Here is a 72,089-nt window from a genome sequence, read left to right as displayed (position 1 = left end):
GGTGCCATACGATATGGATGAATAGAAATGGGCTGAGTGCCCTGTACCAATTCAATACCGAAATCAATATCCCTGTCGGGTGGCATACCCAGCAGGCCTGCAGGAAATATATCCGGAAAGTCTCGCACGAGCGGTACTGAATCAATAATAGGAGTATCTGCATCAACATCTCTCACAAAGGCCAAATATGACAAGCATCCCTTTCCAACCATACGTTGGGCCTTCAAATAAGAAATTACCCTGCTAGGAACAAGATCTAGAGAACCCTTCCATTCAGCCTTTGGCAACCCCGGCATTGTCAACGTCACGATTTTCGTGTGATAGTCCAGAATAGCATGACATGGAGATAACCAATCCATACCCAGGATTACATCGAAATCAACCATATCGAGTAATAAGAGATCGACTATAGTCTCCAGTTCCCCAATAGTTACTACACACGACCGATACACACGATCCATAGTAATAATATCGCCCACCGGTGTAGATACACTAACAGGTGAAACTAAGGACTCACAGGGCATATCCAGATAATGAGCAAAATACAATGATATATATGAATAAGTGGAACCAGGGTCAAATAATATAGAAGCCTCCTTGTGGCATACTGAAACAATACATGTGATCACTGCATCGGAGGCAACAGCATCTGGCCTAGCAGGAAAAGCATAGAATCGAGCCTGCTCGCCACTTGATCGGCTTCCCCCTCTTGGGCGGCCCCTAGCTGCCTGACCCCCACCCTGAGATGGCAGGGCAGGTGGTGTAACTGTTGGTGCTGGTGCCGTCGGTCGAGAACTCTATTGTGAAGCCCTACTCAACAGCCTAGGACACTCTCTCTTGAAATGACCAAATTCTCGGCACTCGAAACAACCCCTCCTCTGATGGAACTGCTGCTCCTGATAGCCTGAGGAATGACCTGCAGAAGCCTGTACGGACGAGGTATGATGAGAACTCTACGCTGGTAGTGCACTGAATGAAGACTGGCCTGAGTGAGCACTGTAAGAATCATGGCTAGCTGATGTACCACGATGAGCTGGACGACCCGTCTGAGCGTGTCTGTAAGGACGACCCCTACCTTGGTGAAACTGACCCCTTGAAGGAATACCGTTGTAATCACCCGGACCATGAGGCCTCTTAGCCTCTCTCTCTCTCCACATTCCTGGCTACGAACCATCTCTATCTGCCGAGCAATGTCCACTACCTCATCAAAAGTAGCACTAGATACTCTCTCCCTAGTCATAAGTAACCACAGCTGATATGTGAGGCCATCAATGAATCTGCTAATCCTCTCCCTATCAGTGGGAAACAACCAGATTGCGTGACGAGCCAATTTAGAAAATCTCATCTCATACCGCGTCACGGACATATCACCCTGGCGAAGCTGCTCAAACTGTTTGCGCAGCTCTTCTCTCCGGGACTGAGGTACGAACTTCTCCAAAAAGACCACGGAGAACTGATGCCAAGTAAAGGGTGTTGCGCCAACAGGCCTACGCCTCTCGTAAGTCTCCCACCATCTTAGTGCAGCCCCAGAAAACTGAAAAGTAGTGAATGAGACCCCACTGGTCTCCAGAATACCTGTTGTCCGAAGCATCCGTTGGCACCTATCCAGAAAATCCTGAGCATCCTCTGACTCAGTACCGCTAAATGGTGGAGGTTGAAGCCTCTCAAATATCTCAAGTCTTCTCTGCTCATCGTCTGCCATAATAGGAACTATTGGGGCCTGAGTAGCTACAACCGGCTGGGCTGGTAGCGCTCCCGGTATCTGAAGTCCATGTACTACCTGGTATGGAGTACGGGCAATAGGGGTATGAGTACCTCCCCCAGCCTGAGAAGTGGTAGGTGCGTCCTGAGCCGAAACCACCTGAGCAAGACCAGTGCAGGCTGCAAATATCTAGGCCAAAGTCTCTTGAATGCCTGCAATCTCAATGGGCACAGCTGGTGTCTGAGCTGATCCTGTCGGCTCAACTATATCTGGAATCTGCTCCTAAGCTGGAATAACTGGTGGTACTATAGGTGTTGTTCCAACTGTGGTACGAGCTACACCTCGACCTCTACCTCGGCCACGGCCTCTACCACGGTCTCGGCCTCTCGCATCCCTAACTGGTGGCTGACCATTCGATCCGGTAGTACGTGTCCTCACCATCTGTGAGAGAATAGAATAGCAGAAATTTAGTTTCCAGAATCAACAAATTCGCATGACAGAATATAAGAAAGTGAAATTTTCCTAAGGGTTCTGCAGCCTCTCGAAGATAAGTACAGACGTCTTCGTACCGATCCGCAAGACTCTACTAAACCTGCTCATGACTCGTGAGACCTACTTAACCTAGGCTCTGATACCAACTTGTCACGACCCAAAATTTTAACCAGTCGTGATGGCGCCTATCTCAATACTAGGCAAGCCGAAATCTCAATGAACCACAACTTATTTCAAGTCTGAAAATATAATATTTAAATAACATCCACAAATCTTACAATTACCGATACAACCACTCCCAAAACCTGGTGTCACTGAGTACATGAGCATCTAATTATGAATACAAGTCTGAAAAATATGGTTTGTAACAGTCTGAGACCAAATATAGTAAATAAGGAGATAGGGAAGGAGAGGCAAGGTCTACGAAACACGGCACCTACCTCAGAATCTCCGAAAACTCAACTGTGTGAAAGAATCAACACCCGCTATGTTCGGGAACACCTGAATCTGCACACAAAGTGCAGGGTGTAGTATGAGTACAACCAACTCAGCAAGTAACAATAATAAATAAGGAACTGAAGATAGTAAGAACTACACAGTTATGGTTCATTTCCAGTAATTCCAGCAACGAATAGACATGCTATCAAATCTGGCAGTTTAATGTCAAATCAATTTTTATACAGTTCCTGTTCATGTAATCCGTATATCAAAATCTTTCAAGATTTCACAACAATGTCAGATAGCAACTAAGTGCAACAACAAATGGAAATCAAGTACAACCTCTTAGGACAACAATCACTCACTGGACTCCCAGCCCTCATCACTCCATGGGCTTCCAGTCCTCATCACTCACTCTCAATGGGTACCCGCGCTTACTGGGGGTGTACAGACTCCGGAGGGGCTCCTACAGCCCAAGCATTATAATCTGCACGGACAACTCACGTGCCATAATATAAATATCTGGATCTGCACGGCCAACTCACGTGCTGTAGTATAATATAAGGATCCGTACGGCCAACTCACGTGCTATAGTATAATATAAGGATCTGCACGGCCAACTCACGTGCTATGATATCAATATCTCACAATCAGGCCCTCGGCCTCTCTCAGTCATAAATCTCTCCAGTCTCTCGAGCTCTCATTAATCATGAAATCAGCCCAAACAACAATTATATGATATATCAATAATAATAACAGAGACTGAGATAAAATGTGCAAGTAAAAACTGAGACTGAATACATATAGCATTTAGCAGGAAATTCAACAAGTACGCGACCTCTGTGGGTCCCAATAGTACTATCACATAGCCTAAGCATGATTTCTAACATGATTTACAGTCAAATTTTATCAACACATAGAGAGCATATAGTTAATAACAAATTATTCAACTTTACAGTTTTTCGGGACGGACCAAGTCACAATCCCCTCGGTGCACGCCCACACGTCCGTCACCTAGCATGTGCGTCACCTCCAAAATAATCACATGATACCAAAATCCGGGGTTTAATACACTCAGGACCAGATTTAAAACTGTTACTTACCTCGGAGCGTGAAATTCTTTACTCTGTTATGCCTTTGCCTCGCAAATCGGCCTCCGAATGCCTTGAATCTAGTCACAAATAATTCATTTTAGTCAATAAAATTTATTGGAATTAATTCATAAGAAAATGCTAATTTTCCATAAAAATCCGAATTTTAGCTCAAAAATGCCCGTAGGGCCCACGTCTCGGAACTCGACAAAAGTTATAAAATCCGAAAGCCCATTCAACCACGAGTCCACCCATACCAATTTTACCAAATTCTGACCTCAACTCGACCCTCAAATCTACAAATCCTATTTCCAAATTCTAAGTTTCAATCTCCGATTTACACCTCAAAAGCATGTAATCTAGTCGGATTATTCGATGATAATTCAATATTATGGAGTAGAAATGATCACAAGGGACTTACCTCAAGTTTTCCCTGAAAATATATCAAAAATCGCCTCTCCTCAAGCTCCAATTTATCAAAAATGGCGAATGGGACGAAGTCCCTGTTTTTATAATTCTGCCCAGACAACCTCGGTTCTGCCTCGATCTTGGCCTTTGATCGAGGTCCTCGATCTTAAGCCTCGATCTTGGGCCTCGATCCTGGGCCTCGATCCTAGTCCTCAATCCTGGGCCTCGATCGTGGCTTCGATCCTGATCCTCGATCATGGCCTTCGACCCTGGCCTTCGACCCTGCCTTCGACCGTGGCCCTCGACCCTGGGCTCAATCATGGCTTCGATCGTGGCCCTTGACCCTGGGCTCGATTCTGGCACGTTCTGGGCTCGATTCTGAGAGATTTCTGGGCTCGAATCTGGCAGAAGAAATTTCCAACATAAGGAAATTGCAGCAGCTGTTGTAGTTCAATTGTTGATCCGTTAACCATCCAAACTCACCTGAGGACCTCGGGACCTCAACCAAATATACCAACAAGTCCTAAAATATCATATGAACTTAGTCGAATCCTCAAATCACCTCAAACAACGCTAAAACCATGAATTACTCTCCCAATTCAAGCCTATTGAACTTTGAAACTTCTAATTTCTACAAATAACGCCGAAACCTATGAAATCATGTCCGATTGACCTCAAAGTTTGCACACAAGTCATAAATGACATAACATACCTATTAAAATTTTCAGAATTGGATTTCGACTCCGATATCAAAAAGTCAACCCCTCGGTCAAACTTCCCAAAAATTTAACTTTCGGCATTTCAAGTCTAATTCCTCTACGGACCTCCAAAAATTCTTCCGGACACGCTCCTAACTCCGAAATCACCATACGGAGCAATTGGAATTATCAGAATTCGAATCTGAGGTCGTTTACACATAGGTCCGTATCCGGTCCACTTTTCTAACTTAATTTCTTTTCAATTATGAGACTAAGTGTCTCATTTCACTCTGAATTCCTTCCGGACCCGAACCAACTAACCCGATAAGTCATAAATCAATAGCAAGGCATAAATTGAGCAGTAAATGGGGGAATGGGGTTATAATATTCAATACGACCAGCCGAGTCGTTACATTTTATTTCAAGAAACTAATTATTACTGAACTTCATATATTAATAACAAGTAGTTTACGCAATTAAAAGTGTATTACTTTTGGTACATGTTTAATATTTAGCACAAGATATATCGTGCATCGCACAAACATAGAGACTAGTATGATATTAAAAGCATGAAGACCCTTAGCGAAATGTTGTTCGCCTTTTTTACCCTTTAAAATGGAGTTTACATGTCACGGCCCAAAAATCCCACCACATGCGTCGTGATGGCACTTAGTCTCTAAGACTAGGTAAGCCGATTACAATTACATTTTAAGCCATTATTTTTTTTATTCAATACAAGTGTCAACACTAACAACGGAAATATTCAACAAACAACCTCCCAAGACTAGTAATACTGAGTCACGAACTCTAACTGAATACATGAAATGATCTCAAGGATCGAATACTCAATACTGTTTGATTAATAATTAATAGTACAATAAAATGAAAAGACTTCAAGGGACTGCGACGACCAAGCAGCTCTACCTTGAATCCTTGCGATCACACTTTAACTTTGTCCGAGTCTGATAGCTCCAATACCTGGATCTACACAAAAATGTGCAGATGTGTAGTATGAGTACACCACGGTCGGTACCCAGAAAGTATCAAGACTAACCTCAGTGGAGTAGTGACGAGGTACAGTCGAGACACTCACTAGTCTAATAACCTGTACAATATAGTATACAAAAATAATAGGAAACAAATAACAATAAGGGCAACACAAATCAACGAGTGATATGCACAGCAGGGCAACAAGAACACCATTAATATTGCACAATAAATAATAAATACAAGTACAACCAATTAAATCAAGTCCTTCAAATATAAATCTTTCGTCTGTGTGCTTCTCAATACTCTTCAGGATATAATACTTTTCAATAAATATATTTCGAATATACTCCCTTAAAATAAATATCTTTCACATATAATTCTTCCAAATGACTCTCTTTCAAATATAATTTCCTCAAATAAATATCTTTCAAATATAATTCTTTCAATAAATCTCTTTCATAAATAATTTCCTCAAATAAGTATCTTTCAAATATAATTCTTTCAATAAATCTCTTTCAAATATAATATTTTGAATATAATTCTTTCAATTAAAAGTCACCATGTGACACCCCACTTCATAATCATAAAAATACGGGTCTCAGCCCTTTTTTATATTTTTCGTAAACACGGGTCTCAGTCCACTTTCATATTTCCACGGCACTTCGTGCCCATAATTAAATCATCATATTTTTCCGGCACCTCGTGCCCACTTTTCATATCACAACTGCACGGACAGTTCGCATGCCAATAATAAAACCATCATATTTTTCCCGGCACCTCGTGCCTACGTTTCATATTCATTGCGTCGTGCAACCCGATCCCATATAGAATTACCTGCCCGGCAATAGCCACAGGTTCACAATTTCAACATAAATCAGGCAATTATCAAGTTTACCGAAACAACAAGACAAGTTGCACAAGATATAAAAATAAACACAAGGAATACCCCAACATCACATGAAAATTACCAATACAATAACTCCACATCATCACATATCATCCCTGACAATAGCCACGTTTATCTCTCATATAGCCACCCTTATCACTCCTATAATAGCCTCCCTTATCCATCAGCCCTGACAATATCAATAGCCACCCTTATCGCTCCTATAGCCATTCTTATCGCTCTGCCCAGACAATATCCCAACACACATAATAAAAGCGAAATGCCTCCCTTATGCCCACATAATATTAACAGTGGAATGCCACCCTTATATCCTCAAAATAATAACTCACACAACACAACAATTTACATGGAATATTATCACGGCAACATAACAAAAATCAATTCATATCACAATTTGCCCAATGACCACAACCAATTCCAAAGATATAACAAATCAATTAATTTCACAACAAATAGCCGAAGGCTTCACACAATGCATATAAAACCTCAAAAATAATCAACAGAGATAGAAAATAATCAGCATAGGGCAACGCCTTCATTAATCCAAATTTTGATAATTATATTAACACTTCTTCTTAAGCTCGTTTAATTAATTATTTGCAGAGAAAAAATCCATAATGAAATTAAATTCCAGAAATATCAAACCATCAAACTCACAGAATTTACATAAATATACATGTAACATTCACATCAAATCGTCATATAAAAACAAATTCAATAAATGCGAATTGAGGCATGAAAAACAGATGATTAAATAAATACTAACAATTATCCAATTTACTACACAATATGCCCAAGACTTTAACTCAATAAATTTTGCACATATAGCCCGAGTACGTACTCGTCACCTCGCATATACGGCTTTTCACATTTCACAAATGGCACATAAAACTCGATGTCTAAGGGGTAATTCCCCCACTTAAGGTTAGGTAAGACACTGATGTCGCCCAAACTCACATCACTAATTGGGATTGTGAGGCGGTCGATGCAATTATAATTACCCAACGTGAGTCGGGGTCGATTCCACAGAGAGCTTTATGTTGGATTAGGTATATACCTAGTCTAAGTATATGACATCCCCAAGATTGTACTTCCACATATTCGATTGTTTCTTTTCTACTCCTAAATGTTATGCTAATGCTGTAATTGTATAGCTAAGAGACAATGTTTTTGGTACTGTTGTTTTTCAGGTTATAAAAGATCTAGGGTTGTAACTTCCACCTAGTTGGTTACCTAACGGATTGAGAGCTTTAGGGCATGTTTGGTTGGTCGGGATACAATATAGCAATCACACGCGATTACTCACTTTATACCTCTCGGTAGTTTGAGTGATTTTGCCCAATTTGGCTTTTTCAAATCCAAATGGGTATTTCACAAAACAAGTGATAGATGCTCAAGTCGGGTTTTACTATCTCTAGATTTAACCCTTTAATTAGGGCTATCAATTTCTTGAGTTCACCCCAATTTCTTGTTAGCCAAGTTTTCCTAGACTTAGTCTATCTTTCTGAAGTAGAGACTAAGTCAAGGCATGAATCAATGTTTGCACCCATTAATTCTCAAATTCAAGCAAGAACTAGGCTAAATATCATATACCCAATCATAAATAAGTCCTAAATCAATCACCCATTAAGTACCCACACTAGGGTTGGGTCACAACCCTAGCTAAGGTTTTAGCTACTCATAGAAAATGAAGAAATTAAAGAAGAAACTAAGATAAAACTCATAATAGATGATTAAGGGAAGAAAATCTAATGTTAAAATGATAAACTATTACAAAGTTACCCAAAACAGTAAAGAAAAACGGCTATCTATTCTCAGGTGTTCTCTCCTTAACCTAAATTTGACAAAAAAGAGCTATTTATACCCAGCTAAAATTATCGGACAAAATTGCCCCTGCGGAGATTCTGCAGCCGCACAATTATGTGTGCGATCCGCACTTTGACATTAGCTTGACAAGATGGACTTCTGCGGATGCACAATTCTGGGTTGCGGCCGCACTTCTTCAAGTTCCGCGGTCCGTACATTTCTGAGTGCGGGCGCACTTTCGAATTGCTTTGACATGCAAGACTTCTGTGGACCGCACATTTCTGAGTGCGGCCGCACTTTTGATTCTGCGGCCGCACAATAATGGTGCGGTCTGTACTTTTTCATTACCCCAGAATCCATCTCTCTGAACCTCATCGTCTGCGGCCGCACAATAATTGTGCGATCCGAACTTTGCATAGAAATTTTGTTAGAGGCTTCCTCATGTTCTGCGGTTGCACTCAATATTGTGCGGTCCGCATTTTTCCCTTTTAGCTTTGTTTTGGTCCTTGTCCAATATTACTCCTTCTTGAGTTGATTTTCATCTCTTTGACTCATATTCCAACACTCCTGCAAGAAAGCATATTTTATCAGTTTTCGGGAATACCTTTAAGCAATTTTGAGCTAAAACAAAAGTAAAAGAGTGCAAATAAGTAGTCAAAATCCCTACTTATCAACTCCCCCAAACTTAAGCTTTTGCTTGTCCTTAAGCAATTAAGGTAATTATCACCTCCACAAGAAAAGAGCTATTTCAGCTGGCCTAAGGTGAATCAAACACACATCAATTGGGACCAACAATTCCCCACAACAATTATGAATTATCAACAATGCAATGATTTGACTTTTTAAGTACAATAGTTCTAATGTGACACTAGAGCATCAAGAGTTGACTTTATTCATCAAGGAAGCTCGCTCTTTCATGTAGGTCATTGTGGATCCCAAACTCCTCCTCCTCTACTCTCCGTTAGCATATCTTACTTTAGAATGTAACACTCAATTCAAGGATTGTGAAAAGTTCGCTCATCTCTCTCAAATGAATGTCACAAGTACGGCTCTAAGTACCATATGCTTACCCCTCATGTAAATCACCACTAATGTAAGCTCACTCGACTTGAAATAATGTAGGGCTTTTTCGGGATGTAATGAAGGCTTTTGGACTAAGGTAGGATTTGTTGGAATATCATCTTTCCTTAAGCACTCCATTTTCTCTTTTTGGATCATACTTTGTCGACTTTTTTGAGTCATTTTCTTTTTCCTCGGGGGAACTAGAGAGACTTAACGTCACTCTTTCTTGGTCATGATATTCATTTTCTCCTTATTTGTTTACTCCATGCCTTTCATCCTTGTCTTTCTTTGAATCCCTTCAACTCTTTACTTTATTCACTTTCTTTTTGGCATTTTTCATTTTGTTCTTTCTTTCTTTTCTTTGCCTTCCCTTTTCTTCATTTATTTCCTTTTCTTTGTACCTTTATATCACTTTTAAACTCCTCGTCTCTCCCCCAAACTTATGTTTTAGCCAATTGTTTTTTAAGAATACCAAGGAAAAATTGGATGCCAAGAGAGGGTCATTACAAATGGGTACAGGCCTGTAACGTGGTTATTAAATGAAAAAGGACTTAAACTCAAATGGGTTAACTAGGGGCATCACATAGGTAGGCTATGGAAGATTTCAAATTGGATCAAGGAGAGCCTACAATCATTTATCAAGCCAAGCCAAACTTAGAATTTCGCCTAGAAAAACATTCGGGGCAAGTTCTAGACTATTAACACGTGTACTTTGGACTTGCAACTAAATATCTCACCTCTCATGGTGCTGGATTGCTAAAGAGAACGAAGTGAAGGGCCCACAACAACCCTATTTAAGATTGAAAATCACAAATGGCTAGACTGAACCACTCGATGAATGCTTAAGTTAACACAAGAGTCAAAAAGTCACAACTAGAGATATTTATGTCAAAAACTTGTTTTTAACCATAAGGTCGCAGGTAAATGTATTGGTACCAAGTGAAGCATGCTTGAGACCCTTTTATTCATTACTACTATTTTTACCTAAACATAAAAAAAACGGACTCAATCCCTTAAGAAGCTTGTCACGCCATCCATCGTTGGGAAGAGCCACACGGTTGACACAAAACCCACCTTTGGAAAGAACCGTGACATTAAGAAAATCAAAGTCTTATTGCTCACTTAAATATAACAAGAAGTTATCGAATCAAAAAGAAACTATTAAAGTAAATAAGAAGATATACTACTAAGAAAAATAAACTACAGAAGCTATAAAATAAACTACTGAAAGTAAGACAAATGAATATACAAACCGAGGGGAAATGAATATATACATCAAGGGAAAGGGATGAGTATATACATAACGAAAGAGAGAATAAGGATAAAAGAAAAGGAGTATTAAATTTATTACATGCCAATGTCGATATCATAATAAACTATCCAAAATAGACCACCCCCTGAAAAATAATAAGCCTTGTCCTCAATGCTTAACAAAAATAAGGATAGAGAGTGAAGAGAACTCTCTATCTGGTCTCAGTGTGCATGGCATCATCAGCACCCTCTGGATCCTCCAACTGGATTTCATCGTCCTCCGGTCGGGGAATAATGGGGTGGCTGAACATTTGGAGCATCTCCTCAGCGCTGTGGGCAGCAGGGTCCGGCTCCTCAGACTGGCCAGCTTCTGTCTCTAATGCCTGAGGTACTGGTGGAATTGTTGGTGCTGCTGGTGTTATCTCCATCAGAAGGTCAAAGGGAATATCCCCAGCTGATGCAAGCTTGGCCACCTAGGTGTTCAATCTTTCCACTAATTTCTTTTATGCCTGAGATTTTCGCATCTTCTTCACCTGTTTTCCCAACTCCTCAATAGCTCTCCCGTGCGCCACCACTGTATCCATGATAGTCTTTTGATTTTCCAGGATCTTTATCAATGTTTCCTCCACTGACAGAGGTACCTGAGGTGCTGCTGGGGTAGAGGATTGTGCTGCAACAACACTGGATATGTCAGACAGCTTTGAAGTAGCTATCTGCATCCAGTTGTTGAGACTCGCCAATGTCTGGGAGACTCGCAACGCAGTGAGTGGATATGTGGAAGAGGCAGGCACTGGCATTGATGTAGATGGTCTAGAAGGTGGAGATGGTGACATGCCAGCTGTCTTGGTAGAAGGACTGGCTGCTGTGGAAGGTTCAGGAGCTGAATTTGTAACCACCACCGTTAGCTCATTAGACTGGCCACCGGTGGTAGTTGCCTTACCCTTGAACGTTGGGTTTCCCGGACCTTGCAAAGAGTACCATGAGAAGGGTTGTTTAGCCCGTACCTTTTGATCAAAACTCCTTTGCTCCACCTTTGCATTCGTGAGGTATGTTGTGAGTGTGTTGGGATATGGATAGGAACTTTCACCTCTTTGGACCACCAACGACATATTGGCCGACATGATGGCACCCACATTTATTGGGTACCCGGCCATGATGGATGCCACCAAAACTACTCGGAGGATGGGAAGATTGTTTTCATTCCAGCTCGGGTCTAAGCGGTTGAACACAAAAGTTTGCCACCCTTTTGCTTTAAATTGAGGGTGGCCCGAGCAATGGGAACTCCCGCTGTGATCCACGGTGGTGGTGGTCCTAGAGCTGTCAATATCTTTTCTAGCCAAGGGCGAATCGCATCACCCCTAGAGAGCTTTTTCAAGTACTGGACTGGTTCTAAATCCTCGAATCCCAAGTACTGGTTCAAAGTGCACTGATTGAATCTAACTTTCAAATTCTGCACTTTGGTAACTTTGGTACCCTTCTTGATGTCATAGAATTCTTGTACCAAGTGCTCTTTGGCATCCTTGACACTCTGGGTGAACCACATCCACCTCTGGCACTCCCGGAACTGTCTAAGTACATTTGGATTGTGAATATCCAAATCCTTAATTAAGAACTGTCGCTCAAGTGTGAGCGATCTCTGGGGCCACCACTCTCTAAACCTAAAGGCCTTCAAACTCACAAACCGATCCTCCCATGCTTCCTTCTTCTTCGACCTCTCTAGGCTGCCCACTCGAGTGTCACCTACTCTACCATCATCCGGGACATCATCATCATATCATCTATTGCCACTATTGCCGGAGGAGTAGGTGTAGAGGAGGGCTCTGAGCCCTGGCTACTGGCATCGAAACCCTCAAAAGAACTTGCTGAGGTGGAGGGTTCGTCCCGGAGTTGGTATCTCCCTATGAAGTGTGATAGTTGGGACTGGGCCTCAGGTTGTTCTTCCATTGAGTGACCTTCGGAGGCTTCCCTAGACGGGACATATGAGCATGATTCAGAAGGCTCTGTGGCCCTTCCTCTCCCCGGGGTTTGCTTTTTGTCAAAGTTTTCTTTTGCACCCCCAAAGGTTGAGTGCCTTTGCCCTAGCCTCGGGAGGGTTCACCTCTCCCTTTAGATGTATCTCCTCTACCTCGTGAATGAACCATTGTCTCCAATATGAGGTACATAAGTCAGTTAAAGCTCAAAATAGTGTACAGAGATGCATAACAGTTGCAGGAAAATAGACTGCAGAAGAGGCAGTGCGGACCGCACAATTTTGAGTGCGGCAGCAGACTGCCATATGCGGACCTCACAATTTTGAAGTGCAGTCGCACATCCTGAAGTGCGAACCGCACAATTTCGAGTGCGGCTGCACAATCCTAATTCCAGAACACTGGTTCTCTGAAGTTCCAAAGTGCGGTCGCACACATTTTTCTGCGGCTGCACAATTTTTCTGTGGACCGCAAAATTTTGAGTGCGGCCACACAATCCTAATTCTAGAACACTGGTTCTCTGAAGTTCCAAAGTGTTGTCGCACACATTTTTCTGTGGCAGCACAATTATTCCGCGGACCGCACAATTTTGAGTGCGGTCCGCACTTTTTATGCAACATTTTAGCCTTAAGTTTAAGATCTGCGGATCGCACAAATTTGTGTGCGGCCGCACAATTTGAAATTACGCAGCATTGACTCTGTGTTTTGCAAGTTTTGCATAATTTAGACATGGTATTTGCAATTAAACATGATTAATGATCTACCCATGCCCCAATGAACATATATGATATTACCCACATGATTTTAAGCACACTTGACTAACAATTGATATTTTAGGTCTAAAAATAACTCTACCACAAAAGAACAAAAACTAAAAGAAATTGAAAAATCTAAATAAGTAATGAACATACCAGTTATGAAGGATGCAGATAAGAATCTACACTAATGAAATGAAGGACGATTATGAACTAATTGAACGTGCATTGTGTTTGCTTAGGGTTCAAGAACTCAGAGTACGTAAAATTGTGAATAGTGCATTGAGGTTCTATTTATAGGTTGATCAAGTCACCCCAAACCTAAGGTGAGTGCGGCCGCACAATTTTGAGTGCGGACCGCACTCTTTACCTGGACCTTGATGCAACTCTGTGGTCCGCACAAAAGCGAGTGTGGCCACAGAATTTGTGCAGACCGCACAATTTTGTGTGCGGACGCAGATTGGCTATGATTTTTGACAGGCCAACTTCAGAGAATCCAGTTGTGCGAACGCACACAGAATTGTGCGGCCGCAGAGTGATTTCTGCTGCTGCCTTTAGAATTGTGCGGTCCGCACTTTTTTCAACACTTAGCCAATTATGACACAGTCCCTGCAATGCACATCCACTCCTGCATACACTTCAAAACTAGTTAGCACAAAACAAAGCCTATCTAATGAAAAAGAAAAAGAAAAAGACACATGGGTTGCCTCCTAAGAAGTGCCTGATTTAACGTCACGACACGACGCAGATTACCAATCATTTGAAATGAAGAACCACCACGATGTGGCCATCATCAACCTTGCCAAGATAGTGTTTTACCCGGTTCCCATTGAATCAAAATACCTCATCATTTTTATTCTTCAAGTCCAAATCACCAAAGGGGGTTACATTTACCACTTCAAATGGGCCACTCCATTTAGACTTCAACTTGCCCGGAAACATCCGTAACCGGGAATGAACAATAACACAGGATCACCTTATTTAAACTCCTTGTTTCGGATGTACTTGTCATGGAGGTACTTCATCTTGTCCTTGTATAAGGACGAACTTGAATATGCATGGTACCGGAATTCATCAAGCTCATTCAATTGTGCCACCCTTAAGTTGGCGGCGACATCCCATTCAAGATTAAGCTTCTTCAATGCCCACATAGCCTTGTGCTCAAGTTCCACCGGTAGGTGACAAGCTTTCTCGACCACTAACCGATACGGAGACATACCAATCGGTGTTTTGTAAGCCATCTTATAAGCCCAAAGAGCATCATCAAGTTTCTTTGACCAATCCATCCGATTGGCATTCATAGTCTTTGAAAAAATACTCTTGATCTCCCGGTTGGAGACTTCGACTTGCCCACTTGCTTAAGGATGATAGGGAGTCGACACTTTGTGAGTGACATTATACTTTATGAGTAAGGTATCAAAAGCTTTGTTACAAAAGTGTGATCCCCCATCACTAATAATGGCCCTTGGAATCCACAACTCAACACTTTTGTTGTCGTTCTAGCTCCGCCATGGTGACTACCATATGGTGAAGAGTGGCAAGCCTCAAGAATTTCCCTTTATTCCTCCTCCGGCACACATCGTCGAATCATACCATCGGTACAAATTCGGAAGAGATACGGCTCATCCCAATAATAGTCAAGGCAATCCCGTTTGAGCTTCTTTCTTTGGTTTGAAGAGAACTCATTTGGTACAATACCACTTACAAGATAATTGGTTAAGTCGGCGAACCATGTTATCCCGGTCATTGAAATGGCTAGAAGTTGCTCGTCGGGGAAGGAATCATTTATCTCAAGCCCGTCATGTGGCCTCCCCTTCTCCTCCAAATGAGACAAGTGGTCCGCCACTTGGCTTTCACTACCCTTGCAGTCTTGAATCTCTAGATAAAACTCTTACAATAGAAGCACCCACTGCATTAATCTTGCTTTAGAATCTTTCTTGCTCATCAAATATCGAAGCGCCGCATGGTCGGTGTGTACAATCACCTTTGTACCCATCAAATAAGGGCAGAACTTCTCCATAGCAAAGACAATAGCAATGAGCTCTTTTTCGGTCACTATGTAGTTGACTTGGGCATCATTCATGGTCTTACTAGCATAGTAAACTGGATGGAAGATTTTGTTGATACGTTGCCCCAAAACTGCTTCAACCGCCATATCACTTGAGTCACACATGAGCTCAAAAGGCAAGCACCAATCCGGTGCGGTGATAATAGGAGTAGTTGTCAACTTGAACTTGAGCAATCTGAATGCCTTCATACAATCCTCGTTGAAATGGAACTTGGCATCCTTCTCCAAAAGTTTACACAACGGGTTCACCACCTTAGAAAAGTCCTTGATGAATCGGCGATAGAATCCCGCATGACCCAAGAAGCTCCTCACTCCCTTCACGGATGTAGGGGAGGGAGTTTGGAGATCACTTCAATTTTGGCCTTGTCGACCTCAATACCATGCTTTGAAATTTTGTGGCCGAGGACTATGCCTTCTTCGACCATGAAGTGACATTTCTCCCAATTCAAAACCAAGTTTGTGTCCTCACATCTTGCCAAGACATTATCCAAGTTTTTCAAGCAATCATTGAAGGAATTCCCAACCACAGAGAAATCATCCATAAAGACCTCAAGAAAATCCTCCACCACATCGGTGAAGATGGCCATCATACACCGTTGAAAAGTCGTCGGTGCATTGCATAACCCAAATGGCATCCGCGAGAATGTGAAAGTACCATAGGGACAAGTGAAAGTAGTCTTCTCTTGGTCCTCAGGAGCAATAAGAATTTGATTCTAGCTGGAATATCCATCAAGGAAACAATAAAAAGCTCGTCCGGCCAACCTATCAAGCATTTGATCAAGAAATGGAAGCAGAAAATGATATTTCGGAGTGACTTTGTTGAGCTTCCTATAGTCCATGCAAACTCTCCACCTGGTGACCGTTCTTATGGGGATCAACTCGTTCTTGTCATTTGTTACCACAGTCATGCCCCCTTTTTTGGGATACATTGCACCATAGAGGTCCACGAGCTATCGAAAATAGGGTAAACAACCCCAGCATCCAACCATTATATGATCTCCTTCTTCACCACCTCTTGCATTGCTTAATTTAATCTTCTTTGATGTTCAATGGAGGGTTTGGCATCCTCCTCCAAAATAATCTTGTGCATGCAAAAGGCGGGGCTTATACCCCGAATATCTGCCAGTGTCCATCCTATAGCTTTCTTCCTCTTTTGAAGCACCACCAAAGTAGAATCTACCTGCACGTTAGTCAAGCAAGAGGAAAGAATAACAGATAACATAGAACATGGGCCAAGAAACTCATACCTGAGATGTGAATGCAATGGCTTTAACTCCAAAGTGGGAGGCTCCTCGATTGAGGGCTTTGTTGGAGGAGTCTTTCGATCTTCAAGGTCTAAGGAGAATTTTCGGGGTTCATAAGTATACGACCCCATTCCTTGTAATGCATTTACACATTCCACAAAGCCTTCCTTCTCATCATCATCATGATTAAGCAATACGGCTTACAAAGTGTCATCAACATTCATCATGGCATCATCAACAATCACCTCGGTCACTAAGTCCACAAATGAACAAACTTCATTGCTATTCGATTGCCTCATAGATTTGCACACATGGAAAACCATCTTTTCATCACCCACCCGGAAGGTGAGCTCACAGGCTTCCACATCAACAAGAGCCTTCCCCGTAGCAAGGAAAGGTCTACATAAGATAATAGTCACCTCATAGTCCACTTCGCAATCAAGAATCACAAAGTCCGCCGGGAGGATGAACTTATCAACACGAACCAACACATCATCAATAATACCCAATGGTCTCTTCATAGTATGGTTCGCTATTTGTAACCTTATAGATGTGGGTCTTGGTTGCCCAATTCCCAAAGTTTTGAACATCGAGTAGGGCATCAAGTTAATACTCGCCCCTAGATCACATAGAGCTTCGACAAAGTCAGCGCTTCCAATAGTGCAAGGGATTGTGAAAGCGCCGTGATCTTACAATTTCGGAGCCATTGGGTGCACAATAGCACTCACTTGATGTGTCATCTTGATAGTCTCACAATTCATTGATCTTTTCTTTGTCACCAAATCCTTCATGAACTTTGTATAACCGGGCATTTGTTCCAACACCTCAACCAATGGCACATTAATGGATAAGTTCTTCATCATGTCAATAAACTTCTTGAATTGGTTCTCACTATTTTGCTTGGCGAGCCTTTGAGGTTATGGAGGAGGAGGCCTTGGCATTGGTGCCTTGGCCTTTGGTACTACCGGTTTCGGTATGTCAATCTCGTGTTCCCTAAACGGGTTCACTTCTTCTTCGGTCTCCTCCACACTCTCATCAATATCAATTCTCACTTCTTCAATAGCTTGAACCACATTGCTTGGAATCTCATCTTCTTGAACCACTACATCATCATCCACAATTCTTCTTTGATTTGAGGTGGTTGCATCTCCACCACTTCCACTCTTTGTTGTTACGGCCATGGCATATCCCGTGTTGTTCCCACCCTTCGGGTTCACCACCGTATCACTAGGTAGTGCCCCCTTAGGACGAGTGTTTAAAGCTTGCGAGATTTGCCCCAATTGAACTTCCAAATTGCGGATTGAAGTGTTGTGAGAGGCTAATTGAGCATCGGAGTCGGCATTTTTCTCCATCATTTATTTGAACATATTTTCAATCTGTCCCATCTCATTGGTGGAAGAACTAGAACCTTGAGATGGATAAGGAGGCGGGTTGTTTGGTTGTTAATACATCGGGAGCCTTTGAAAGACCGGCCCCCGATTCCCTTGGTCGTTGCCTCCCCAATATCCTTGATTGTTGCCACCCCAATTGCCTTGGTTGCCTTGATTGTTCCAATTGCCTTGATTATTGTTATTGTTCCAATTACCTTGATTGTTGGTACCACCACTCCAATTGCCTTGGTGGTTTTTATTGTTCCAATTTCCTTGTTTTCCTTCAGATCGCCATTGTTGTTGATTCGGGCCTTGAGAGTTGTTCCTTTGCCCTTGGTAGTTATTCACATATTGCACTTCTTCCTCTTGCTCATTGTATGATTAGTCTTGTTCAAACCCACTATCATCTTGCACAAATTGTTCCACACGGTTTTGCACTTGTTGACCTTGAACCTTGTCACGACCCAAATACCTAACCAGTCGTGATGGAGCCTATCGTGAAATTAGGCAAGCCGACATTCTCAATATGATTTCAATATATAACAGAAGAGAGTTGAAGCAATTAAACTAACTGAAGATTTACATAATAACGGGGTAAAAACACAAAATACCAGTGCGGAATGATAGCCCAACATCGAGGTGTTACTAAGTCATGAGCATCTAACAACCAATCTAGAAACAGAGTCTACTACAGTCTGTGCCAAATGCCAATACAAGAGAGAAAGGATAATAAGAAAGGAGAAACAAGGACTGCGGACGCCGGCAGCTACCTCGTAAGTCTCCGATAATCAGCTCTCGCACGAACTCAGCGACCGTCAGAACCGTACACACCTGGATCTGCACATGAAGTGCAGGGTGTAGCATGAGTGCAACCAACTCAGCAAGTAACAGAATTAAATAAGGAACTGAGAAGCAATGACGAGCTATAAAAAAATACAGATCATTTCAAAAGTTTTCAGTGAAGGGTGAACATGCTTTCAAATCCAGTGTTATAAGTCAAATCAGTTCGAGGTCAAGTAAATCAGATATGAATCTTCCAGAAATTTCACAACAACAGATAACAACTAAGTGTAACAATAAATAAAAGCAAGTACAGCCTCTCAAGGCAGCAGTCACTCAACTCATCTCAACAGCTCATACCCTCAGCTCTCAGCCCTCAATACACACTCTCTTTAGGTACCTGCGCTCACTGGGGGTATGCAAACTCCGTAGGGGCTCCTTTCAGCCCAAGCGCTATATCGCTGCGGCGTGCAGCCCGACCCAATCATATAAGTAGCCATAAGGCTAGTTGCAGTGTACAACCCGATCCATATAACCTCACATAGCTCACAGCTCGGCACTAAGGCCCTATCTCAGTAACTAACCTCTCCAATCCCTTATGCTCACAGAATATCATAATAATCATCCCAAACGGAGAATACAACAAGTATCAACAAGAATTGAGAGGGAACAGAGATATAACACACAAGTAAGACTGTGACAGAGTACAAGACAACAATTAGCAGTCAATTCAACAAGTATACGACCATTACTGGTCCCAACAGTGATATCATATGGCCTAAGCATGGTTTCTAACATGAAAGGCAGTCAATTGCTCAAAGACAAGGAAAAACAAGTAATAACAATGGCTATTCGACTTTACAGTCTCACGAGACGGACCAAGTCACAATCCCTCACGGTGCATGCTCACACGCTCGTCACCTAGCATGTGCTTCACCTCCAAACACTAACATCATACCAATTCTCGGGGTTTCATACCCTCAAAACCAGATTTAAGACTGTTACTTACCTCAACCGCGCAGAAATCCTACTCCGCAATGCCCTTGCCCCTTGAATCAATCTCCAAACACCCCAAATCTAACCAAAAGCAGTACAATATAATTAATGTAGGCTAAAAGAATCAATTCCACAAGAGAAACACGAAATTATAAGTCAAAATCAGAAATAGGCTCAAACCGGCCCTGGGCCCACGTCTCGAAATCCGACAAAAGTCACAAAATATGAACACCCATCCACTCACGAGTCCAACCATACAAGAATTACTCGAATCCAACCTCACATCACCTTCCAAAACTCAAAATTTTAGCCTATGAAGTTTCTATCATTTCCCCCCCAAATTTACAACTCAAATCCCTAATTAGTTGATGAAAATAGTAATAGATTCATGAAATATAGTCCAATCCGAGTTAGAATCACTTACCCCAACAATCTTCTCGAAGAAACCTCGAAAAATCGCCTCACACCGAGCTCTCAAAGTCCCAAAATCGAAATGGGAATCAAACCCTCAAAGTTCCATTTCCTTCCCAGTTCTTCCGCACCTGCGGAAATTCCATCGCAAGTGCGGATCCCACTTAAGTTCCCAGACTCCGCATCTGTGGTCAGTGGTCACTCATTCGCACCTGCGGGCCCTGCCCGCTTCTGTAATCCTTCCCACTCAGGCCTTCTTCCGCATCTGCGCCTCCCCTTCCGCATCTGCGGTTTCGCAGATGCGCTCTTAACCTCGCACCTGCGCTTCCAGTCCAACCCAGCCTTGCCCGCATCTGCGTCCTCCTCTTCTCTTTTGCGGGGCTGCACCTGCGGGCTCCCACCGCAGGTGCGAAACACCAGAACACTAGAAAAAAAACCAGCAATGCCTAAGTCCAAATTTCCTTTCGATGGGCATCCGAAACACCCCCGGGACCTCAACTAAACATACCAACAAGTCATATAACCCTATGCGAACTTAGCCGAACCTTTGAATCACTCAAAACAACATCAAAACACCAATTACACCCAGATTCAAGCCTAAAGAACTTCTAAACTTTCAAATTCCACAAACAATGCGGAAACTTATCAAACCACGCCCGATTGGCCACAAATTTTGCACACAAGTCATATTTAACATTAAGGACCTATTCTAACTTCCGGAATCGGAATCCGACCACAATATCAAAAAGTCAACCCCCCGGTCAAACTTCTCAAAACTCGACTTTTGTCATTTCAAGCCTAAATTAGCTACAGACCTCAAATTCACAGTCTGGACATGCTCCTATGTCCAAAATCACCCAACAAAGCTAACGGAACCGACAGAACTCCATTCCGGAGTCGTCTTCACACAATTCCGACTATGGTCAAAAATCCTGAGACTTAACTTCCGTTTTAGGGACTAAGTGTCCCAAAGCACTCTAAAACCAAAAACAAGACCTCCCGGTAAGTCACATAAGTAGAAACAGATGCGTGAAAAATAGTAAATAGGGGATCATGGCTAATACACTCAAAACGACCGACCGGATCGTTACATCCTCCCCCTCTTAAAATAATCATTCGTCCTCGAACGAGCATAGAGACATAGCTGAAGTGGTGAAAAGATGAGGATAGCGGTTGCGCATATCATGCTCGGTTTCCCAAGTCGCCTCCTCGACCGGCTGACCCCTCCACTAAACCTTCACAGAAGCAATACTCTTCGACCTCAGCTTTCGAACCTGCCTATCTAAGATCGCCACCGACTCCTCAACATAAGATAAATCATTGTCCAACTGGACTGATCTGAAATCCAACACGTGAGACGGATCACCGTGATACTTCCGAAGCATAGAAACATGGAATACTAGATGAACTCCTGCTAGACTGGGAGGCAAGGCAAACTCGTAAGCAACCTCCCCAACACGTCGCAATACCTCAAATGGACCAATAAATCTCGGGCTCAGCTTGCCCTTCTTTTCGATCCGCATAACTCTTCTATCTAGACTGGGTTGTGCGTAGTCTATCATGAATTACCCTAACCTTCTCCAGAGCATCCTGAACCAAGTCTGTACCCAATAATCTAGCCTCGCCCAGCTCAAGCCAACCCACTGGAGATCTACATCGCCTACCTTACAGAGCCTCATACGGGGCCATCTGGATGCTCAACTGGTAACTGTTATTGTAAGCAAACTCTGCTAGAGGCAAGAACTGATCCCATGAACCCCCAAACTCCATCACACACGCACGGAGCATATCCTCTAATATCTGCATAGTGCGCTCAGACTGTCTGTCCGTTTGAGGGTGAAATGTTGTGCTCAACTCCACTCGAGTACCCAACTCATGATGTACAGCCCTCCAGAACCTTGATGTAAACTGCGTACCCCGGTCAGAAATGATAGATACCGGTACGCCATGAAGCCTGATGATCTCGCAGATATACACTCGAGCCAGCTGCTTGGAAGAATAGGTAGTCATCACAGGAATGAAATGAGCTGACTTGGTTAGCTAGTCCACAATCACCCAAACTGCATCAAACTTCCGCTGAGTCCGTGGAAGCCCAACAACGAAATCTATAGTGATCCGCTCTCATTTCTACTCCGGAATCTCTAACTCCAGAAATCCTACTCCACAATGCCCTTACCCCTCGAATCAATCTCCAAACGCCCCGAATCTAGCCACAAGAAGTATGATATATTTAATGTAGGCTAAAAGAATCAATCCCACAAGAGAAACACAAAATTATAAGTAAAAATCCGAAATAGGCTCAAACCGGCTCTCGGGCCCACGTCTCGAAATCCGACAAAAGTCACAAAATATGAACACTCATCCACTCACGAGTCCAACCATACAAGAATTACTCGAATCCAACCTCAAATCACTTCCAAAACTCAAAATTTTAGCCTATGAAGTTTCTACCATTTCCCCCCCCAAATTTACAACTCAAATCCCTAATTAGATGATGAAAATAGTAATAGATTCATGAAATATAGTCCAATCCGAGTTAGAATCACTTACCCCAACAATATTCTTGAAGAAACCTCGAAAAATCGCCTCACACCGAGCTCTCAAAGTCCCAAAATCGAAATGGGAATCAAACCCTCGAAGTTCCATTTTCTGCCCAGTTCTTCCGCACCTGCGGAAATTCAATCGCAGATGCAGATCCCACTTAAGTTCCCAGACTCTGCATCTGCGGTCACTCATTCATACTTGCGGGCCCTGCCCGCTTCTTCGATCCTTCCCACTCAGGCCTTTTTCCGCATCTGCGCCTCCCCTTCCGCATCTGCGATTTCGCAGATATGCTCCTAACCTCGCTCCTGCGCTTCCAGTCCAACCCAACCCTTCCCGCATCTGCGTCCTCCTCTTCGCTTCTGATGCGTCCTCCTCTTCGCATTCGAAACACCCCCGAGACCTCAACCAAACATACCAACAAGTCATATAACCCCATGCGAGCTTAGCCGAACCTTCAAATCACTCAGAACAACATCAAAACTCCAATTATACCCGGATTCAAACCTAAAGAACTTCTAAACTTTTAAATTCCACAAACGGCGCCGAAACCTACCAAACCACGTCCGATTGGCCTCAAATTTTGCACACAAGTCATATTCAACATTACTGACCTATTTCAACTTCCAGAATCGGAATCCGACCCCGATATCAAAAAGTCAAACCCCGATCAAACTTTCCCAAACTCAACTTTTGCCATTTCATGCCTAAATTAGGTACAAACGATGAAACTCTGAGAGATTTTTTGTGAACTCCGGATGAATACTGGGAATTTCTTGTGATAAAAATATTGGAAATGTACGTCAAGGCTGAAGACGTTCGCAATAATGAAGTTGCGCAAAGTAGGGATATCTCTCACTCATCAGGTGGTTATTTTGGAGCAGTTTTAGCCGAACAGGTTCCGGGTGAAAGAGTTTGTCCTCATCTAAACTTATCTCCACGGGCGAATGAGGAGCGAGAAAATAATTTCTCCCCTAGTTTACATAATCCACAAGTCGAGTGGTAAACTTCAATTTTCCTTTGTGTTACGATGTTTATTTTTGATGTATTGAATTTGTATTAACACTCATATATTCCATAAGGGGTACCGTCCAGATATGAATTTTACAAGTTATGAACCAACTCCTAGTTGGAATATGCCTAATTTTGGTGTGTTGGATCATGATGGTCCATCCGGGAGTCATCACCAACAGGATAATGTCCATCATGGCATATCAACACATTATGATTTGTAAGTGAAGTGATAAAGCTATATGTAAAGTTTGGATCAATTTGAGTAACTCATTATTTTGTTGGTTGTGTAGTGAAAACGAGCAACTTGAAGGTCTTGTCCTTACTTAATTGGCCGAAGACGACATATTTAATCGGGATCTGGCAGATGCGCAGAGTGAGGAAGAGAATAGTGATTATGACAATAATGCCGATGAGTCTGGAGATGACAAACATTTCCCCGATGAGGGTGATGAGGAGGAGGAAGAGAATGTTGAACCTGATTTGACGAGGGAGCATGTTCCACCTCCCGTTAGACCAGGAGTGTACGAGTCCCACATGTCGTTTCATTCAAAGGAGATTCCCTACCTTGATCATTTGCCAAGTATGCCGGATGTGGATGCCCTCACAGGGGATATTGATGAAATTTGGACAGCAATGTGGGATGAATCTAGAGCAACGGTGCTGTCAAATGGCATGCTTTTTTCCTGATAAAGTGCGCCTAAGCAAGGTGGTGCGAATGTACAACGTAAAAGAGTGTTGCGAGATCACGGTAGCAGAGTCATCTCCGGATGTATACAAGGTTATTTGCCGTAAATGGTTTATGGGTTGTAATTGGATGTTGCGTGCGAGGAAGAAGAAAACAAATATGTGGGTTGTGGGTAAATACATTGACACCCATAATTGTGAAATAGACACATTCAGTGGGAATCATTTTAACTTGAATGTTGACTTGATTTCTCTTGTCTTGATTCCACAAATTGAAGCGTCCATAAGGTACAAGATCAAAGAGTGTATAACATCTGTCCACCAGGAATATGGGTGTTCCATTACCAAAAGAAAGGTATTTCTCGGGCGCAAACGTGCGTTTGAAATTGTTTATGGTAGTTAGGATAAGTCCTTTGCATCTCTACCCAGGTACATGGCCGCATTGCAATACCTTAACCCCGGGACTGTTGTTGAATGGAAGCTTGAGCGGAGTCCGGGAATACCAGAACATATATTCAGATATGTGTTCTGGGCATTTAAACTAGCAATTGATGGTTTTGTGCATTGCCGACCGGTAATATCCATAGACGACACTCATGTCTATGGAAAGTATGATATTAAGTTGTTGATCGTCATTGTAGTAAATGCTAATGGAAGTATATTTCCCCTAGCTTTTGCTATTTGTGCCAATGAAAGCCAAGCGACATGGACACTATTTTGAACCACTTGAAGGAGCACGTTGTCAGACAACGTTCAGGTATTTGTCTAATATCTGATCGGCATGTCGGTATTTTAAGTTCTATACAGATTTTGCCCGCATGGCAGGAACCGTATGCCTACCATCGTTACTATGTGAGGCACCTGAAGGCCAATTTCCGGAAGGCACATCCCAATAAGGATTTGCATGATTTAATGTGGATGGCTGCAACTGATCACCAAGAGTGTAAATTCAGGAGGCACATGGAATCGATCAGGCAGGAAGACCAAGGAGCCTATTGTTAGTTGATGCGACATGAGCTTGACAAATGGACTTTGCATGAGGATGGTGACAGAAGATGGGGAATTCTTACTACAAATGTGTCAGAGTCTTTCAACGGGTTATTGAAGTCTGCACGTGGATTACCAGTCACTGCCATGGTGTAGATGTCATTCAAGCAGATGGCGGAGAGGTTTGTTGAAAGGGCTAGAGGTGCATCATCATTGTTAGAAATGGGTGTTGAATTTATGCCAGTACCAATGAAAAGATTTGAGAAATACAAGAGGTGAGCACATTGGCATTCATATTTACAGTATTGCAACGAGCGAAATATTTTTGAAGTTCGCACCGCTATCCATCAAAATCGGGGAAATAATACATACACCGTAAATGAAGCCAAAAGGTTATGCTCTTGTGGGAAATGGTCCATCTACCACATGACGTGCTCACATACCATAAGGTGCTTTCAACAAACAGGTTTCGCGGCAACCAGCTACGTTGATAAAGAATATAGTGTTGATGCATACTTAAACACCTATAGTGGACAGTTGCAGCTAGTGGGTGCTGAGCATTATTGGCCGCCGGAACCATTTAAAATGGTGTGTAACAAGGAGTATTTGTGTCAATGACAAGTGCAAAAAAGAACGCTTATATAGGACCAAAAGGATGTTGGTGATACCGTTTATGCGCGTAAATATGGCATATGCTCGCAAACAGGACACGACCATCGTAAATGTCCTTCAGCTGGTTTGGGTAGCAGTAGTAATTCAGCTCCCGGTGGAAGTTCATGCAATGTTCCCAATTATCAAGGATACCCATAGTGTTGTATTTCAATAATTTGTTGTAATAAGTATATGTACATGTTCATCTTGCAGAATGTATTAAATAAAATTATGTTTCCATTGGTGTTAAGTCTTATTGATATTTAGCATTAATACTTCAGTACAACAATTTAACATACACCCCAAGAAAAATAATAATTGCCATTCGCCATTATCGTCGCTGTCTGGCACTATTTCATTGTCATTGTCTTCATCTTCTCCGTCAACATCGTGTACGTACCCTTCGGGACCGAGGGCATCGTAATCTAGACCACAGTTGACACACATTTCTCGCATTTCATCGCTATCATTAAGAAGACCACTTACTTGATTTCTACAACAATATGGGACTCCTACGTCCAACGTATGTGGTAGAAACTTAGGTAGTCCCTCCCACTCGACAACTGTTGGGAAAACAGGATAATCATTGTCTCTATGCATTTTATCATTTTCTAATAAATCCCAGTACTGAGCCTCCATTCCTTCCAAGAATTTAAGATCATCCATTGCATGATGAACATCTAGTGCCTTTTCCATCTCTAGAATCTCCTTCATCAAATGTCGAATCACTTCTGGTTCATCTTTGTGTGTGTTTGTTTGGAAGGTTGCAGACAGTTCTTGCGGCACAACAAGTCCATACCAGCGACATAGTACTTCGTAATCACACCGTTTTGAGTAAAGGGGAACCCATTGTAGTTTTTCGCCCCAAATTCGCATACCTTCAGGCTTTGTAGAATGCACTTCGCCCTCAATAATGTGCCCTGCAACTTTGAGATCAGTGTGTATATTGATAGGCTTATTTTCCAAGGTACGCAAAACACCATACCACTTGTCATCAACCAAGTTAGTGTAGCAACCTAGCATATATTTTTCAAGGTAGGGATCGATAGTGTTAAGATGTGTTCCATGGGGATCTGTTGAACTACCTTCACCCTTTTGCCTCTTTTTGAACCACTTGTTAAATGTTGTGCTATGCGATCGCATGAGCAAGTCCGCGATCGCGTAGGTTTGGCAAGCTGTGCTATGCGAACACGTAGCTAAGATCGCGTTCGCAAAGAGGAAACGGGGCAGAAGCTGGTCCACGCGCTTAACCCTTCGCGATCACTTAGACGAGTCCGCGATCGTGTAGGTCTGAGAATGCTGTGTTTCGCGATCGCGTAGAGTTATCCGCGATCGCACAGTGTCAATTTTAGGCAGTGGAGATTTGATCTTCGCGATCGCGTTACTTCATCCGCGATCGCATAAGCTTAATTCTGGGCAACCTTATTTTGTTCTTCGCGATTGCGTGCCTTTGGCCACGATCGCATAAAAGAAAAAGCATGGGCAGAAAGTTTAAATTTTGAAAATGGGACTTCGTCCCATTTTTTATTTTTGACAAATTAGAGCTCGGTAAGAGGCGATTTTCGGGAGATTTTCAAGGAAAACATCGGGGTAAGTGTTTTTAACTCAATTTTGGTTAGATTACCCGAATCCATCACTGTTTTTATCATTTAATCAGTGAATTAAGTTGAAAAAGTTTGAAAACCCTATTGGATAAATTTGAGGATTTGAGGGTCGAATTGTAATAAGTATATGTACATGTTCATCTTGCAGAATGTATGAAATAAAATTATGTTTCCATTGGTGTTAAGTCTTATTGATATTTAGCATTAATACTTCAGTACAACAATTTAACATATACCCCAAGAAAAAAAACAATTGTAATTCGCCATTATCGTCGCTGTCTAGCACTATTTCATTGTCATTGTCATTGTCTTCATCTTCTCCGTCAACATCGTGTACGTAACCTTCGGGACCGAGGGCATCGTAATTTAGGCCCCAGTTGACACACATTTCTCGCATTTCATCGCTATCATCAAGAAAACCACTTGCTTGATTTCTACAACAATATGGGACTCCTACGTCCAACGTCTGTGGTAGAAACTTAGGTAGTCCCTCCCACTCGACAACTGTTGGAAAAACAGGATAATCATTGTCTCTATGCATTTTATCATTTTCTAATAAATCCCAGTACTGAGCCTCCGTTCCTCCCAAGAAGTTAAGATCATCCATTGCATGATGAACATCTAGTGCCTTTTCCATATCTAGAATCTCCTTCATCAAATGTCGAATCACTTCTGGTTCATCTTTGTGTGTGTTTGTTTGGAAGGTTGCAGAGAGTGCTTGCGGCACAACAAACCCATACCAGCGACATAGTACTTCGTAATCACACCGTTTTGAGTAAAGGGGAACCCATTGTAGTTTTTCGCCCCAAATTCGCATACCTTCAGGCTTTGTAGAATGCGCTTCGCCCTCAATAATGTACCCTGCAACTTTGAGATCAGTGTGTATATTGATAGGCTTATTTTTCAAGGTACGCAGAATACCATACCACTTGTCATCAACCAAGTCAGTGTAGCAATCTAGCATATTTTTTTCAAGGTAGGGATCGATAGTGTTAAGATGTGTTTCATGGGGATCAGTTGAACTACCTTCACCCTTTTGTCTCTTTTTGAACCACTTGTAATGTTTATTTAAAAGGTCTTTGAAATACAGATGACTTGGTTCGGTTTAAGAAACTGTTTTATACCCGAAAGAATCATTATCACGCGAAACATAGCGCGGTGAAATACCATGTTATGTGTATTGTCTTGTCGACCTGAAAAAGTTGAAGGGGAAGTGACGATTATTTATGTAAGTATAGCGCCTTAGGTAAAGGCGTTATACTATGGCGCCTTAAGTGAGGACGCTATACCTTTCCGCCCGTTTGAGTTCAAATATAACACCTTAAAAAAAGGCGTTATACTTAACTGGGCAAACGATCGTTAAGGTATAGCGCCTTATAAAAGAACGTTTTATATTTATATATTATGATCATCAGTTTTTTTTCCACACATTTTGGTTCCGGACTCATTACGAGTCTTTGTTTAAAAAATCTAAATGGCGCCGTAGCCAGCCGGCGAACGTTAGCCCTGACCCATTCTTTAAACTCTTTCGATAAATTGTATGCTATCTGCTTGGCCGAAAAAACAAAACAAATAAGAAAGTCACCATCTGCTAAAACAACGACCCTTATCCTATACTCTCTCTTCTTCCTCCAAACCCACCTCCCACCCCCTCTCATTACCCCCACATCATCTTTTTTGAAGAGTGTGCCAATCATAATCTTTATCTTTATATTTGAATTCTAATATTTTTCGAGATTATCAAAACATATATACAACTCAGCATACGGTAAAAATCCGGAAAAAGAAAAAGTATATATTACTATAGTACATTGAACTGGGTAATTTCTAAAGGAAGAGAAAAGAAAGAAAACTTTATTGAGAAAAGAACGAGTGTTTTTCCAATGGAATCATCGGCAGAGCGACGTCTGAAAGCTATTCAAAGCCATCTTGTTCCGGTCATCGATGACCGGTCACTCTCATTCATCCGGTCAAACCCAACCGCCGGCGAATTTGTTCAAGGTAATTCACTACTTCCTGATTACCCAATGATCTATTCTTTTACTTCTGTGTAGATATAAAAAATATATGTGATATGTGGAGTTGTGATGTGGTGGGAAAGAATCTAAAGTTTGAAGCTTTTTGAGTGTACGAAGTATTTTGATACCCAAATCAGAATAGTGGTGTTAGGGGTTTTGTTTATGCTTTGTGGTTTCCTGGGACCCTCTATTGGATTGTGATATGTATCTACTTACTGGTGGAAGGTGTTGTTATCTTTTAAGACCACTGACTTGGCTCAAGTCTTTATTTTTATTGCTTCTGAGGATCTTGAGGTTTAGCTATCAGTGGAACAGTGATCTCTCCTTTGGTTTCTGGGTCTTTTTTTTGTTACTAATAAGCATGTGTACCCTGTGTTGGGAACTCCTTTTTTTTTTGTGACAAAAGGAGGAGTCTCACACACACACACACACACACACACACACACACATATTTCCGCTTATGGGTGAGCTTCGTAATTTTATAAACCACTTATATGTTTATCCTTGTTGGGAGATTCGATGATGTTAGCTCGTGTCTATCATTTTTTATTTTGTACACTATTGAGGACTATAATTCCAAAAGTGACTTTCTATTACTCTCTACAGTGGGTTTTGATGTGATTTCATAATAATTGAATTCAATTTTATGAAATCAACATTGTATTCTTGTTTCCTTACCTTTTCTCCTTTTGATAGCTGATGGAATAATCAAGCTTTATTTTTGGGGTCTTGCTATTCATGTAATGTTGCATACAACTATTTCACAGTAGCACTCTTTCTAGTAAGATCAGAAAATCTTAGACTATGAAAGCTAAAGCACAGAAAATAGTATTTACGGGTGGTGGAAAGGAAAATTTAATCCATATTAATATATAATAACCTTCCTTAAGTCTCTCTGTAACTTCAGAATGCCTATCCTCTTTCTTTGCTTTCTGCGCTTGCACTTTGTTTTGGGAGTGGGTGGGAGAGGGGAAGAAATATGGGAGTCAGAGACGGGACTCTCTTTGCTTGGTTAAAGAATCTGTGTTTGACTGCGAAAGCTGTGATTTTTTGTGAATATGGTTGGAAGAATTTTTTCTTGGCAGGCAATTTGCTACTAGGTGTTTCTGTTGGCCTGTAAGAAATTGTGTGAAATCACGCTGGTGTCCCATGCTAGTCCTGTGCAGCAAACTGAAAAATGCTAGTTTTTGTGAACGGCACCGCAGGGAAACAGTAAATTTGTATAAGCTTTTATAACATTCGGAAACAAATCTGTTATGAATAATAATGCTGACAAGGATGCCACAAGGGATGAGCACATGGTGCCACGTAAGGGCTCTAGAAGGATCATTCCTCCAAAAAGACTTGAGGACTACGTATGGCAAGGAGGAAGCTCGCGTGATTAATAGGCAGAGTTAGTTAGCCAAAAAGGGTATAAAGCAGAGCGTTGTGGGCAGAGCAAAGGAGGAAAAAGTTGTTACGAGTATTGTCAATGTTCTCTTCCCCTTCTTCTAGTTCCTCACCCCTTCTGTTAGCCTATCCTATTTTAGTTTCCTGTTTTTCGTATTTCCATTGCTAGCTGCAATTTGAGAGTGGTTCCTACAATTTGGTTATTGTAATTGAGTTCAAGTTCTATTAATACTATTGAGATTTCGCTACTGCTGCATTGGTGCTTTCATCCAGAGGTCTTCCATGGATGACCAAAAACTCAAGTCTCTCGTGGATGAATCTGTTAAGATGGCAACAAGCTCTTTTACTAAGGATCTGGAAGACATTCGATCGTTGTTAATGGAGGTGGTGGGACGGCGAGCTGACCTCTCTAATGAGCATGGTACAACTGCTCCTACTCTTCGTCATAAGCCGGCGTCGGCGGAGATAGGTCGTTTCCTTGGTGAGAATCCCGAGGCTTGGATATTTCAGGCGGAAAGGTATTTTGATTTTTACAAAATAGCAGAAAATCAACGATTATCAATTGCATCGTTCTACCTCGATGGTGACGCGTTGGAGTGGTACCGGTGGCTGTTTCGCAACAAGCAACTCGTGGATTGGGAGCACTTTGCTGGGAAGGTGCGAACCCGCTACTATCGGAAAAAATTGGAGTCTGCAGGGGGTCGCCTTGCTAAGCTCCGGCAAACGACCACTGTCTCTGATTTTCAAGCGAGGTTTGAGACACTTGCTAACGAGACCGATGACATGGCTGATAGCAGAATGGTACGTCTCTTTATTTCTGGGCTTCGGGAGGATATTAAGAATTCAGTTTTGGTCCATAAGCCCAAAAGTTATGAAGAAACTCTAGACCTGGCCCATATCCACGAACGGCGGATCCAGGCTGAAAAGGGACCGATCCGACCCGCTTTTGCTAAAACCCCACCCCTGTTGCCAACATCTAATTTAGCTCCTCTGCACCAGAATCCATCTTCATCGACAAATCCTAACACCACCTCTCATCATACCTCGACTCGTCCGCCTCTCAAATGATTGACCCATGCAGAGATCCAAAGTCGCCGAGAGCGTGGTTTGTGTTTTTACTGCGAAGAAAATTTTACCCCAGGACACAAATGTAAATCCCCCCCACAACTTCTCTTGCTCACTGATGATTCCGATATTGAACCTCATATGTCGGAACCCTTCGTTTCTGACGAATTCCTTGCTGAGGAGATGCAGTGCCTAGAATTGCAGTAGCATTCCACGATTTCGTATCATGCATTGACCGGCGGAATTTCTCCATCCACTCTGTGATTTACTGGCCAGGTGAGTGGAGCTCCAGTACAAATTTTGGTTGACGGGGGAAGTACACATAATTTTGTCCAACCAAGAGCAGCTAAGCATCTTCAACTAGTTATTGAGTCGGTCCCAAAATTTGCAGTTATGGTAGGGAGTGGCCAGCAACTACCATGTGAAGCAGTATCTCGACAAGTCACTTTGCTAATTCAAGGAAGTACCCTGGTGGAGGATTTGTACATTTTGCCATTTCATGGGGCAGATATCGTTCTCGGGGTTGCGTGGTTGGCTACTCTAGGGCCCATACTCACTGATTATGTGACCCGAGTGTTTGAATTTACATTGAACGGGTCTCGGGTGTCGTGGCAAGGGGATTGTCCCACTGATGCTCAACCAATTCAATTGCATAACTTAAGACGATTGGCCGCTACTGATGCTATTGCCTCTTTCTTTTGTTTGGAAATGGTTACTTACTAAAGCCCTGCAGGTATCCTTATTTTCAGAAACAAATTATGGAGCAACTTGTGACTGATATGCTTAAGGAGGGAGTGATCAGACTTAGCACTAGTCCCTTCTCCTCGCCGGTGTTATTAGTGCGAAAGAAGGACGGCACGTAGAGATTTTGTGTTGACTACCGTGCACTCAATGCCATCACTATTAGGGATCGTTTCCCGATTCCTACCATTGATGAATTGTTTGATGAACTCGTTCCGAACTCATGATGGACATTACGAGTTCCTCGCAATGCCGTTTGGCTTGACCAACGCTCCTTCCTTCCACCTTTCAGGCCACAATGAATGAAGTTTTCAGGCCAGTTTTACGTTGCTTTGTGTTGGTTTTCTTCGATGATATACTAGTGTATAGTCCAACTTGGAGCGAGCACTTGAATCACTTGGTTGCAGTTTTGCAATTGTTGCGCCATCACAAATTAGTTGCTAGGTAGTCCAAATGTTTATTTGGGCAGCTTTCGGTTGCTTACCTGGGACATATAATTTCAGCACAAGGCCTTGCGGTGGATCCTAACAAGATTATCGCCATCCAACAATGGCCTCCACCCCGTTCAGTGAAGGAAGTTCGGAGTTTTCTTGAGTTAGCTGGCTACTACCGACGCTTCATACATCACTATGCTGCTATAGCTGGTCCTCTCTCTGATTTGTTGCGCAAGGATTCCTTTAAATGGTCAGAGGTTGAACAGTGTGCCTTTGATGCTTTGAAGGCGACGTTGGGATGCACCCCAGTCTTAGCATTGCCGAATTTTAGCCAAGAATTTCAAGTAGAAACTGATGCATCGGGATTGGGCATTGGCGCAATACTCTCACAACGGGGCCATCCCATTGCTTATTTCAGCCAGAAATTAAGCCCACGGATGCAGAGGGCTTCGACTTACCATAGGGAAATGTTTGCCATCACTCAAGTTGTGAGTCGATGGCGGCAATATTTGTTGGGGAGGCAATTCACGATATTCACTGACCAATAATCATTGAGAAATTTAACCACGCAGAATATTCAAACCCCAGAGCAACAAAAATGGCTCACCAAGTTAGTGGGCTATGACTTCCGCATTGTTTACAGGCCTGGTAAGCATAATCGGGCAGCAGACGCACTCTCGCGTACTCCAGAGGCAGTTCTTATGGCCATTTCAGCCCATTCTTTTGCTCTGGAACATGAGTTGAAGCACTCAAACCTTTCCCTCCCAGAACTCTTAAAAGTGCAGCAAGGGTTGAGTGAAGGGGATGGAGCTTATGATGATTATCAGTTCAAGGAAGGTCTTTTGTTTTATAAGGGAAGGTTGGTGATACCCTCAGATTCTCCTCTACACCAAAAACTGATGTACGAATTTCATGACACGGCCATAGGGGGCCATGCTGGAATCACACGGACTTACCATCGTTTGGCTTCCAATTTTTTTTGGAAACAGATGCGTAAGGATATTCAAACTTATATTGCTGCATGTCAAACGTGCCAACAAATGAAGGACTCTAATTTACACCCTGCTGGGTTATTACAACCCTTACCCATTCCGGACCAAGTGTTTGAAGATATTGCTATGGACTTTATCACCTGCCTACCTAGTTCCAAGGGAAAGACTGTGATTATGACAATGGTCGATCGTCTCACCAAATACGGTCACTTTATAGCTTTGCCTTCCACTTTTTCCTCATACACAGTAGCAGAAGCTTTTGTGGTTGGAATAATCAGACTTCATGGTCCTCCGCGAACCATTGTAACTGATAGAGACCCGAGATTCATTCATTCTTTTTGGCAGGAAATTAATCGCTTGCAAGGATCCACTTTGGCGATGAGCACTGCCTATCATCCCCAAAGTGACGGGCAATCAGAGGCTCTCAACAAATGTGTGGAGCAATATTTATGGTGCTTTGTGGCTGAAGTACCATCTAACTGGGTAGCTATGTTGCCTTGGGCGGAGTACTGGTATAACACCTCCTACCAATCTTCTGCGGGCATGACGCCTTTTCAGGCCTTATATGGAAGAGCACCTCCTACCATAGCTCGCTATATCTTGGGAAGTACTGCAAGCAACTTAGTCGAGTCCTATTTACTGCAGCGAGACGAAGTTCTACAGATTCTCAAAACCAATTTATTGAAGGCACAACATCGCATGAAGGTGCTGGCAGATCGATCTCGAACTGACATTGCATTCGAGGTGGGGGATTGGGTGTTTGTTAAGTTAAAGCCTTACAGGCAGCCTTCTGTCCGTCTCCAACATGATCACAAGCTAGGGAGGAGATACTTTGGACCTTATAGAGTGCTGAAACGTATTGGGGAGGTTGCCTATCGATTGGAGTTACCTGAAGCTGCCAAAATTCATTCTGTCTTTCACGTTTCGATGTTGAAGCGCTGCGTGGGTAATCCTGAACATCAAGTGACGCCGTTGCAACTAACTGATGCACCAGTTCTTGAAGTGCCGAATTCCTCCAACCTTGAGGACAAGGTTGTTTTTCAGGAAGGGGGTATTGTTATAAATAATAATGCTGACAAGGATGCCACAAGGGATGAGCACATGGTGCCACGTAAGGGCTCTAGAAGGATCATTCCTCCAAAAAGACTTGAGGACTACGTATGGCAAGGAGGAAGCTCACGTGATTAATAGGCAGAGTTAGTTAGCCAAAAAGGGTATAAAGCAGAGCGTCGTGGGCAGAGCAAAGGAGGAAAAAGTTGTTACGAGTATTGTCAATGTTCTCTTCCCCTTCTTCTAGTTCCTCACCCCTTCTGTTAGCCTATCCTATTTTAGTTTCCTGTTTTCTGTATTTCCATTGCTAGCTGCAATTTGAGAGTGGTTCCTACAATTTGGTTATTGTAATTGAGTTCAAGTTCTATTAATACTATTGAGATTTCGCTACTGCTGCAAAATCCTATTGAATTGCATAATAGATGATTCTTTGACTACCTCAATCTCCACAGAGTGATATTATCATCATGTCCTGCTGTTCGCCTTCTTTCGCGGGAACTTTAGATATTTCGATTGTAATCTTCCTCCATAGTAAATTGCCATTTTATATCAATCATTATAGGACGACTTGGCTGTATTCTCACTCAGGTGATATACTCTAGTGGAGATACTCGAGGTAAATATAGCTAGGTTTGACATTGCTTTATGAGGCATAATCTTCAAACATATTGGTATAATTTAGTAGCCCCCAGTTTGAGTAGGGTGAGCGGCTTTTGGCGTTCCATTACCGTATCTCCTTTAACAGGCATGCTTCTTTGCACTTATTTGGAGACATCGAGCAGAAATAGGTTTCTAAGACTCGAATACATTTCTCAGTGAGAGCTCAGAGTTATGGAGAAAAAACTATTTTTCAGTATTCATTAAGCTAAGAAAGCGAATCATGTATTTGCTTCCCTAATCAAGCTTTTTAAGATAATGTTACTCATGAAAAGCACCCCTGAGATGGAAAAGAAAACAAAGACATGGGTGGTATTTGTACTTTCTTCCATTTTAGAAGCATATTTGTCTATTAGTTTGGAAAAAAATTGAAGTAGTCTTGTGTACTTAGACCTTCATGTTCGGTATATGTCCAAAGTTATTCAGTTGTCTGGAACAACAAGCGTTCTCTCGTAGTTTTCTATTCGAATACTGATTATGTACTGGAATATAATTACATAAACAGTAATGTGAGTTCTAATGATCTCCAGTTGAACGTGTGTGGTCCTTATTCTGTGCAAGGAGTATCCTTAAAATGCAAATTTAAATATGTACGAACAAACTGTTTAAGATGTATAGATAGATACATAGACATATTCATGGTGCTGTGTAAACTTGTGAACTTCTGCTTCGAGATTGCATATTTTATCTTAATATCTTGTGCACTCCTTTGAACACGCCTATGCTTCTATGTACAAAAAAAATTTAAGTTACAAATTTGTCTGGTGTTCTGTATCTGACATGCTAAGCTATGCATAGACTGTAGCACGTCCTGCTGCCTTTTACATAGTGGTTTCTGCTTTTTGCTTTTGTTCATTCATTCATGTGTTTACTCTTTTTCATTGTTTACTTAATCACACGTTAACTATAATCAGGTCAGGGTTTCAGCGTAGTTCTTCCTGAAAAATTGCAGACAGGAAAATGGAATGTGTACAGGTGCATGTATTTTCTACTTCAGTCGCGAGATACGCATGATTGTTTCTTAATTACGTGTTCACAGGTGTGCCATACATATAATGCACACATTCACTCTCTCTCTCTCTCTCTCTCTCACACACACACACACACACACACATGTACATACACACACATACATATATATCGTATAATGTATTATATATGTATAATTATAACTTTAGGAATCATATGAGGAACTAAGTGATGATTATTGCAGATCTGCACGATCTCCTCTGAAGCTTGTTACTAGATTTCCTGATCATCCTGAAATTGCTACACTACATGATAACTTTGAGTAAGAATCTCATCTTCAGCTTTTTACTTTTAACTCTTTTAAATATAGAGAGGAGTTAGGCCTGCACCTTGTATTCTGCTAATAGATAATTTGGCTTGCTGTGACATTTACTTGCACAGTTTTGTTTTCTCTTTTCCTTTTGAATTCTTGGCCTGCTGTATAGTCCACTATTACTGCGACAATATTATCTCATTGACCTTATATACACTCTTATTTAAATTGTTCATAAAGGAGATATGTTGCTTATTTTTTAATATTGTCTGCATACTTTGGTCATACATCTCCTGTTTCATCTGATAATATTTTGTGTTCAGACATGCAGTTCAAACGTATCAGGATTACAAATACTTGGGTACACGTATTCGGGTAGATGGAACTATTGGAGAGTAAGCATTTCTACTGATTGACAATGCTTGGTTGGATGAGATGAGTGTGAGAAGTTTTCTGATTGCATATTTATTTCTTCCATTTCTTTGATGTAGCTACAAATGGATGACATATGGAGAGGCAGGGACTGCGCGGACTGCAATTGGTTCTGGACTTCACTATTATGGATTACAACCGGTATACCAAATGTGGATCAGTGCATATTCTTAAACTACGTACACTCTTTTACTAATATGTGAGAAAGTACGGGAGAAAATATATTATTGATATTAGGTACTCAATATAATACAAGAGGTCCTATTTATAGTTATAGTCTACAAAGTACATATTACTCCTATTCCAATGTGGGACTACACATAACTAACACTCCCCCTCAAGCTGGTGCATACACATCATATGTACCGAGCTTGTTACACATGTAACTAATACGAGAACTAGTAAGAGAGTTAGTGAAAATATCTGCTAGTTGATCATTCGACTTTACAAACTTTGTAACAATATCTCCTGAAAGTATTTTTTCTCCGACAAACTGACAGTCGATCTCAATGTGTTTAGTCCTCTCATGAAACACCGGATTTGACGCAATATGAAGAGCAACTTGGTTATCACACACCAGTTCCATCTTGTTGATTTTTCCGAACTTTTAACTCCTTGAGCAACTGCTTGACCCAAACTAACTCACACGTTGTCATAGCCATGACCCGATATTCGGCTTTGGCGCTAGATCGAGCAGCTACATTCTGTTTCTTGCTCTTCCACGAGACCAAATTATCTCCTACTAGAACACAATATCCAGACGTAGAACGTCTATCAAAAGGTGATCCTGCCCAATCAGCATTTGTGTACCCAACAATCTGCTCGTGGCCTCGATCCTCGAATAGTAATCCTTTGCCTGGAGTTGATTTTATATACCAAAGAATGTGAACAACTGCATCCCCGTGACTATCACATGGAGAATCCATAAACTAACTTACAACACTCACCGAAAAAGAAATGCCAGGTCTAGTCACTGTGAAGTAATTCAATTTGCCAACCAACCTCCTATATCTCGCAGGGTCTCTAAGAGGCTACCCCTGTCCAGGTAGAAGCTTAGCATTCAGATCCATATGAGTCAATAGGTCTGCAATTCATCATTTCAGTCTCCTCAAGAATGTCTAAGGCATACTTCCGCTGTGAAATAACAATACCTGAGCTAGACTGAGCGACCTCAATACCTAGAAAATACTTCAATCTGCCCAGATCCTTAGTCTGGAAGTGCTGAAAGGAAGTGCTGAAAGAGATGCTGCTTCAGATTAGTAATACCATCATGATCATTGCCAGTAATAACAATATCATCAACATAAACCACTAGATGAATACATAGATTATGAGCAGAATGCCGATAAAACACAGAGTGATCTGCCTCACTACGAGTCATGCCGAACTCCTGAATAATTGTGCTGAACTTACCAAACCAAGCTCGAAGGGACTGTTTCAAACCATATAGTGACCTGCGCAATCTGCACACACAACCATTAAACTCCCCCTGAGCAACAAAACCAGGTGGTTGCTCCATATAAACTTCTTCCTCAAGATCACCGTGGAAAAAAGCATTCTTAATGTCTAACTGATAAAGAGGCCAATGACGTACAACAGCCATGGACAAAAAGAGACGAACAGATGCTACTTTAGCCACGGGAGAGAAAGTATCGCTATAATCAAGCCCAAAAATCTGAGTATATCCTTTTGCAACAAGACGAGTCTTAAGCCGATCAACCTGGCCATCCGGGCCGACTTTGACTGCATAAACCCAAAGACAACCAACAGTAGACTTACCTACAGGAAGAGGAACAAGCTCCCAAGTGTCACTCGCATGTAAAGCAGACATCTCGTCAATCATAGCATGTCGCCATCCTGGATGAGATAGTGCCTCACCTGTAGACTTAGGGATAGAAACAGTGGACAAAGAAGATATAAAAGCATAATGAGGGGACGACAGACGATGATAACTTAAGCCGACATAGTTGGGATTAGGATTAAGTGTGGATCGTACACCTTTGTGGAGTGCAATTGGTTGACTAAGAGGAGACAAGTCCGCAGTAGGTGTAGAATCTGATGCAGGGCGTGAATCACCTGGGCCTGATGCTGGATGTGGACGACGATGATAAGTCGAGTGGTGGAGCTGCAGAAGGTTGAACTGAATTATGTGGAGGAACTGGAGCTATAGGTGGTGGAGTTACAACTGGAGCTGTAGGTGGTAGAGCTATAACTGGAGCTGTAGAGGAAGATGAATGGGAGATAGTGACTGAATCTCCAAAAGATGAAATTGGTAGTACCTCAGAAATATCTAAGTGATGACCTGAACCTGTGAAGTATGATTGGGTTTCAAAGAAGGTAACATCAGCGGACATAAGATACCGTTGGAGGTCAGGAGAGTAGCATCGATATCCCTTTTATGTTCTCGAGTAACCCAGAAATACGCACGTAAGAGCACGTAGAGCTAACTTATCTGTTCCTGGAGTAAGGTTATGGACAAAACAAATGCTTCCAAAGATACGAGGTGGAAGAGAGAACAAAGGTAAATGGGAAACATGACAGAGAATGGAACTTGGTTCTGGATAGTTGAAGATGACATACGATTAATAAGATAGCAAGATGTAAGAACTGCATCCCCCCAAAATGCAACGGAGCATGAGATTGTATGAGTAGGGTACGAGCAGTTTCAATAAGATGTCTATTCTTTCTTTCAGCTACCCCATTTTGTTGAGATGTGTACGGACAAGATGTTTGATGAATAATCCCATGAGATTTCATAAACTGTTGAAATGGGGAAGACAAATACTCTCGGGCATTATCACTACAGAATGTGCGAATAGAAACCCCAAATTGATTTTGAATTTCAGATCGATTTTTTATCAAAAATATCCAAGTGTACCTGGAATAATCATCAATGAAACTGACAAAGTAGCGAAATCCCAAGGTGGAACTGACCCGACTAGGACCCCAAACATCTGAATGGACTAAAATAAAAAGGTGACTCTACTCGATTATCAAGACGCCGAGGGAAATGGGAGCGAGTATGCTTACCGAGCTGACATGACTCACACTCTAGAGCTGACAAGTGAGATAAATTAGATACCATTTTCTGAAGTTTTGACAAACTGGGATGTCCCAACTGTTTATGTAATAAATCTGGTGAATAGTAACTGGACAAGTTGTTGAAGGAAGACAAGATGTGAGTCCATGTGATTTAGCAAGGATAAGGTAATAAAGTCCGTTTGATTCATGCCCGGTACCAATGATCCGCCCCGTACTGCGTTCCTGTATAAAAACATGGTCATCAAGAAATAAAACAGCGCATTTAAGTGATTTGGTTAAGCGACTAACAACTATGAGATTAAAAGGACTATTGGGAACATAAAGGACTGAATCTAAAGGTAAGGAAGGAAGTGGGCTTGCTTGACCTATTGCAGTTACCATGGTTTGAGACCCATTGGCCATTGTGACTCTTGGAAGAGATTGAGAATACGAAATAATAGTGAAAAGAGATTTGTTACCAGAAATATGATCTGATGCTCCTGAATCAATGACCCAGAAGATGTCTGCTATTACCTGTTTGAACAACAGAAGTTATCTCAGAAGATGTCTGCTTACATGCTTTGTACTGAAGGAACTCAATATAATCTGCCAAAGAAACCATCCGACTATTCAAAGTATCGGTTCCCATGTCGCTACAATTTGTAGTAGTAGGGTTAACTTGAAATAGTGGAAATAAGTAACTCCTGTGGGAACACCGAAGAAATAGCTGGGTAAACACTATTTACAGCAGAAAACAGAAAACTATTTTTACGCCAGAAACACTGTTCACACTGGAAAACACTGTAGCTCGCCGAAAATTAGAAAGTTGTCGGAATTTGTCGTAACCAGGATGGATAGACTCGGAATTCCCTTGCGAGCAAGCTGTCCTGAAGAAATGTTTACAAACAAAAAATGACCGGAAAGGTCATTGTTCACGCCGGAAAAATATAAAAGTGGTCGGAATTTGATTTGAATTAGATGGGTAGGCTCGAAATTGTGAGGAGAGCAGACTGTCTGTCCTGAAGAAGGTTCGCGAAAAAATGGCCGGGAAAAGTTGTTGTTGCCGGCACGTGGGGGCGCGTGGCAGCTTTTCTGCCGGATAAATTTTCAGGGATTGGTCGTCGGAGGGTGATCTACCTCGTGGTGGTGTTGGTTTTAGCACAACACCGACAGAAAGTGACTTTCACGTAGACAGGCCTTAGGTCACCGGAAAAATTGCACGATGACTAAGTTCTTTCTTCCCGGTTAACGCTGGAATGACGCACAACGATCTTTTCTCACTAATGCTCTGATACCATGTGAGAAAGTACGGGAGAAAATATATTATTGATATTAGGTACTCAATATAATACAAGAGGTCCTATTTATACTTATAGTCTACAAAGTACATATTACTCCCATTCTAATGTGGGACTACACACAACTAACATAACATAAGAAAGAAATTTCCACACAAAGTTTTCCCAAACTTCCTTGTTCTTTTTCAAACACTAACTAGAATTTATTGGGGTATGTTAGTGTGATAAACTCAGTGTCATGTTTGATTTCTGGACTTTTAACTTTTTCAGTGGGTCAGTTTACTTTTTTTGTCGGTGATTCTATATGACTCATATCTGTGTGCCTCAATGACTATATAATCATTGACCTTTTCCAATTTCAATGCACCAGGGTGCTCGCGTGGGACTTTATTTCATAAATAGGCCTGAGTGGCTGATTGTAGACCATGCCTGCTCAGCGTATTCATATACTTCAGTCCCACTATATGACACTCTAGGTATGTAGGTGTCCTTTCATTAAAGTTTTCTTTGGCTGGTAAGATATATTAAACTTGTTATATTGTTGTCTGTAGGTCCTGATGCTGTTAAATATATTGTCAATCATGCTGATGTACAGGCCATTTTTTGTGTGCCTGGTACCTTGAACACGGTGAGTGAAACTCCTCCCCCTAAGCCGAGTATACTCCTTTAACATAGTTCTGAGAAATGTCAGTTTGAGGCGTTAATGTTAACATTATTTTGATCAACTTGAGTTCTTAGACACTTCAGCAGCATGAATAGAACTGTGGAGGACTCTGTTACGTTACCCATAGTCTACTAATGTTAGTTTGAGAAAAGAACTCCATAATACATTCTCAGTGGCCTGTGCTAATTTTTAACTAAATGAAATGTTTAACAATCAAAGAAGCCCCCATTTATTATTGAGTGCTAAGCTTTAACAGTCGATGAGACTCCTCGAGTAGGGTTAATGACCTTTTAGGACAGTGATACTGATAGATGACTCAGTTTAACACTTCATTCTAGTCCTTAGTTCTAGTTCATTTATGTTATTTAGCTACCTTGACTTCTTCATCCTGTCTGGTGATATTGTTATGTTTCTCCATTCCTCTGAATGCTGTTTCAAAAAGAAAATGCTAGTTCCGTCCTTTTCAAAAGAGAGAGATAGAGAGAGAGAGAATAAAGAAAATCCGTGTTCCTTGTTGTTCAAGTTTCACATCCTTTTACCTGTGCTCTTCTCCCAATCTTAGCTAGGTTTCATCTATAAAGAGATCCTTATAAACTATTTGAGAAGGCTAGTTTAATGCTGGTACTTTATACTAAGTAAGCTTGCTTTTTTTGAGACTACAATCTTTTATACTAGATAAATCTAATTTAAAATTTTTATTTTCTGTAATCCTTCTGCGTTAATGGTGAAAGTTGTTGAAGTTCTCGCTAATGACATTTCTTTCACGGAATTTCAGTTGTTGACCTTTTTATCAGAGATTCCTTCTGTACGTTTGATTGTGGTAAGAGCTACTGCTTTTTTGGTTTGGTCATATAATATGTGATAGCAGCTTGTTATATCTTTCATTAATTTGCTTACACTGTCTTTGATGGTGTAGGTAGTGGGTGGGATAGATGAACATCTCCCATCTCTTCCATCTACAACGGGAATGAAGCTCTTATCATATACAAGGCTGCTGAGTCAGGTACTTTAAATGATACATAAATATATTACTTGGACTATTGCTGTTCTGAATTTGGTGCATCAACCTGAATTCAGAGGGATAAATTTGGTAGATGTACCTCCTTCCTAGTCCGTGTCTTATGTTGAGTAGCTAAGAGCATCATTAGTGGAGGGAGAGACTAATAAGATGCCATTGAGGTTGTAGATCTTCTACCTTTTCCTTTTTTATGGCTAGCAAATTGATTTGCTTCGACTCTACTTTGTGTCACCTAGGATTCCTTCTGTCTTTTATATGTGTGTTTATGAAGGAAGGGAGGGAGGGGGGGGGGGGGGCAGGGAAAGAGAACGGGGGAAGGTAGAGACAGGTCTATCATGTTTTGAATCTGTTAAAGTAAAACTTTGTGACCTGGGGATTACTTCTAAGTTGTAACAAAGTTGTAATCAGAGTTTATCTAACCTGTCTAATAAGTTGTATTTTCTCTCTAATGTCATGTTATATTATGGACATTCTTGCACATCATTAGCTCTCTTTCCTACAACTTAACTATACTGCTGTAGAAACTGTACAATGACTGATCTACATGTTTTCCAATAGGGCCGCAGCAGTATGCAACCCTTTTGCCCTCCCAAGCCTGAAGATATTGCTACCATATGCTATACAAGTGGTACTACGGGTACACCAAAGGTATCACTTATACTTCTTCAACTTCAGAATCTGCTAAATAGACCAGTATCTCTAGGGGTTATTTCTCTTGTTAACAAGATTTTATCTGGCCCTCAGTTTCTTATTTTCCTTTTTCTTTGCCCCTCTTGAAAGGGTGTCGTACTATCCCATGCGAACCTGATAGCAAGTGTTGCGGGCATGACCCTTTCCATCAAGTTTTATCCTTCTGACATGTGAGTTTGGCCTAAAATTTTGTGCTATGTTATGTGTATTTGATTTGTTCCTGATTTAGTGCTTATGTGAATATTCTTACAGATACATATCCTATCTGCCTCTCGCGCATATCTATGAACGTGCCAACCAAATTACATCGGTATATTATGGTGTTGCTGTTGGCTTCTACCAGGGGGTATGCCAGTTAATTGGATATTATGTACTTATTTAGTCTTAGCTTCTTGGTGTGACCTTGTTTCTTAGACCTCTGGTCCTGGATTCATGATCAGCTAGCAAATTGGGTTTATTAAAAGTGGCTTATTTCAATTCACATGTAGCACTTTTTCAAACGCTTTGTAGAGATAAAATGTGGTGCTTTTGGAATCTTTGTTTAGCCCTACACTAATTCAGTTTATGAATTATTAACATTAAAAGGGTTTTTAAAAAAAACACTAAAAGGGCTTATTACAGACAGCATCTGTTTTACAAAGCATTACTTACTATTACCATTTCTACTCTGCAGGACAATCTGAAATTGATGGATGATTTGGCGACACTTAGACCTACAATATTTAGCAGTGTTCCTCGTCTTTACAACAGGATATATGCTGGGTAATGTTTATGTGATATGCTAAATAGTATATATCTTTGTAGGCGGGTGTCTTAGATTTTGCCGATCTGCTCATTGTAGGATCACAAATGCTGTACAAACTTCTGGCGTACTGAAGCAGAGACTTTTCAATGCTGCCTACAACTCCAAGAAGCAAGCTGTCATGAATGGTAAGTTGTCTAAAACTTTTTGTCATGCTCCTGAGGTTGCTTTAGATGATTGCAACGGTCACTCATCTAGAAAAGATAATTGTACAATACCCATCTGGGATTTGCATAAAATACTTTTGCTTGCTTTTGTGGCTCATCTTCATGAACTTCTGTCTCTTTTATATTCAAATCTCATATTTTCAGGTAGAAAGCCATCACCAATGTGGGATAGATTGGTATTCAACAAAATAAAGGACAAACTGGGGGGGCGAGTTCGTCTTATGACCTCAGGTGCTTCACCATTGTCGCCTGACGTGATGGAGTTCTTGAGAGTGTAAGTTGACCATTATTGCTACTCTAAAGTACTGGAAGATTTTATTCATCATATTGTTGACTCTTGTTGGTGCTGAGGACTATCAGTAATTGGCTATGCTCTGAACAAATTCCTTCTTGCAGATGTTTTGGCTGTCTAGTAATGGAAGGGTATGGCATGACTGAAACTTCGTGTGTCATAAGCTCAATGGACGATAGTGATATCTTAACTGGTCATGTTGGTTCACCAAATCCTGCGTGTGGTAAGGTTTTAATTAGTGATGGCAGATAAACATCTTTGCTGTCAAGAGTTATGTCTCTTGATTTGCTCTTCCTTCCATATTATTCCCTTCTTGAGCTAAATTTTAGGACTGTTTTGAGGCATAGAAAAGGTTTTTGAGGTTAACGGTTTTCCCCTTCCTCTATTACTTTTACAGCCCTAGAGTTAATCTAAAGGTTGCTAAAGAAATTTTTTAAATGACTTCAACTTTTCTATGACTGCTATTTTCAGAGATAAAGCTCGTGGATGTTCCGGAAATGAGTTACACATCAGAAGATCAGCCTCATCCTCGTGGAGAGATTTGTGTTAGAGGTCCTATTATTTTTGAAGGCTATTACAAAGATGAAGTGCAGACGTACATAACTTTTGCACATTAATATTTCATTATTCTTTTTGTGATTGCAACAAGTTTCTCCGAGATAATTTGCCTGACATAAGTAGTTAACAGGAGGGAGGTAATTGATGAAGACGGGTGGCTGCATACTGGTGATATTGGATTATGGTTACCTGGAGGCCGCTTGAAGATTATTGACAGGTAGAATCTATTTGATATGATTAGGACGGACAAATTCATTTTGAGATACAAAACAACACTTCTCCACCAGGGCCCCATATTTGTGGGCGACTAGGTGGCCGGAAGGAGCTTTCGTCAACCCATCCATTCCATCAATTAAATCTTTATAATAGGTTACATGGTTTTCAACATTCGTATGCCTCTTGTGATATAAGAAACATCTATCATACTGAGCCTTGCTTGTCACCAATGGTAGTCTGATCTTTGAATGCTCATTATGAATAGGAAGAAGAATATCTTCAAGTTGGCACAAGGTGAATACATAGCTCCTGAGAAAATTGAGAATGCTTATGCCAAATGCAAATTTGTTGCACAGTGTTTTGTCTATGGTAAGCAGATAATGAACTTTTCTCTTACGGAATCATTAAATGGTGTCTCCTTTGCTCACTGCTGCAACATTGCAGGTGATAGCTTTAATTCCTCTTTAGTAGCAGTAGTTTGTGTAGAGCCAGATGTCTTTAAGGAATGGGCATCATCTGAGGGAATCAAGGTAGCTTTTAATCTTCAACATTTAGCCAATGCATTTACATTTTGTCAAATGCTTCACTTAAAGCAACTTGTGTGGAGGTCATCATTTAGATTTCATGTTGCATTGCATTAATCATCATATTTTGCATGTCTTATCATTAACTCTGCACAGAGCACATGAGCTGTGCTTATATTCACACAGGTAGAAAATTACAACTTGCTTCTAGAGCTTCCCATAAAATATACTGGTAATTAAATGTTTGGTCAACATTTTTATTCTGATGATGGCTTATTTTGATATATTCCTGAATGATTTTCTCTTGCTCAAGTGAATCCAGGAAATTGACACTTAGCTTGCTAAGCACAATAAATATCTAGTCACCTTATCACATAAAACCATCTAAAGCAAGTTTGTCAAGGAAATCACTGGACTGGAGAATATTGAGCTAAGCCACACCTATAAACTTGAAACTGGTGTTTTTATCCATTGTTGGAAAACTGCTCATGCCGTGCAGCCATAATAGCCAACTGCACAATGCAGGGCTAGGGAACAAAACTACTATGAGCGGCCGATATTTACCAAATTCAGCAGTTAAAACTGAATGGTTTAAGTGATATGACAAAGCCATGCACCTCATTAAGATCATATTGGCATACTTTCCCAAAATAAATAGAGCAGACCCCATTAAAGATGAGAGTGAGGTACAACTCGGCCATTTCTGTCCACTGCCCTTCTCACAGAGCTGTACGTGGACGTTACCTTAGAAATGAAATCACAAGCTCACTTATTGCATTAACTGTTACTTTAAATTAGACATTAGATATGTTCAATGAAAGAACTACAAGATTACTTAATACATTAAGTGCCACTTATAATGATTACGGATTTTAGATGGAACCAATTTGACTTGTCACTGAAAATGGCCAATCACTAAATATTTCATATTGCTGCAAAACCAAATGGTGTGCGATTAAAATTGAAAGTGCTTCTACTTAAGTTCCTAGTAGATACAAGACTTGCATACTTTGGCTTGACATTCTCGGAAAACTTTGAAATGACGGCTCAAGGAGAATTAGCCATACGGTCTGAACTGATCGAGACTGGAACTGGAGAAAGAGATAGGAATGTAACATGTCCCAGCAAACTGTAAACTCAAAATTCAAAAGGCAACATGGTAAAATGATCAGTTATTAACAGTTTTGGACAATCATATAGGTTTATTTTCATATATTTTTTTAAATAAGATGTTACTATACTTTAAAGACATAAAAATTCTTAAATATGAACTAGTAAGACATTTTCAGCATTTAGTTTTATATCATTCGTTTAAGGAGATAACTAAAATGCAACCTAATGTATTCACTAATTGAAGAAGCTGGCTGATTATTTCCCTTGGTTTTAATGTGCTGTCTCCAGTATGAAAGTTTGGGACAACTGTGTAATGATCCAAGAGCGAAGGCTGCAGTTCTTGCTGAGATGGATGCTGTTGGAAGGGAAGCTCAGGTAATGTGTTTGACTTTGGCTTTCTGTTAATTCCTTAGTTTTAGCTTCTTAAGATGAGAAGTGTAACTTTCAATTGGACTGAAAGTTGATGCTCTCCTTGTACTCTGACTCAGTTGAGAGGTTTCGAATTTGCAAAAGCTGTAACATTGGTTATCGAGCCTTTCACGATCGAAAATGGTCTGCTCACTCCCACTTTCAAGGTAATATCCCTTGCCTGTCTCAATGTTTTTAAAATCTGAATGATAAAAAGCTGTTCTTTTGGTCCATAATGGTGTATTCTTACAATCACAAATGTCTTTATTAATATACTTTTCCTGTTCTGTTCCAATTTTCCAGGTCAAGAGACCGCAGGCAAAGGCTTATTTCGCCAAAGCAATATCTGATATGTATAATGAGCTTTCTACATCAGATCCAGCATCCCAGAAATCACTATGACCAAAGGTAGACGAGAAAGCTTCAGCTGTTCCCTACACTTTCCCTTACTCCAAAATAAATACCAAACAAAATGATTATTGTAGAATAGAAAGCTCATAGAGGATTTTTTTAAAACTCAGTTATTAATAGATTTCTTGTTGTAATATGTACAATGTTCAAATAATTTATATGCGACTGTTCTATATTAGATAATTTTTCTGAGACATAAATAAGTTTAACCTTGGCCAAAAGTATGGGATGGAATTCTTTCCTCCGATTCGTCCTAGCCTTGGTGGCGGAAATAGCAAGAATGATCTCTTACCCTAAACGGTGAAGGGCCTCTGCGACCGGTAGGAGTCATGCTAATTTTCTTTGTATCATTCCAATCTTATCTGCTGTCCCGAAGGAAGGACTACATGATTGTATTTGACTCGAGAGGAGAGCACCCTCCCTCCAAAGAAATGGACATATTTTTTTTACTAAGTTGTTGCTAGTGCTAGATACGTTGTGGACATTTTCCCTCATAATTTCTCTCTGATATGGATTCATGTGTTAGTATGGTAGCATTTGACTCTGCCATTCTCACACAATAGTATACATAGTGGTTGTGGGTTGAGCTTCTGAATGTCTCACATCAAGTCGATGAGATATCGAATTCGAACAGGCAATCAAGCTTGGACTCAGAAAGACATTACAGATAATAAGCTTGGTTGAAGATGGGCTAATAACAAAAGTTGTTGGAAGTGGACTGTGCATTTTTGCACTAGGTTGTAATTGCAAAGTACCTTGTAAAAGGGGACTATTATGTGTTGAAAACAGAAGAGTGCAGATCGTGGGATGTCTTATATTTCTTCCAGCATTAGAACATGATTGCCTCATTAATCATTTCATCAGAGATGAGCCACTGAACCTGAAGGCTAAATATGTAATCTATAATCATAAATGGAAAGAAGAGCAAAATTTTAAATCTGCAAAGTAGATAGGCATTCAGAAGGTATGATGGATGAACAGCGTCTTGAAAATATATTGACACTATAACCTAAACTGAAAAAACATATTTCAAAATCAAACTCAGTGTGTACAAGTAGATAAAGGAAAAATCAATAAGGTGTAGTTTATATTTTAGCTAGAGACGACAAAAGAATATAAGATCAGACTGATGAGAGCAACACAGAAATGGGAGAAACATGAAAGAACACGAGATTGACAATGAGACCTTAGTCTTAACACAAACAGTACGTGTTAATTAATGGAGGTTTGAAAAGGTCGATAACATTGTTCAAAATAGGAATGTAGTAATTGATATGGCTGACCGGCCTCTGCCGGATATATCTTTCTCGTAGTTACCAACCCAATCCTTTAACTTTAGCATATGGCAATTACTAATTGTGGTACGTTCTTCCAAAACTGTTAAGATAGCACTTCAAAATTCTTTCCGTGAAATATAATGAACTTTGACTGCTTAAGTAGAAACAAAAAATAATGAAGATTTTGTTTGACTAGCTAACCTTTATAAAAAGGACTTGTTTAGCAGCATATATGATGTAGAACTTGTAAATTCTCTCTCGTCCATATATATAAAAGTGTAGAAAAGGTAAGAAGTGGAGATGGCCGACAAGGGAAGTAATAGGAGCCGTGGAAGCTACAGAACGGCGGGGGTGCCAGTGTCGTCGCTTCTGGCCTTGTTTGCACATTTGTTGTTCATAGCAATCACAACCCTACTCTTGGTCTGGCTGCTTCACTTCAGAGATGGACTTTCTTTCACTTCAACCAACAACCTCAAACTTTTCAATGTAAAGTTTCTCCTATAAATTATTACTATATTCCTTCATTTTACCGCTATATTTGACTTGATACAGAACATAAGATTATAAAGGAAAAAAACTTTCGTGATCCTTTGAACTTGTTGGTTAAACAAGCCATAACATTTTTGTTCAATTATCATGAATCAGCTACTTAAATGTACCCTCCTTTGGTCGTTTTCTTGTTTTCTTTTTACTAATGATGTCAATGATCCTCATGCATGCAGCTTCATCCATTCTTTATGATCATTGGATTTGTCCTAATTTCCGGAGAAGGTACAAATTTCTGAAACAATGATGAAAAAAATAAAAGAGAAATGTCAAGAATGCCTCGATTTCTTAATGTGCTTTAATATTTGTTTCAGCTATAATGGCATTTACCACAATCCCAGCAACAAGGAGGACAAGGAAATACTTCCATATGTTTCTGCATTTCGTAGGTCTTGGTTCTAGCATTGTTGGTCTCTTTGCAATTTTCAAGTTTCAACATGATACTGGAAAATCTAACCTCCTTACCTTGCATTCCTGGATTGGCATTTCCACCGTTAGCTTATACGCCTTGCTGGTAAGAACAAATAAATAACTGGCTCAAATATAATACTACTATCACTGATATTCATTCATTTAGAAAAATCTAATTTTAATTTTGTGCAGTATATTGTTTCTTTCTTGGTATTCTTCTTCCCTGGGGCGCAAAACTGGAGAAGGGCAAGATTAGTTCCATGGCATGTTCTTTACGGAATTGCCGTCTTCTTCATGGGAATAGTAAGTGCAGAAACTGGCTTAATTCAGAAATTCATAGCCTTAGGACTTCAAAAGGGACAAGAAGCACTCATTGTCAATTTCACTGCCTTATTACTTCTTCTCTTTGGAATCTCCGTTGGCCTAGTTGTTCTTCTTCCTGTTTCATATTATTAGTCAAATATTCTTCCTCCTTTTGTGTTGTAATAAGCTAGTTATCAATGAGAAGAGTCTTGTTGGATTAGTTGCATTTACAACTTCCTAGTTGGATCCTTTTTGTGCTTTATATTAAGAGGAAACCTAAATGTGACTCTAGTGCATTATTTTCTATCCGTATCCAAATTCAATTTAGTTCTCCCAATTTTATGTGCCATATTTGACTGAATATGAAATTTAAGGTGTTAATCTGATTTATGTTGTATTATAAAAGCAATAGTGTAAAAACCGCACATTTGTACGCTACGCTGTAATTCTGCTCCTGAAAGTAAAAAGGACACTAAATTATGGGTTGAAAACAGAAGAGTGCAGATTGGTATTACCCTATACTTCTTATCTAAAAGGACTGTTTGATGTGACCTAATATTTACATTTAAAGCACGTCGGTTTGGCAATTCTGGGTTATTCGATGATTTACCATGTCACCGTCTAAGGGGGAAAAGAACTTACCATGTCACAGCAATCTGGTTTGTTATATAGTAATCTTTTTTAGCTAAAGTTGAGAGTGAAGCTGGATTTCACTGCTTTCTAGCGTAACAAATAGTAACTTCTAAGATTACTGTTCCGAATATCATAAACTTGCCAGCAGTGACGAAGTCAGAAAATTCAATAAGGGTGTTTAAATTTTTAATACCCTTTGCCAGTGGGTTATGCAAGGGTGTTCAAAGTCTATTTTTAATCGATAACAAGTAATATTTTACCTTATACGTAGTATAATTTTTCGGCGAAATGGTGGTCAGTTGACCACCCTTGGGCCAACATAGCTTCGCCCCTGCTTGCCAGTCATTATATCTGAGATGAGCCACAGGGCCAAACCTTTAAATCGAATAATCATATTGTACATTTACAGAGGTCCTTCACCATCCTTAATAATGCTAATCAGTTCACAATGCAAGGGTTAGAAACTCGGGGATAATGGGCCAGAACCTCTACCCTTCTCCACTTAAATACCGGACTTTTGTCTGTTCGAATCCGTGATGTACGCTTAACCCACACATCACGTCATGCGCTTTTACCACTAAGATCAAAGCCCTGGGGCCTTATTTTGTACTACAAAGTTCATTTACCTGTCTATAGAGTATATGAGTAGCTGTAACTCTTAATTATCAAATTATTTATCTCCTATGTACAACAAATGGTCAAGGATGGAACTGCGTAGTATTGACAGTATCTACACATGAATTACAGCTTCGTAAGAGGCCGTGTGTTGTTCCAAAGCCATTGACGTGCAGAACCATCCAGCAGTGGTGAAACCTGAAGATGATTTCCAGTCAAATAGCAGTCTTAAACATGAAAAAACCAACCACAAAAATTTGTGTGGGGGGGGGGGTTGGGAGAAAACAACTATTCCACTTGGCTCCTGGACAAAGGAAACAGAACATATATACGCATTATCATTCGCTCGACCAAATCAACTACAGTGCGAAAAAGAGCAGTTTCTTAACTTTGAAAAGGAGCAGTTTCTCAACCTAGGTCAAAAGACAGCACAATAACAGCATATAAGGAATCATATGCCAGCAGCACAGTTAACCTACTACAATGCAACATATTCTCTTCGTGTCGATTGTAATCCCCAGTTGGTAGTCAAGTAAGGTTCTTGTTCATTCTACACAGAACATATTAAACATCATGCAAACAGAAAGAAGAAGAAAAGAAATAGTTGGGGATGCTTACCTTCTCCCAAACTTGTAAATGGTAACTATTGAGCCACTCTACGTCCGCAACAGAGAGCAAAGATATGTCCACTAACTTAGTCTGGATGATAAGAAGCAAAAAGTAGTCATATCACTAGAAATTATGGCAGTAGCGTGATGGAGCACAGTGCATACACTCCAGAATGAGTTGATTTAAGACATGATTGACATCGGTGCAGGTCAGGAAAACACTAGTGAAAACTATGGAATTCATTTATCAGATATCTGAAGATGGATATGAAGTCTAAATGTGACCCAAGCTTATATACGCTCATACATGATATGACATCACGCCTTATAATATATGAGTTTTTAGGAATGTCAAAATGTCAAATGTGATGGGAAAGACAAGAGTGGGTTACTTTAGTGGTGAGCACTCTCCACTTCCAACGAAGAGGTTGTGAGTTCGAGTCACCCCAAGAGCAAGGTGGGGAGTTCTTGGAGGGAGGGAGTCGAGGGTCTATCGGAAACAGCCCCTCTACCCCAAGGTAGGGGTAAGGTCTGCGTACACACTACCCTCGCCAGACCCCACTAGTGGGATTATACTGGGTTGTTGTTGTTGTAAATGTGATGGGAAAATATATTCCATAATCTCCTGCACTCTGACGAAGAGTAATAATGTCTCACTGGTTCATCTTGTTGCATCCGTATCTCAATGATAAATTCCGTGCTCTTTGTATTAGTTAGTTACCTAAAGCCCGTTCCTATTTTACACGGTGGAGAAGTAGACTACAGCAGAAATAAACAGATTGACCTTGCAACCTGTGCGTGTAATAGAAACTCTACAGCCTAGAATTGCCAAGGCCAGTCTCTTTCTGTATAAGAACAGGGTAAAATTCATTAGTAAACGAAAGACAGATCATTATGAGCTACCATACCTGTATGGGAACAAAAGTAAGCTTTTCAAATCCCAGATATCCTATTCCTCCAAAACGATTCGGTGTATCTACTTCTTTGACGTAAAGAAGATTCTGAATAACAAGAAAGAGTAAAAATCAGATAACATAATAAAAAACAGAGGAAACTTTATGGCATAACCTGCATTAGGGTAAAGAAATTAGGTATGAAAAGGATAAACATGATTACATTGTGAGCCAAAGAGAATAGTACACTAATGCCTCAAGAACAGCATAACACTCTGACTGAATTCTTTTACAATCAAATCAAGTGAGAATTCATGCAGAGAAGAAGCTCCACATGCCGCTTAAATACTTCAGGTTTTTACAGGAAAAATCACATTTTTTCGGTGTCATATTCCGCTTTTACCAAGATGGAGATTTTAACATCAGAATTTAACGAACTTTCTTCTTCAGCTTTTAGTAAGGAACTTGACCTGAAATTTTAGCAACCTATGAGCTCTAAAGTTCCTCAGATACTTTTTCAGGTTCCAACCGGAAAAAAAAGAAGTTTACTCGCTCGTATGCTTCAACTTATATACCTATGGATGTTTTAACATCAAAATTTAGCAGCTGATCTACTAGAAGGTGAATAGAGAACTTCCCTAAGAGAAAAGAAAGAGAAGCTTCACTAGGAACCCATTTATCGATTCAATAATTTAAAAAAAATTAAAACATACTAGAAATACTCATGATTTAAAAACAAAAAGAAAATAGCTTTCTATTCTTTCTAGAATATGGAGAAATGTGGAAAGTACCTCAATTCGAATGCCAAATTGATGGTCTTCATAGTAACCGGGTTCATTGCTGACAATCATTCCTCTCAATAAGGGAGTCATATTTCCAAAGCGGAAACTAATGCTATGTGGGCCTTCATGAACATTTAGTGCAGCTCCTACACCATGCCCAGTTCCTAGAGGAAATAACGAGCACGTGTAAAGGAAATACTTTTAAGTTACTAAAACCTCCTAATACTATAAGAACACAGAACTTTGAGCATACATACCATGCCGGTAATCAAGGCCAACCTTCCATAGGGAAGACCGTGCAAATGCATCCAACACGAAACCAGGGGTATTCTCAGGGAAAACTGCTTGGTCAAGTGCTATGTGACCCTGAAAATGTTTTAATCAACTACAACCTATCTAACAATTATAGAAGCTCTTATCTAGCAATGCAACAAAATGGGGTACCACAGAATACCAAGAATACAACCTCAAGACGTGCTTCAAAGAGTAACATTTGAAATGGAGACTTAAAAGGAATGTCATTGATGAGTTGATTTTATATGGACAAAATCAATTACCTAATTTACCTAAGTTTTTGAGGTACTTTATAGATTCCTTCCACTGTTTTACTATATTAGTTGATCGGTTACTCATAATTGAACCTTAAGCTCAGGGGGATTCAGAAACTACTGTATCTTTTTTAGAAACGGCACCCAACTTGATTCCACAATTGCTTATGAACCCTTTATTTTGTCAAATCTGCCAATGAGGGGAAAAAAGAGCTTCTGTGAGATATGCTATAAACAAGATGGATTTTAACTCTATTTTCAAGAATATGCTGGAAATTATCCATAAAGAGTTGAACTTGAAAATTGGTTATATCATAGCTCATGAAGTCTAGTTTCCATCAAATTACACGGTTCATCATTTGGACACTCCTTCTGGAAGACATGGTCAAAATACTCAAACATGCGCAAAGCTGAAGGAAGTCCGTGTCGGCGTCCATCAAAGGAGATTTTCAGCAAAAATTTACAACTATGGCACCTATGCACCAGCTGAAAAGTTTCTGGTTTAAAAAATGTCCTTTCACAATATCTGTACACCGAACAAAGTTAGGGCATAAGAGGGAGACGCTGCACCCCCAGAGAGAAAGCATTAAGCTGTTAGGTTCTTTTTTCTTGCTCCCATTGCAACTTTTTGGATGTAACTGCAGCACTTTCTTAATGCTGCTTTTGACATCAATACTACTTACCAATCAAAAAGAAAAAAAGGAAAGAAAAAAAAAGAAGAGAAAGCACTAGGCGGCTCTAATTGAGGTTCTCCTTTCCCTTTATTTTCTTAATATTTTATAATTAGATGCTTGAAATGTAAGTCTTCTGATCAGCTCAGGTTTCCTATTAGTAAGGATTTAAATTGAAGTATAATCCAATTCCAGAAAACTCTACCATATTCCCGTCGTAAGTATAACAAATGTACCATTGCTGGCAGAAAGGTATAGTTTACCTGTAGTACTCGGGTGAAACATTCTCTTTCTCTTGCAGATGGTTCACCGAAATGCACTGTCCTAGTAATGTCAGTCGTTCCATCAATATATTGGCCTCCACTGTCTAAGAGGAAGAGTTCCTTCTCATCCACAATGCTACAACTATCTGGCTCTGGCTTGTAATGAATTATAGCACCATTGGCACCCGAACCTACATATAAATTAGTAGTTATGAAAATGACTGGAAAGAATACCAGCGTGTGAAAATTCTACACCTAACTAGTCAGTCATTGATCATTTTATGCTGATTCAAACATTTCTTCCCATCGATATCTCAAAATAAGTGATCTAAAATTTTACAGCACGTGCTTTCATCAAGGAAAATTGAAAATCACTCCATCACAGAAAACTTCCATACATCTGAAAAAAGTTAAATAGGAAGAATTCTACATTCTTTACAAACTATCAAGTAGCATCTATGGTGATATTTACCTGATGACCATAGGGCACTGAATATGCAGACATGGCTATGAACATAATGGGAGCCATACAGATTTTCCATTAGTAGGATGAGATAAAGATTTCTTGAATGTAAATGGACAACAAGACACAAATAGGCCATTTGAACAAGCAGAATCCAGCGAAAAGAGAAAGAAAAACTACCATAGGAATTGTGTTGGTGAAATCAGATCCAAGATGAGTATTGTATTAAAATTTTTGGAATCTTCTATTGTAGATAAATCCCGAACTTTATAAAAATGACAATGCAAAGTGACCCATGCAAATACCTGCTGTTTCATCCCAAAGTCATCAACTACTCCCTTTGTTCAACTTACAAAACAGTCCATAATTTCTTTTTAGCCAGCATGAAAACAATATCATTCTTGTGAGAAGGCACGGGAGAAAATATGTTATTGATATTGGATGATAAATACAATACGAGAGGTCCCTATTTATAGCTATACACTACAAGGAGATATTACTCCTCTTTCAATGTGGGACAAGACTACATTATACATATCTGTAAACTAACACTCCCCCTCAAGCCGGTGCATACATATCATATATACCGAGCTTGTTACACATGTAACTAATACGAGAACCAGTAAGAGACTTAGTGAAAATATCTGCTAGTTGATCATTCGACTTTACAAACTTTGTAACAATAACTCCTTAAAGTATTTTTTCTTTGACAAAGTGACAGTCGATCTCAATGTGTTTAGTCCTCTCATGGAACACCGGATTTGATGCAATATGAAGAGCAGCTTGGTTATCACACACTAGTTCCATCTTGCTGATTTCTCCGAACTTTCACTCCTTGAGCAACTGCTTGACCCAAACTAACTCACACGTCGCCATAGCCATGGCCCGATATTCGGCTTCGGCGCTAGATCGAGCAATTACATTCTGTTTCTTGCTCTACCACGAGACCAAATTACCTCCTACTAGAACACAATATCCAGACATAGAACGTCTATTAAAAGGTGATCCTGCCCAATCAGCATCTGTGTACCCAACAATCTGCTCGTGGCCTCGATCCTCGAATAGTAATCCTTTGCCTGGAGCTGACTTTATATACCAAAGAATGCGAATAACTGCATCCCAGTGACTATCACAGGGAGAATCCATAAACTGACTTACAACACTCACCGGAAAAGAAATGTCAGGTCTAGTCACTGTGAGGTAATTCAATTTGCCAACCAACCTCCTATATCTCGTAGGGTCTCTAAGAGGCTCCCCTGTCCAGGCAGAAGCTTAGCATTCGGATCCATAGGAGAGTCAATAGGTCTGCAACCCATCATTCCAGTCTCCTCAAGAATGTCTAAGGCATACTTCCGCTGTGAAATAACAATACCTGAGCTAGACTGAGCGACCTCAATACCTAGAAAATACTTCAATCTGCCCAGATCTTTAGTCTGGAAGTGCTGAAAGAGATGTTGCTTCAGATTAGTAATACCATCCTGATCATTACCAGTAATAATAATATCATCAACATAAACCACTAGATAAATACACAGATTAGGAGCAGAATGCCGATAAAACACAGAGTGATCAGTCTCACTACGAGTCATGCCGAACTCCTGAATAATTGTGCTGAACTTACCAAACAAAGCTCGAGGGGACTGTTTCAAACCATATAGTGACGCAATCTGCACACAACCATTAAACTCCCCCTGAGCAACAAAACTAGGTGGTTGCTCCATATAAACTTCTTCCTCAAGATCACCGTGGAGAAAAGCATTCTTAATGTCTAACTGATAAAGAGGCCAATGACGTACAACAGCCATGGACAAAAAGAGACGAACAGATGCTACTTTAGCCACGGGAGAGAAAGTATCACTATAATCAAGCCCAAAAATCTGAGTATATCCTTTTGCAACAAGACGAGTCTTAAGCCGATCAACCTGGCCATCCGGGACGACTTTGACTGCATAAACCCAACGACAACTAACAGTAGACTTACCTGCAGGAAGAGGAACAAGCTCCCAAGTGTCACTCGCATGTAAAGCAGACATCTCGTCAATCATAGCATGTCGCCATCCTGGATGAGATAGTGCATCACCTGTAGACTTAGGGATAGAAACAGTGGACAAAGAAGATATAAAAGCATAATGAGGTGACGACAGACGATGATAACTTAAACCGACATAGTGGGGATTAGGATTAAGTGTGGATCGTACACCTTTGCGGAGTGCAATTGGTTGACTAAGAGGAGACAAGTCCGCAGTAGGTGAAGAATCTGATGCGAGGCGTGAATCACCTGGGCCTGGTGCTGGATGTGGACGACGATGATAAGTCAAGAATGGTAGAGCTGCAGAATGTTGAACTGGATTATGTGGAGGAACTGGAGCTATAGGTGGTGGAGCTACAACCGGAGTTGTAGGTGGTGGAACTGGAGCTATAGGTGGTAAAGCTACAACTGGAGCTGTAGGTGGTGGAGCTGGAGTGACTGAATCTCCAAAAGATTAAACTGGTAGTACCTCAGAAATATCTAAATGATGACCTGAACCTGTGAAGTATGATTGGGTTTCAAAGAAGGTAACATCACCGGACATAAGGTAGTAGCATCGATACCCCTTTTGTGTTCTCGAGAAACCCAGAAATACGCACTTAAGAGCACGAGGAGCTAACTTATCTGTTCCTGGAGTAAGGTTATGGACAAAACAAGTGCTTCCAAAGTTACGGGGTGGAAGAGAGAACAAAGGTAAGTGGGGAAACATGACAGAGAATGAAACTTGGTTCTGGATAGCTGAAGATAGCATACGATTAATAAGATAGCAAGATGTAAGAACCGCATCCCCCCAAAAACGCAACGGAGCTTGAGATTGTATGAGTAGGGTACGAGCAGTTTCAATAAGATGTCTATTCTTTCTTTCAGCTACCCCATTTTGTTGAGATGTGTACGGACAAGATGTTTGATGAATAATCCCATGAGATTTCATAAACTGCTGAAATGGGGAAGACAAATACTCTCGGGCATTATCACTACGAAATGTGCGAATAGAAACCCCAAATTGATTTTGAATTTCAGCGTGGAAGGTCTGGAAAATAGAAACAGCTCAGATCGATTTTTTATCAAAAATATCCAAGTGCACCTGGAATAATCATCAATGAAACTGACAAAGTAGCGGAATCCCAAGGTGGAACTGACCCGACTAGGACCCCAAACATCTGAATGGACTAAAGTAAAAGGTGACTCTGCTCGATTATCAAGACGCCGAGGGAAATGGGAGCGGGTATGCTTACCGAGCTGACATGACTCACACTCTAGAGCTGACAAGTGAGATAAACCAGATACCGTTTTGTGAAGTTTTGACAAATTGGGATGTCCCGACCGTTTATGTAATAAATCTGGTGAATCAGTAACAGGACAAGTTGTAGAAGGAAGACAAGATGTGAATCCATGTGATTTAGCAAGATTAAGGTAATAAAGTTCGTTTGATTCACGCCCGGTATCAATGATCCGCCCCGTACTGCGTTCCTGTATAAAAACATGGTCATCAAGAAATAAAACAGCGCATTTAAGTGATTTGGCTAAGCGACTAACAGCTATGAGATTAAAAGGACTATTGGGAACATAAAGGACTGAATCTATAGGTAAGGAAGGAAGTGGGGCTTGCTTGACCTATTGCAGTTGCCATGGTTTGAGACCCATTGGCCATTGTGACTTTTGGAAGAGATTGAGAATACGAAATAGTAGTGAAAAGAGATTTGTTACCAGAAATATGATCTGATGCACCTGAATCAATGACCCAAGACTCAGAGGATGAAGATTGGGAGAAACAAGTCACGCTATTACCTGTTTGAACAACAGAAGCTATCTCAGAAGATGTCTGCTTACATGCTTTATACTGAAGGAACTCAATATACTCTGCTAAAGAAACCATCCGACTATTCAAAGCATCGGTTCCCATGTCGCTACAATTTGTAGTAGAGTTAACTTGAAATAGTGGAAATAAGTAACTCCTATGAGAAAACTGAAGAAATAGCTTGAAAAACACTGTTTACAGCAGGAAAACAGAACAGTGTTCTGTGCCGGAACACTGTTCACGCCGGAACACTGTAGCTCGTCGGAAAATTCCAAAGTTGTCGGAATTTGTCGTAACCAGGATAGATAGACTCGGAATTTCTTTGCGAGCAAGCTGTCCTGAAGAAATATTTTCAAAAAATGTCCGGAAAGGTCACTGTCCACGCCGGAAAAATATAAAAGTGCCGGAATTTAATTTGAATTAGATGGGTAGGCTCGGAATTTTGAGGAGAGCACACTGTCCTGAGGAAGTTTCGCGAAAAAATGGCCGGAAAGTGGTCAGAACCCTCGCCGGAAAAGTTGTTGCCGGCGCGTGGAGGAGCATGGTGGCTTCTGCCGGATAAAATTTTAGGGGTTGGTAGTCGGATGGTGATCTACCTCGTGGTGGTGTTGGTTTTAGCACAACACCGACAAAATGTGACTTTCACTTAGACAAGCCTTAGGTCACCGGAAAAATTGCACGATGACTAAGTTCTTTCTTCCCGGTTAACGCTGGAATGACGCACAGCGATCTTTTCTCACTAATGCTCTGATACCATGTGAGAAGGCACGGGAGAAAATATGTTATTGATATTGGATGATAAATACAATACAAGAGGTCCCTATTTATAGCTATACACTACAAGGAGATATTACTCCTCTTCCAATGTGGGACAAGACTACACTATACATATCTGTAAACTAACAATTCTCCTCAAAAGGAAAATACCAATACAGTATATAGCCAAAACTTTTATTGGAATCACTTTTTTTTCTTTCCAATACAAGGTTTTCCTATATTCTGCTCCTTAGAGCACAAAAAGTCAATATAAGGGCCCACATCTTTTCCCAGCCAATACTAATGTTTTAGATTTTCGAAATGATTGGGACGGGAGGGAGTACAAATGTTTCCTACTGTCTTTGACCATTCAAAAATACATTCAGATCACCCAAAGTCGTGAAAGCTCTTCAGCTATAAGAAGCTTAAGCACAAGAGGGAAGACCAAAATATATAATTTTTTTGAGAAGAATGTAAGGAAGACCTATATTTTTTTTTTGATAACCAAAGGAAGACCTATATATGTAGAGAGTATAATTATTCTCCTACTGAAAGCATCAACAGAAAATATGGAAAACAAAAGTCGAAGTAACAAAATTCTATCTCCACCAGATCTAAAGCATTCTAAAGTTCATAAAGCTGTGGTCGAAGCTGAATTGGAAGAAATATAGATAAGCATGGGATATAATTTTGATATATGTATATTCTGATCTTTCTTCACTCAAGAAGAAGCTGTCATACTATCCACTATAAAGTCCACAAAGACAAACACTAGCTTTTCACTACTATATAAGTTTCGGAATTCAGCTCAATCACGATAATAGAAACCAATATACCACTTATGGTGTCGAAGCTTGTATCAAGAAAGCCATCTTGGTGTGATCGAAACTCAAGAAGTTTGTCTGCAACTTCTACCTCTGTCAAAATGACATCCCTTTGGATTTCATCCTCCAACCAAGCCCAAAATTGAGCTAAGGCAGCCGCATCCCTACATCAGAAGATGCAGATTGACTATCCATTCTTGATCAAAAAACAGATTGATTATCCATTAAAGTATTACTAAGCCATCCATATTTGAATAAGACGTAGCAATCCCTCAGAGCAAGTATATAATGCTTCACCATAAAAGGACAAAAAAGAATGAACGCTATAAAGCTATGCAACCATCTCTCGTACAACAAAAGAAGTCGCAGTATGGTTTTCCATAGAGTAGAGGAAACTGATTCAAAGTTATCCAGACATTAATACTATTATTCTTATACCCTAATTATTATTACTATTATTGTTATTATTAATTTTTTTTAGGTAAAACCTTCACGTAGATTACAATCAGGATATGCAGGTTTGACATGGAGGAGCTATCTCTCTGGAGAAAAGTCATTTTGGACAAAAATGGAACGCAAGAGGGAGGATGGAGAACAAAATATATTAGACTACCTCATGGAGGAGGTTTGTGGAAGGCATAATGAAATTGTTGGCGGACTTATATGGCAGCAACATCACTTATAGAGTGTGAAGTGGTGAAATAGTATGCTTTTGAAAATATAGATGGTGAGATAATAGGCAGTAGTTATTGACAATTGACATATGCTTAAAGGGGTGGATTGGATTTTCCATTACCTTAGATGGCAGTTACGCATCCCTTCTAACTCGGCATCATTTTTTACAGCTTTACGCAGAGATACAGGAGAACTCCTATAGACTGCACATGGTCCTCCAGATTGACCATCGGAATCAAGGTTGACAGTCTTCTTCCTCCTGCTTTTAGTTGCAGATTTCCAAGGATATTTGTAACAAGCTGATTCATATGCATTTAGAATAGCAGCATTGACTGATGAAGTGTCCAACCAAAGGTTTGCCCCTTTTGCTGCCAAACTGAAAAGGGAAATTCTGGATCAAATTTTATCACGGAGAAACTCTCTCCAAAAGCACGCATATTACTAATGCTTTGGTTGTTGAAGAGTTTCTTCTACTAGAAACAGGGACCAACATAATTGCAGCATGCAAAATATCTCCATTAGCATTTAAGTCTAGGATGCTGCTTGGTAGAGTTGAACACTCAAATGCTGAGATTAATATATATGCAAGCTTCTCTCGGGCGGCAGTTTTCACTGCAGTTGTTCTTGCCAGAGTGATACCAAATACAAGGCATAGAACTGTTGACGAGAAGACAAATTTTGCAATTCAAAAATTAAAAAAAAAAAAAAAAAAACAGAAAATCCTAATGCTTCAAAGTCACCTTTCAATTTCAGAGAGAATGGATTCATATGCTCTCAATTCTATGCCAGCATTTCTCAAGTGCTCCATAACTTCAGGTGTTACTTTAGTATCATCAACGAACAATTTTGCTCCATCTATCTCCACAACTAAGTATGCATACATGACTGGTGAATGTGAGACATCATTACCTCTCTGGAGACACAAGTAAATAACTAAACAAATAAGCAGCTTAAATAAGAAAAAAGGCAACTGAAAGAAATTTAAGTCATCATTCAACTGCAAGCCAAAGCATGCTAAGAACCTTGCTGTGCATCGTTGAAATCTTGACATATGCCTTCCAATGTTATAAATATCCTTGAGGACTAGAAACTAGAACCACTATTGGAAGTTTAACAAATAATATTCTTTGAAGACAGAAAATTATTAGCCATTAAAATTACAACGAATCCACTAACTAACTATTAATAGGGCCATCAAAATCAAATATTCCACTAAAATCCATATTTCTATGCTAATCTCATCTTTTCAAAGGACTAATCAGTGTGCAGGCAAAAATCAAAGATCTTGAATGTCGAAGCACCAATCAAACTATATCTTTTTTTCTTTTGATGAAACAATCAAACTACATCTATGTCGTCACTTAAAATATTTTGATGTGCTAGCATATATAATACATAATCACCAGAGTTTTTCTCATAAGGTGAATACTGCCAGAGATAATCTTGAAAAAAACTTTTAGCGTCAAGATTTAGAAATACTAAATTTGGTAATCAGAATGAAGTTGGTTTCCTGAAATTTAACTGATAACCCAATTATTAATCATAGAATATTGATTAATAGTCTTATAAACTTATCAAGAATAAAAAAGGAAAACTCTATATTAGAGTTTAAGTGTAACATATTCAAGATATTGTTATTGAAGCTATGCCATTATTGGAAATTAAGAAAACACAATTTGAAGAGGAAGATAGAGACAAAGCTAAAAGGAAAATTATGCTGAAATGGAACTCATCCGAGCTCCATTTTCAACTGATTAAGATTATCAGATGTAAGAACTATTGATAGGCTTACTTTTTGTCCAAAGTTAACCTGATTTAAAACAACTGAAGGATAGTTTCTTCCTATACCTCAGACCAAAAAATCTCATACAAGAAGGAATCTGGGTTAAAAATGATCTATTTGTGCACATTTGACCAAGTAAAACTTAACAAAGATTTTAAAGAACAAGTAAAGAGGATTACCAAGTTCAATAGCCACGCAATTTCGTCAAGCATGGAGATAACAATTGCCGATGCACCAGCATGTCTTAACTCAGATCTCAATGACGAAAGCTTTGACGACACATCTACACCAGCATATTTCAGGTCATGCAACCTAATTGGTTCCTTTGGAGGTGTTGGCCTTGACTCCTTCCATATTTCATCTACAAGGTTGAAATCATACAGTAAGACCAACTCATGGTTTCCTTTAGAAATGTCCTCTTTGAATTCCTTTGCAGCATCAGATGAAAAAAGAAACTGCTCCCTTCACCAAAACAAAGAGAACTGATATAAGAGTAAAGAAAATGCAAGGTTATTTATGATGCAGTCAACTCAAATAGAAAAATGTTCGCAAGATTGACGAATTTGAAGTTTTGAACTAGAAGAGATGAAATAGAATTGGACTAACCCAATTCAAAAAATAAACAAGTCATGTTTTGGACTAACCCAACCGTGGAACATAGAACGGGCAGTATGATGAATGGTAGAAGGGAGAGAGGGGGGAGTCATGCCCATTCTCCAGGCATGAGCAGAAATATGAAAATATGTGAACTCGCTGACAAATTGAGGAATACGTCTGACTTCTCCCTATAAGTATACATGTTTTCATTCCAATACTTGATTTTACTGGAACTTAAAACAAATGCACAAATCTGAAAGCATATTTGAGCATTACTTACGGGATCTATTCCAATCCTGCAACCAGGTGCTAGGACAGTATTAAGCCACTCACTAGGAGTAGGCACCCCCAAGTTACCAGCTCTCATGAGAACCCAACTCGAGTTCAACTGCTTCTCAGCCTGTTTACAAACACCAAACAGAAGAAAAAACCAATTAGAAGACAACAGATACCGACAAAGGGTACCAACCAAACTGTTCAGTTTGCTTCCTTTAGACAAATGATCAGTAAAACTAAAGCTGCACTGCACATAATACAAACCCGTAAGAAGTATCGTCCATCTGTCCACAAGGCTGCTTTATCTTTGGTTACAACCGCAGTGCCTGCACTTCCAGTAAATCCTGATATATAGGCTCTTCGCATATAACATTCTGCAATGAACTCACTCTACAAATAAGAGCAATTCAAATTTAGTAAAACTCATAAAATAAGGTAATACATAGTTCATTTAATTTGTTGCGTGCCTTCCCAACCACTAGATAGTCCCAGAAATTACTTACTACCTTTCCCAAGAAAAAGGATTAACAAACCAGGAGATTCATTATCTACACGTTGTCACGAATCAAGTCAATACAATAAAAACACATCACTAAAAGTTTGATAAGCCACGAAACTCATATGCATCAGATGACCACTTAAAAATGTCAAGAAGGTGTTGCCTAATTAAATAGCAAATCTTGATCTAAACAGAAAGCGGCAATTCTTTTCTTTTTTTGATATGGTAAGAAAGCGGCAATTCTTTAGAAACACAAATCTTTGAATAACAGCTACCAAAATGAACAGATATTGCAAATCAATAGGTTCTTTTTTTTATTTTATTATCGGGTCTTTTTTTTAAACAACCTCTTTATCTTTATAAGGTAGGGATAAGGTCTGCGTACACACTAGCCTCCCCAGACTCCACTTATGGGATTACACTGGATTTGTTGTTTTTGTTGATGACGTATATTGCAAATCAGCAGGCTCTAGTACCAATATAGCAACATTATCTTTAAACTGAATTACCAAACTCACTCATAGGAATATCATTAATACTTCTAAAAGTCATTAGGCTTTTCAAAACTACGCTACACAAAAGCCAAAGCCAAGAGCCTACAATTGACATAACAATTGAAACAAGCATAACTTTATCGCAAACCGGGGTTACTACAAAAATTGAGGGACTGTGAATTCAAGAAAAGCAATAAAATACAACCTGATGGGCATCTTGGGAAGGAATAATATAAGCATCAACGTTAACACCAGGCTTAGTAAAGAGCTCACGAAGAGCACGAAGCTTGTTATCCTCCTCTTTACGGTCGCTACCACCCTTTTTCTGAAATTCCGGGGACGGCTTAGCGGTGATGGAACTGGAACTGGAGCTTCGGACAATTAGAAGATTGAGATGATTTGGGAATTTTGAGGAAAATTTGTGGCAAGTTTTGAATTTGTGGAAGATGGGGAGGGAGAGGGAGAGGAAGCGGAAACGTCGAGGTGGGTGGTGGTGGAGTTTGGAAGAGGAATTGAGGATGGTGGTGGTGGAAGCTGAGAATGAAGCTGCCAATGACTCCATTGATTTAGAGAGAGATAAGATTGGAGTTGAGCAGAGGTGTAAACTTTAACTCGAAGGAAAATTAAAAGGAGGGTAATAACAGGTTTGTTATCGTAAATAAGCTTCATGCACAAGATTATGTATACCACACTCAAATATGTTAATCTATTTACTACTTATTATAAATAAGTCTACTCAACAAGTTTATCGTTTTGATACTCTATTATGGATAAATATCACCCAGCTAAAATATTATCTATATCTCGTACAATGAGATTATCCTTTCAGTACCCCGTTATAGATAAACATCGCACTCGGTAGAAAATTATTTATATCTGTTATAATGAGCTTATTCTTTCGGTACTCAGTTATAGATAAACATTATCCTGGTAGAAGATTATTTATATTTGGTACAGTAGCACCTTACACAGCAGCTTGCAGAGTCAACTTACACAGCAGCTTGCTTTCTTCTATAAATAGAGGAGATTTCAGTTCATTATATACATAAGTTTGAAGTTTGAATAATATATCAGGTTCTCTCTATACTTGTCTTTACTTTATAGTCTTTGTTTTATAACACGTTATCATCACGAGAGTCTGTCATCTCGAGCAAATACTTTGAAAGTATCAGAGGTACGAACTTTCTTTTTCTAAATAATGTCAATATTTTTAAACTTGAATTTGTAGCCCTGGATATATCGGGCAAAAGCTACATATCTTGGGTGCTTGATGTTGAAATTCATCTTAATGCAATGGGTATGGCAGACACCATCAAGGACAAAAATCAAGTATCAAACCAAGACAGTGCCAAAACAATAATATTCCTACGACATCACCTTGATGAAGGCTTGAAAATGGAATATCTCACTATTAAAGATCCAATCATATTGTGAAATAATTTGAAAGATAGATATGACCACCTGAAGATGGTCGTTCTTCCACAGGTACGTTAGGATTGGACTCATCTAAGGCTACAAGATTTTAAATCTATCAGTGAGTATAATTCTGCTATGTTCAGAATTATTTCCCAATTGACACTATGTGGTGATAATATTACTGATCATGATATGTTGGAGAAAACTTTCACCACTTTTCATGCCTCGAATATGCTCATGCAGCAGCAATATCGAGAGATGGGATTCAAAAAGTATTGTGAACTTATCTCACATCTTCTTGTAGCCGAGCAACATAGTGGGCTATTAATGAAAACTATGAAAGTCGGCCTACTGGTTCTTGTCAATTCCCTGAAGTGAATGAAACGAACTTCCACCAAGCTAAGCGTAGAAGAGGACGTGGCTCCAGTCGTGGTCATGGTCGTGGTCGAGGAAGAAACACTAATCATGGTAATAATAATGTACCAAAGAACCCCACTCACCACCAGCAGTGGAAAAGGAAGAAACAAAAGCATGAAGCGGTGCAAGCAGCAAACGCAGAAAATGCATGCTATAGATGTAGAGGAAAAGGGCGTTGGTCACGTACATGTCGTACGTCAAAGCACCTGGTTGAGCTGCATCAAGACTCCCTGAAAAAGACAGAGAAAAATGCTGAAGAAAATTTTATTTTCTGAAGAGAATTTATACTTCATGCATTAGGATGTAACTGATTACTTTGCACTCCTGGAAGGAGAAACAAGTCATGTGATCGGTGATAAATCTGTAAAGATGTAAATATTTTAATTTTTGTTGTTTGTAGTAGATAGTATGGTTATGTAATTGTTGTACATAAATAAAAGTTATGCTTTGATAATGATATTTATTATCATATTTATTTTGTTTGTGTCATTTTAAAGAATATGAATAATCCTCAAATTATATTTGGATCAAAGACCGATCATGAAGATATCTGTGTAATTGATAGTGGAATAACTCATGCCATATTCAAAGATCAGAAATAATTTTCTTATTTACATAAGGAAAAAGCAAATATTTCAACAATTTCTGGTAATATAAGTTTGATTGAAGGCTCCGGAAGAGCCACTATATTTATGTCTAAGGGAACAAAACTTATAATAGACAATGCATTATTCTCCTCCAAGTCCCGAAAAAACTTATTGAGTTTTATAGATATCCACCAAAATGGGCATCATGTTGAGATGATAGATGAAATGAATATGAAATATCTTTGTATTACAAAGAATGTTTCTGGCCAGAAGTGCATTGTACAAAAGTTACCAACTTTATCTTTTGGCTTATACTATTCAAAGATTAGTACAGTTGAAACACACTTTATCGTAAACCAGAAGTTTATTGATTCAAATATTTTTGTGCTTTGGCATGGCCATTTGGGCCATCCTGGATCAATAATGATGAGACGAATTACTGAAAATTCGAGTGGGCATCCATTAAAGAACCTGAAGATTCTTACAAATAATGAATTTTCTTGTGATGCTTGTTATCAAGGCAAAATGATCACTAGACCATCACCAATGAAGGTTGGCATTGAATCCCCTGCCTTTTTAGAACGTATACATGGGGATATATGTGGGCATATTCACCCACCAAGTGGGTTGTTTAGATATTTTATGGTCCTAATAGATACATTTTCAAGATGGTCTCATGTGTGCCTACTATCATCTCGCAACCTGGCGTTTGCAAAGCTATTAGCCCAATTAATTCGATTAAGGGCACAATTCCTAGATTATCCTATAAAGGCTATTCGCCTTTATAATGTTGGAGAATTCTCATCGCAAGCTTTTGATGATTATTGTCTATCAGTTGGGATAAAAGTTGAACATCCTGTAGCTTATGTTCATACTCAAAATGGCCTTACTGAGTCATTTATTAAACGCCTGCAATTGATAGCAAGACCACTACTTATGAAAATAAAATTGCCCATTATTGTTTGAGGCCATGCTATCTTGCATGCAACATCACTTATATGTCTCAGACCGACACATTATAATAAATATTCTTCGTCACAATTAGTTTTTGGTCATGAATCAAATATTGGCCATCTACGAATTTTGGATATGCTATATATGTGTCAGTAGCACCACCACAACGCAGTAAGATGGGCAAGCAGAGAAGATTAGGAATATATGTTGGGTTTGAATCACCATCTATTATTCGCTATCTTAAAACCATTGATGAGAGATTTATTTACTGCTCGATTTGCAGATTGTCGGTTTGATGAAATAAATTTCCCACAATTAGGGGGAGAGAAGAAGGAAATCAAAAGAGAAATTGTGTGGAAAGTTTCATCATTATCCCATTTTGATCCATGTACCCATATATGTAATCAGGAGGTCCAGAAGATCATCCATTTACAAAATATAGCAAATCAAATACCAAACGCGTTTACTGATTTGAAAAGGATAACTAAGTTACATATCCCTGCAGGAAATATGCCTATCCGAATTGATGTCCCAACAGGACCATCTACTAGCATGAGAGCTACTGAACCTAAAGCACACCTGAAGCGTGGTAGGCCTTTGGGTTCTAAGGATCGAAATCCTCGGGAAAAAAAATCAACAAATAATCAAAACGATACTATGAAGGGTTCCCTTGAAAATACCCAAGATCTGATTAGTTCTGAGATTCCTGAAGAAATCAATGAACCCGAGACTCAAGTGAGTGAGAAGCTTTTAATAAGTTCTAGTGGTGAAGGGATTAATTTAAATCGATCTGAAATAGTGATGGATAATATTTTTGCATATAATATTGCACTTAACATTATGCAAGATAGTGAGGATCTTGAACCCCGATCTATCGAGGAATATCGATAAAGATTTGACTGGCCAAAATGGCAAGAGGCAATTCAAGCAGAATTGAACTCACTTTCTAAAAGAGAGGTCTTTGGACCAGTAGTTCAAACACCTACTGGTATAAAAACAGTTGGTCATAAATGGGTTTTTGTGCGAAAAAGGAATAATAAGAATGAAATTAAAAGATACAAAGCTCGCCTTGTCGCACAAGGATTCTCACAACGGCCTGGAGTCGATTTTGATGAAACATATTCACTTGTTATGGATGCCATAACATTTCGATATCTCATCAGTTTAGCACTACATGAAAAGCTTGAAATGCATCTAATGGATGTAGTTATAGCTTATCTGTACAGTTCACTTGATAATGAAATTTATATGAAAATCTCCGAAGGACATAAAATGCCTGAAGCAAATCCAAAATATCGGGAAATGTATTCAATCAGATTACAAAGATCTTTGTATGGTTTAAAGCAATCTGGGCGTATGTGACATAACCGCCTTAGTGAATATTTGCTGAAAGAGGGTTACATAATGATGTTATTTGTCCATGTATTTTTATAAAGAAAATAGCATCAGAATTTGTTATACTTGCTGTTTATGTTGATGACATAAATCTTATTGGAACTCCAAAAGAGCTCCAAAAGGCAATTGAATTTCTTAAGAAAGAATTTGGGATGAACGATCTTGGAAAGACAAAAGTTTATCTTGGTCTGCAAATTGAATATTTAGCATACGAGATCTTTATCCATCAATCTGCCTATACAAAAAGGGTCTTAAAACGCTTTTATATGGACAAAGCGCACACATTGTGTACACCAATGGTTGTTCGATCACTTGAAGTAAATAAGGATTTGTTCTGACCTCCAGAAGAGGATGAGGAACTCCTTGGTCCCGAAATACCTTATCTTAGTGCAATTGGTGCACTTATGTATCTTGCTA

At 40.1% G+C, this 72,089-nt stretch overlaps 3 protein-coding genes across 3 annotated transcripts; 2 read left to right on the top strand and 1 right to left on the bottom strand.

Moving 5' to 3' along the window:
- The first annotated feature begins 29,561 nt into the window (after positions 1–29,561).
- On the top strand, positions 29,562–49,342 carry LOC104086785 (long chain acyl-CoA synthetase 6, peroxisomal). The gene is made up of 23 exons (XM_070180610.1): positions 29,562–29,918; positions 37,178–37,238; positions 37,477–37,554; positions 37,869–37,940; positions 38,037–38,118; positions 42,667–42,772; positions 42,848–42,924; positions 43,736–43,780; positions 43,877–43,963; positions 44,537–44,626; positions 44,759–44,838; positions 44,921–45,014; positions 45,342–45,430; positions 45,510–45,598; positions 45,782–45,911; positions 46,034–46,152; positions 46,401–46,524; positions 46,618–46,704; positions 46,969–47,072; positions 47,148–47,233; positions 48,629–48,715; positions 48,829–48,915; positions 49,052–49,342. Exons 1-23 carry the CDS (start codon positions 29,801–29,803, stop codon positions 49,148–49,150), a joined length of 2,091 nt encoding a protein of 696 aa, XP_070036711.1. The 5' UTR covers positions 29,562–29,800; the 3' UTR covers positions 49,151–49,342.
- Positions 49,343–50,688: 1,346 nt separating this feature from the next.
- Positions 50,689–52,032, top strand: LOC104086784 (probable ascorbate-specific transmembrane electron transporter 1). Its single transcript, XM_009591121.4, has 4 exons — positions 50,689–50,922; positions 51,159–51,207; positions 51,297–51,496; positions 51,586–52,032. The coding sequence occupies exons 1-4, from the start codon at positions 50,737–50,739 to the stop codon at positions 51,847–51,849; spliced, it is 699 nt and encodes a 232-aa protein (XP_009589416.1). The 5' UTR covers positions 50,689–50,736; the 3' UTR covers positions 51,850–52,032.
- Positions 52,033–52,907: 875 nt separating this feature from the next.
- Positions 52,908–67,523, bottom strand: LOC104117259 (aminopeptidase P2). The gene is made up of 13 exons (XM_070180604.1): positions 67,109–67,523; positions 66,175–66,300; positions 65,915–66,034; positions 65,217–65,492; positions 63,995–64,167; positions 63,376–63,630; positions 62,592–62,743; positions 56,710–56,900; positions 55,485–55,593; positions 55,237–55,391; positions 54,461–54,553; positions 53,563–53,643; positions 52,908–53,142 (listed from the first exon to the last, which is right to left on the bottom strand). The coding sequence occupies exons 1-13, from the start codon at positions 67,463–67,465 to the stop codon at positions 53,071–53,073; spliced, it is 2,160 nt and encodes a 719-aa protein (XP_070036705.1). The 5' UTR covers positions 67,466–67,523; the 3' UTR covers positions 52,908–53,070.
- Between the last annotated feature and the right edge of the window lie 4,566 nt (positions 67,524–72,089).

The sequence above is a fragment of the Nicotiana tomentosiformis genome, chromosome 1 (genome assembly GCF_000390325.3).
Source record: "Nicotiana tomentosiformis chromosome 1, ASM39032v3, whole genome shotgun sequence".
Taxonomy (NCBI): domain Eukaryota; kingdom Viridiplantae; phylum Streptophyta; class Magnoliopsida; order Solanales; family Solanaceae; genus Nicotiana; species Nicotiana tomentosiformis.
The sequence above is the reverse complement of the archived record's forward strand: the minus strand, read 5'-3'. Positions and strand labels throughout refer to the sequence as shown.

Bases quoted from the DNA above. Each gene is read 5' to 3' on its own strand.
- LOC104086785 (XM_070180610.1), top strand. From the start codon at position 29,801: ATGGAATCATCGGCAGAGCGACGTCTGAAAGCTATTCAAAGCCATCTT. The intron at 45,431-45,509 runs GTAATGTTTATG...TGCTCATTGTAG, and splicing joins TACAACAGGATATATGCTGG to GATCACAAATGCTGTACAAA. The intron at 45,599-45,781 runs GTAAGTTGTCTA...TCATATTTTCAG, and splicing joins GAAGCAAGCTGTCATGAATG to GTAGAAAGCCATCACCAATG.
- LOC104086784 (XM_009591121.4), top strand. From the start codon at position 50,737: ATGGCCGACAAGGGAAGTAATAGGAGCCGTGGAAGCTACAGAACGGCG. The intron at 50,923-51,158 runs GTAAAGTTTCTC...TCATGCATGCAG, and splicing joins ACAACCTCAAACTTTTCAAT to CTTCATCCATTCTTTATGAT. The intron at 51,497-51,585 runs GTAAGAACAAAT...AATTTTGTGCAG, and splicing joins TTAGCTTATACGCCTTGCTG to TATATTGTTTCTTTCTTGGT.
- LOC104117259 (XM_070180604.1), bottom strand. From the start codon at position 67,465: ATGGAGTCATTGGCAGCTTCATTCTCAGCTTCCACCACCACCATCCTC. The intron at 65,493-65,914 runs GTAAGTAATGCT...TGAAGGGAGCAG, and splicing joins GCAGGATTGGAATAGATCCC to TTTCTTTTTTCATCTGATGC. The intron at 63,631-63,994 runs GTGACTTTGAAG...TTCCCTTTTCAG, and splicing joins ATTCTCTCTGAAATTGAAAG to TTTGGCAGCAAAAGGGGCAA.